Source organism: Vulpes lagopus, chromosome 10 (genome assembly GCF_018345385.1).
Source record: "Vulpes lagopus strain Blue_001 chromosome 10, ASM1834538v1, whole genome shotgun sequence".
NCBI lineage: Eukaryota > Metazoa > Chordata > Mammalia > Carnivora > Canidae > Vulpes > Vulpes lagopus.
The window spans coordinates 57,353,833-57,423,932 of NC_054833.1; the positions used below are offsets into that span (position 1 = coordinate 57,353,833).

Below are 70,100 nucleotides of genomic sequence, written 5' to 3' on the forward strand. Positions count from 1 at the left end.
CCCCATGCGGGACGTGGTTTGGCCAAGACTGAAGCCCAGAGGCTTGCCTGGCACCGGCTGAAAGGGCCAGTGTGGAGGCTCCACGGGATGGGAGGGTGGCATGGTGGGGTGGGGAGGTCCCAGTGGGGCTGAAGTAAGCAAGGGCTGGCTGGAAGCAGGTGGAGCAGGGCTCAGACTGCTGCCCCGGGAACGCATCCAAGGTCCAAAGTCCCTGCAGTTCTGTGTTTTCATCTCCTCGGTGGGTGGATGTTCCATGTGAGTGTTTCTGGTGAGAAGGCCAATAAGCAGCATCTCCTAGAAACTCTGACCTTCCACTCAGGAAGGAACACCCTTGCCAGAATTTCCACCTGCTCTCACCCACAGGAACTGGGGTGCATAGGGCCAGGAGAGCCTGGAAGGCAAGCGTCCGTCAAGGTGCATGGTGGCCCCACCACAGTCAAGGTCCTCTCAGAACGAGGGGGAGAGGTGGATATTGGGTCGGTGCCTGGCTGCGTAGGCCACGCTGTGGGTCCGCTTGCGTTGTTGCCCCAGCTGCCTTGTGATGTGATGACGGTGTGTGTAGTTTGATGGATGAGGGATGAGGGGCAGGCAAGCCAGGCCATTCCTTTTTTTGAAGATGATGTGATAGGTGGAGGATCTGTATCTCCCATGAGACCGTGGGCGGCCTGAGCCAGGACCACGCATGTGTCTTTTCCCCATGTTGCTGGGTCTCCGTCACTTGGGACACAGTGCTACCTGGTGTGAGGCCCAATGGAAGGTGTCGTTGACAGCCCATTGAGGTCCTGTGCTTGTCCTCCATGTCTGAGGAAACACACCCAGAAGCCTCTGCATCCATGCCGGCCTGGGTTTGCTAGGAGGATGAGGCCGGCCGACCGCCAGCCCAGCGGTGTACCTAACAAGGTTGGAATTGTTTCAAGGAGGGTTTTTAACAAGTCATGACTATATGTCAACAAGTCCCATTGCTGCAGAGTTGATGTGGCCGATGCAAAGCCATCGTGATCCCCTGAATCATCCCTGTTTACAGGAGCACTCCATCCCCCATCTTCCAGAAGGACACACAGAATGCGCTTTACGGGGAAAGGTATTTGATATTGACATATGGTAGGACTGTCTTGCATTCCGTGTCCTCACTGGCTTGGGTGCTATGTGACAAAGAAGAAGCCAGACTTGTCATTCCTATAGATTTTTATTTTTTTAAAACACAGGTAATTTCTCTCAAGCATAAACATGTGCGTTTGTAGAATGATGGCGTTCTCTCCACGCTGTCTGCTCTAGGACCAGAAACATGGCCGGTGCCTTGGGGTGTGATTGTTTGCTGACAGACCCATCTCTCTCACTCGAAGAAGTAGGATATGTCTTGTTCTAATGTACAGTCACCCTGCACTTGTCCCCCCCCATCACCCCTGCTACAGCTGAGCACAGGTCCCGTGTGTTTCATGCATGACCTTCTAGAAGAAAGACTGAATCGCCCTGATGGGGAAGTCTTTGTCGTACAGCAATTGTCTGTATGACAGTCGGGGCTTACAGAGTAAGAGTAGAGGACTTGAGTGACCAGGGTTGTAGCAGGCAGCGAATGCCACAGCTGTGCCACATAACAAAACACCCCCAAACTCACTGGCTTAAAGTAGAAAGTACTTCTCCTAGCCGTGGATCTGCAGGTTGATGACACTATGGCTCATCTAGGTGAATCTAATTCGGGCCACAGGTCAGCTGGGTGTGGCTCCAGACTGCAGAGTAGACTCGGGTCTTATGTTTCTCCCAGGGCCACGTCTGAAGTGACAGCCTCTAGCTGGTGTGTAATCTCCTTGGTGGTCCCAGGAATACGAACGAGAGCAGCAAATTGATCTGCACAAGGACTTTGCAAGCCTCCGGCTGCATCACATCTACTAACATCTCATGGGCCCAGACAGGGCACATGGCCCACCCAGAAGTCAGGGCCAGGGAGGGCCGTGGGCCGTGGGGAGGGTGAGTGAGTGAAACCTATGACCAAGCAGTGAAGAGTGGGAAGCAAGGGTTCAGTCTGTCCTGGAGGAAGCTGGCGGGTAGGGTGGGCGGAGCAGATAAGCGGAGGGAAGAAAGCGAGCTTGGGAGCAGGTAGGGTGTGAGCAGAGAGGGAAGGGAGAGAATCTGCGTATCTCCCAGGTCACCCCGGACATCTCCCAGGTCGTCTCAGACCCGTGAAAGGTGGGAATCATGCAGTACACGCAGAGTGTGCCCGGGGGACATGGCCCCCTGGCCCCACGATCCTCTGCGGGGAGGTGACTGCAGCGTGCACCTCGTCTGTAGAAGAGCCATGGTCTCTAGTCTCCCCTCAGTAAGTGGGTCTCTTGGAGCCTCCGTCCCTTACCAGCCTGCAGAGGGTCCTCCCCTGCTGACCCCTGGCCTCTGCCCTCGGGGCCCCACTTTGCTGACAAGCCTCTCCCCAGTTCACCAATGACTTCCTCCACGTCAAACCCAGTGGGCGCCCGCCAGACTCCCCCATTAGTGTATGGTACCGGCAGCCACTCCTTCTGGAGAGTTCCCCTTCCCCACGATTCTCATTTGCATGTCCCTCCTGCCTCCTGGAACATTTCTTCTCAGTGCCTTTTCCTGGCGCATTCAAATGCTGCAGGAGGAGAATGTTGGCGGCAGGGATAGAGAGAAGCAGTTGGCAGTAAATGGTCCAGACTCTTTTGCCTTAGAAGTGACTGGAGCCTCCTGCTAACAGCGTCTGCCGTGACGTGGGATTGGGTGGTTGGCGAGCTTGTCGGAGAGCTGCCGCGTGTGGGCAGTGACCCGCGCCCGCCTCCAGCCCTCTCCACTGCCTTCTGGGCTCCTGGGGGCCTGCAGCTCAGGCACCTGGTCCTCCCATGGGGCCCACGCAGGGTCCGGCAGGTGGCAGGTATGCAGAGGGGAGAGTCACAGCCCTCACCCACAAGTTCCAAGGCCTGTGTCTCCCACTCCACCGACCTTCAACCTACCTTTCTGCTCCCCGCTGCCCCCCACTAGCCTGAGCGAGCCGCCTGTGTGTCTGAGCCCCTGCCTTCCCTCTGCTTGCCCCTTCATCATGCACCGTTCAGCTGGAATGCCCCTTCCTCCAGGCAGCCCTCGCTGATTCCCCTGTAGGAAGCATCTAGCAGTCCTTGCTCTGTGCCTCTCTTCTGGAGTGTTTATTACTGTGCTGCTTGCACTACCACTTACCCACCTCCCCCTGACTGCGGGTTCCTTGCTGTGGGGGAATTAAAGCTTTGCTTTCCCCCGGCAATTAGCCAATGATTCGAGTGGAGTAGGTCCTCAATATATAGTCGACTAATCATCAAATTAGGGTGGGAGTGGCAGTCTGGGAAGAAACCTGGTATGTGCTTAAGAGCTCCCATCTCAAGCTCGTGGCTTTGGAAGAGAAAGGGGTGCGATCAGGTTTTATTGAATCTGTCTGCTCTTTGCAGAGTTGTCTTGTGGTCTCTCTCATTGGGCCAATTACATTTATGAAGATGAATTATGATAGGCGAGCACCCGCTTGCGTGGAGTGCTGTGTGCTAACTATGTAATTAGCGGCCAGCATCTAGGAAGGGAGTTGGTTGGATATTTCCATCAGAAAAGAAACACATTATGATCAATAAAAAACAATGAGCAATGATAATTTCATTTTTATTGGTCATTTGATAACATTAACTGATAATTTCCCCCACTCTTAATAGGCACATGCTTGCCTCTTTCAAAATACATCCATAAACTTGTGGCAAAAAAAAAAAAAACCACAAACACAAAAACAAAAACAAAAACAACTAACCAGTCACGTAATTGTTCAGCTTCCTCCCATGGTGAAGCCCAAAGGAAAGACTTCCAAAGACAAAAAGTGTGGGGTTCATGGAGGGCACTGGCCCCGGGCGTATGGGTCACCTGGTTCAGCAGGACTCATGGTGAGAATGAACACTGACCACTGTGCGACAGGATGGGCCCTTATATAACCGGTATCCTGTCCTTTCCATAGATAACCAAGAAGAGGCTTGAGGTCCTGTCTAGGGACCTGGACCTCAGGGTGGGGTTAAAGGTAGACACACATGAGCAATAAGTGGTAAGTGTATGAGTGAATGACCCTGGGCAGATGGAGGGATGGATGGACGGATGGATGGATGGACGGATTCAGTTCCGTCTCAGCAGCAGGATGTGATGCTGAGACCATGCATCTGTCTGCCGCTGGTCCCATCTCAGGTCACACCAACCAGGGGCTGCTGGGAAGGTGGCCCTCCCAGTTCAGGAAGGAAGACACATGCAGGTGTTTCTAACACCACCTTTGGGAAGTATTTCAGTCATCCCAGGCGGAAATCAGATCCTCCGTGTGAAATTTGTTTTCCTTCTCTTTGTACTCCTCTTGGCCAATCAACCCCATTCTCTGGCCCCTCCCTGACCTCTGGTCCCAAGGTCCACCCTCCCATTGCGTGGTATGTGCAAGGCCAGACACCAGCACAGATGGGAACAAAGACTGGACTCTGGAGGGAGGGGCCCATGCACCAGCCTCGGGATGTGCTTCTCTCCAAAGACATGATCCACCCTTTTGCTTGTGCTGTGAAGCTGGGCAGCCTATGAGTGTATGCGTGTGTATGAGTGTGATTGTGTATGCAGGTGATCATGTATGTATCTGTATGCAAGTGCATGTGAACATGTGTGCACGTGTGTATGTATGTGTGTGTACGGAAGCCTTGAGCATGTGTGTGAGCAAAGATGAGAGCATGTGTATACATGTGACCATGAGTGTGCAGATATGTGAGTGTCTGAAAATGTGTGTGTGTGCATGGGAACATGTGGGCATTGTAATCACACATGTTAGCATGTGTATACATGCAACCATGGGTGTGCAGGTATGTGTGTGCATGTGTGTATGAGTGTATAAGCATGAATATGTATGTGAGCATACTTATATGTGACCATGGGTGTGCATGTATGTGTGCGTGTGAGTGTACATGTGCTCATGTGTGCATATGAATGAGCATGTGTATACACGTGTGAGCATGTGTGCATGTATATGTGAACACACGTGTGTGCATTATGTGTGCATTTGCACATGAGCTTGGATGCACTGTGTGTGCACATAAACGTGACTAAACGTCTATGTGTTCCCGCATCTCCAGATGTGCCCTGTGTGGAGGGAGCGGGACAAGAGGCGGGACGCGCTGCAGGGCCTGCCGGTCCACCTGAGCGTGGGCAGGGCTGGGTGACGGCCAGCAGGCGGGTGGGCCACCGCAGTCTGTGTTTGCTCCCAGCCACGCCCTGAGTACATGGTGTCTCAGTGAGCTGAGCGTGTCTGCTATGAGCTCTGCAGCGCCCTGGGCTTCTCTGGGCCTGAGTCACAGGCTGTGCCTCTCACATTCCCATCGTGGCCTCTGCTCTGCCAGTGCCTGTGGCTCCCCATGAGCACTGGGTCACTGCCCGCTCTGCTGGGGCAGCTCTCCATCTGCCCCTTCTCCATTTCCTGCATCCCGCTTGGCTTGGCTTTCTTTGGGTCTTGAGCACTTCCTGCCGGCACTGCTCTCTGACACGGCTTTTCCTGGAGGCTCCTGTGGGGCCGAGAACACATCAGAGCTCCCCACCCCACGGGCCTAGGTGCTCCCCCATTTCTGTCCTCCCGGGACCATCGTGGTCCTGGACCCAGAAGGATGGGACATCCTTGTCATCCTTGTCAGTATCCCTGGGCATGTGTGGAGTCACGTATGCTGGCGTGGCTCCTGCCATTAAGTGTGTTGGGGATTTTCCCGAGTGGGAGGAAATGTGGGGCCTCATTGCATGGATTCTAGGTCATCCTTTATTCCTTTAATCGGTGAGTGGATTGTTTTTCTGTATTTGTGTGATTTTTCTCTCTCGTTACTCATTTGCTCATTAATGTGTTTGAATATTCATTCCACAAACGTTTAAGGAGTACCTCATGAAGCCAGTGGGTCAGAGCTTTTGGCCCAGGAGTAGGTTCCAATCCCAATGCCACCACCCACCCAGCCTCTCAGAAGCCCACTTGCTCATCTGTTAGATGGGCCTCGGAGGCGGCTCCAAGGAACCCCGAGCAATTGCATCTTAAAGCCCTGTAGCTCTCAGCTGCCCTTAGGGCATCAGAATCCTCATCATTAAACCAAGCATCAGGCACCTGCACCGCAGAGGCTCCCGGTCCAGCAAAGGCAGGTATAGGGGGCCCGCAGTGGTAAGCAGCACCTGATGTGGACGGAGGACACGCTTACCACTTCTGCCTGGCAGAGCAGAGGAGGCTGAGTGGGGAGGCGGCTGCTTCTAGGCTGGCCGTCTAAGATGGTGAAAATGTTAAGAGTCAGCGAGGGGCAGGAAGGGCGTCCCAGGAGGGTGGAGGAGCATGCATAGCCAAACGTCTAGAGTGTCCGAGCAGATTGAGGATGGCGGCCGTGAAGAGGACAGTTGTGTGGCCAGATTACAGATAGCCTTAGAGAGCCTCGAATGCCAAGCCAAGTGGGGCACCTGGGTGTCATTCTATTGGCTGTGGTGAGTGATTCCAGCGTCTTGAATAAGGGAGCAGTGGGATCCAATCTGTGCCAAGGGTACAAGTTGCCATTATAAAAATAAATACGTTTACCCGAGACTAAGAAAGTTGGCAGGAATAAGCGGCCAGATTTTCAATGCTCTGCCTGTGTGTTTGCTTCCTGCCACAGGAAAAGGGGCCAGGAGGGGTGATGTCACGGGAGCTTGGGAGGCCTCATGTCCAGAGCAGGCAGCCAAGTCAGGCTTCGCAGGGACGGCGAGGCGGGGAGGTGGGGCAGGTGGCATTTGGCCCCGTGGGAGGCTTCCTCTATCCTCACAGCTCCAGTGGCTCCTAGAGACCCCGAGGACTCAAGGGGGAAGCAGAAGGAAGGAGGGAGCCACAGGCCCTGTGACATGGGGACAAACTGCCTGCTTCCCCAAGGTGTGGCATCCTTGTGAGTTGGGGAACGCGCTGGTTGGTCCAGTGAGGAGTCGGTGGGACCGTATGACTGTTTGGGGTGCACCGCGGGGCATGCAGCAGGTGCTCACCAAGGGGAGCTGGGGGGCGGGGGCTTAGGAGCCCAAAGAGGCTGGGCACACCTGCCCCTGCCTCCTGCCACCCCTGCCCCTGCAGCCCTTCTCACCAGTGGGCTCTGCCCCAGGCTGGCCGCACAGGGTGTGGGAAGCATGACTCCCGCCCTGGAGGGTTCACGCGGCTTCCACCGCTCCTCCCCCAAGAGGGTAACACATGCATCCTACATCGTTTCTTCCAGGACCTTTGAAATTTTCTCTGTAAGTGGTAAAACACATCAATGAATCTCTCCATGAATATTTATTGAAATGGTGGTTTTAATACAAAGCCGTTTTAGTGAAACTCCCAGGAAATGCATTTTGTGCAGCCATTGATCTTAAAATATTTACTATGAATATGCTCATCTTGGAAATATTACACACTGCTTTTTATTATTTGTTCTGGATGAAATTGCAGGGACTTGGCCCACATGGTTTTTACAAGCTGAGCAATGCTGGCAAGATGATCTTCTGGATGGCGTTCGGCTTTCTTTCCTCCTGGCCCTGGATGTCTTGGTTTCTGCCGTTGCTCCTGACATCTCGGGGGTTCACGGGCGGCTGGGGAAGGGGGCTAAAGGCACAGCTCTAACAGGTGGGCTTTGCGAGCAGACACCTGGAGAAGCAGGGACACTCAAGCAAGACGGCGCTTGGGGGTCACCTTGCAGGATGCCCTGACTCACCCACGAAGGTGCCCCTCAGATCAGGGCCACTGGATCAGGAAACTTGAGAAGATTAAGAAGTCCTGAGGTCCACAAAGATGCGGGGAAAGTGGCGTTTTGTATGTCCTGGTGGGGATGTGAATTACTACAGGCTTTTTGGAGATGAGGCCACCGGTGTCCATCAAGATTAGAACACCAGCTACCCTTGAGCCCGCGTTTACCTTTGGGGGTCCATCCCACAGACATAGAAGCGCTCGTATACAGATGTCTGTGCAGAGCAGTGCTTGTTGCAACAGGCCAGTGTGGCCCCAGCTAGAATGGACCTGTGGACCCAGCCACGGGGAATCACGAGTACAGTGCCCCCTGCCTTGTGGACCAGCCACCTGAGTACCTCTGACGGCCCACCTACCTTTAGCATGCACCTCCAAACTGTGGATTTCTGTGCACATGGATGAATATTGTAAGCTTAGGGTAAACAAACAGAAAACAGATTTTAAATAGATGAGATAAAGCACTGAGTATTTTTCCCTTGTGCCAGTGGGGTGGATGTGCTCCGCATTGGAGATCCTTGGTGGGGCGTGTCATGCCACTTTCCCGAAGTGCATCATCTAGTGGAGAATAAAAAGGCAGAAAAGTGTGTGCATCGTAGGATCACGTTATTGCAAAAACACACGGCGGCCTTCAAATTCTCCTGTGTCTGTATGTAGACTGTGGATATAGCTTTATGGCTGCAGATATGCAGGTATAGATGCACACTCACGCCTTCGTGTGCCTACACGGGTGCACAGCCCTTTGTGGATAGGTAGTATCAGTCCCCATTCCCGGAGCCCTGGCGGAGGCTGGACGCGAAAGGGGGAAAGGGAGAGGGACTGGAGAAATAAGATAATGAACAGATAAATACAAACCGAGAAAATATGCAGGATGTGATGCCAAATAGATGAGAAAGTAAACCCTGTGTGTTGCATGAATTCACAGAGAAGAGGATGCCAGCAGATGAAAGGCACCAGCCAATGACCAGGACACATAGGGGTTCTGACTTGGTGAGGGGCACGATTCTGTGTTGGGTTTAGGTCATCCTGGTGATGTGAGGACTCAAAGCCACCGCGTGAAGGCCTCCTCCCTGAAGGAGGCCTGCACGTCCAAGGGCAGATGACATTCAGTGACACTGCTCAGTGACCTCCGGGATCCAGACAGGCCAGAGGTATCCCAACAAGGTGCTCCTGTGGGAGGGTAGCAGAGAGGCTCCCGGAGCAGAACGTGGCTGTGTACACAGCAGGCGGCTCCCCTGTGGCTCTTTTGCCATCAAGAGTCTGCACCACACGGTCACTCATGTCAGATCAGAGGGTGCGCTGGCCTCGGGTGCAGCAAACCTCCTTTGGGTGCCGTGCAGCAGAGCTTAGTCTGCGGACTGGGACGGAGGTGGAGAGGGGTCCCAGCACAAGGTCTCCAGGGGCGGCCGCCGTGATTGGAGGAGCTTGTCCACGCCCTCGGGGGTGGGGCCCAGCCTGACCCCTGACCCCAGGGAGAGCACTTGGACAGTTCCCCTGAAGCTCGCACCGCCCGCCGGGCCTGTGAAGATCGACTGTGACGCCACAGCAGTTGGGCAGTAGGGCCGGCCAGCATCGAGTGATGTCATGACAAAAGCGAGGAGCCGTTGAGCTTCCTCTGTTTGAACGTTTCATTAGACTGTCAGTCAGAGGCGACCGGCTAGCAGGAGGGTGACAGCGAAGTTCTCCCACGTGGAGCCAAGCCCGTAATTATCTGATGGTTAATATGGCCTCGGGAGAGGGGGGCCCTGGGGGTAATGGGGACAGTGGGTCGTGCTGAGAGCCGTTTCTGTGGGTGAGCCCATGGAGCGGGTCGTCTCACCCCCGGGATGTCTGGACAGTTTCCTGGCCTTGCATGTCCCCTCCCAGGCTGAATGTGGGAAACAGGACACAGTTGGAGGATGGGGTCTGCAGGAAGCAAGCCCTGCACCCAAGCATTGCAGCAGGTGCCTGGCTGCCCTGGCAGAGAAGTTTGGGGGCCGAGGGTTCTGAAGGTCACAGTGTGCAGGGTGGGGGTGGGGTAGGTGGGGAGCAACCTTGGGTGGAGTGTGGTTCCCAAAGGGGCCACCTTCTGGCACCCGTGCCCCTGCGTGACCCCTCCTCTGGGTGCCAGCCGGACCTGGTGACGTGTTTCTAGTGAACGTAGGCAGCAGAGTGGTGGGACTCATGGGGTTGGATCAACAATCCTGGCCTCCAAGTCACACACACACCCTGCACCCTTCTCCCTGCCCCTCTGACGGAGCTAGCTGTGTGGGCAAGGGCCTTACAGGGAGGTCCGTCTGTGAGAGACCCATGAAGGCCCTGCCAGGGATTCCTGACACACACCAAGTCTGAGTCTGTGAATGTTTGCTTGAAGCAGTGGGTTCACGTTGTGGCTGTTTTGGAGTGACTTGCTGCATGGTGATGGGTCACTAATGGTGAAGTTTGCTGCTGGGGTGGGGGCTGCAGGGGCCTGGGAGACAGATGCCATGCATTCCCCACCATCGCCCCCTCTCCTGAGCAGTGGGGCCGGGAGAGAAGCTTGGTCCTCCCCGGCCGGGCCAGCATGTGTGCATGGTCTGGGAGCCACACAGCATCCTTCCCTCTCCTTGTTACGTATCTAAACACACTTGCCCTCCGCTGCCTTCAGGAGAAAGAGGGCGTCTCCGTGTCGCACCTCGGGGCCTCTGTCAGAAGGAGATTTCTGTTTAGAAGAAAAAGCATTGCTGTAGGTTTGACGTTCCACTTCAGGTACCAAGCGGTGGAACCGGGGGCGAAGGTTGGGTGATGCCGTTAGACCATCTTCACGAACATCCACCAACCAGGCTTTGGAAGAAAACCCTGCTGCTTTATCTCCCGTTGTGCAAACAGGAGCAGGTGGCCTCGGGTTGGAACGAGGCTCCGGAGAGCTTGGGGGCAGCAGGTGTCTGTCCCTGCTCTGCCCGCAGCACTGACCCTGACACACAGGTGCAGAAATTCAGCAGGTGTCTTTAGCCATGTCCCCCCAACTCCAAACAGGAAGCACGAGGCAACATTTTCCAGGAAGTGGCTGTTTTCTTAGAATACTAGAAAAGCCAGATGGTTTAGGATTTCCATACATCCCTACTTCCTTCCCCGGCATTTGCTGTGCCTCCTACATATGAGTCCTGGGCCAGGAGCTGAGACTAGAAAGGTCAGTACAGGGCACAGCACCATCCCTGTCCCCATTGCCTTAAAATCCAGAGAAGTAGACGTGTAAATACAGCTTTTCAAGTGAATTGAAAAATGGCGATTATCAAATTTAGAACACAAAATACAGAAGGAGTACACAAAGAGTATTTTATGTCTTTCCATGCACTGTCCATTTTTGGGAAGTCCTGACAGAGACTGGCCTCTTGAGTGAAAGCCTGGCTGTTACAACGTGACTGGTGAAGCCAGTGTCTGGAGCAGGTGCAGAGGTGTGTTCATCTGCCAGGTGGTTGGACGTCCCAGCCCCAGCCAGATGAGGTCATAGACAGTTCTTCTCTCAAACTTCTCAGGTTGTTTTTGTTTTCAGTGAGGAACTTGGGATTGAGAGGGAGAGGATGCTTGCCCGAGGTCACACAGCACCTGCTGGCACGTGAGGCTCGTCGGTCACCTGATCTGATTTTCCTGTTCAGGGATCGGGTTCTCACTGAGGCTGGTGAGGCAAGCACTTGCTCAGCGTTTCCCTCCCCTGAATTAAACCCACACAGTGACACGGCTGTGCTGGACAGCTGTGGACAGCAACGGGACAGACTCTGAGCGGTAGCACACAGACGGGATGGTCAGAGGCCATGAGCGCCCAGCAGGCGCCTGGCTTGTGCCTCGGAAAGGCAGGCAGGTCCCACCAGGAGTGGGTGGAACTGGGGAGCAGAAGGTGGCCTTGGGGTGATTCAGGGGTCGTTGGCTGAGGCCCCAGGACAGTCGGCCCTGCACCATCCTCCTCTCTGTAATGAGGGCAGAGCCACCCAAACCCTGATGAGGACCAGCCTCATGAAAGAGGCCATGAAGTCAACGGAGAGAGGAGCTCACACCCAAGGAAACAGAGTCAGTGGAGCACTAAGTGTGTTTAGTATCTGCGAGTAGATGTGAAGAGGCACCACCCATGAAGCCAGTGCAGATTGCGGTCAGCATCAACCAGGAGTTCGAAGAATTTAAAAGAAAACCCACATATGGAAACGGACAGGTTAAAGGGAGCTGTATGCAGTGAAGAGCAAATGATAACTTTTGAGGATCAAAGTGCAGAATGGCCCCGGGACCTGGCGTGGTGGGATGGAGACAGCATGTGTGGGAAAGGGCTGCCACAAGGGATGGATGGAGCTGGGCCCTGGAGTCCCAGTGCCAGAGAGTGAGGAATTGGAGCTGTGGGCTTGGAGGTAATGTGTCACGTGGCAGCGGAAACCAGCCAGGGAACGCTGGTGTGGTGTGATCTCAAGCCCCAGCTGGATCTATGGTGCAGGTGGGACGGGGTGGGGGTGGGGGGAGGCAGCAGGAAGGAAGGCAGCCGCTGCTCCGCTGCCACCCCAGGGGTGTGCCTGCCTGTGAGGCGGGTGTGAGTCACATCAGCTGGGTGTGGGGCTTGGTCTATGGGGACAAGATCATCGAGGGACCTGATGCCAAAGTGCAGGTGACCAGGCACCTGTCTCATGGTCAGGAGGGCTGGCACATGATGCTGAGGGTCACCTGCCTGTCCTGCTGGTGGACACACCTGGGGGGCGGGCCCTCTGCGGTCTGGGATGCTGGGACGGAGGATGAATGCCCCAGGCATGTCACAGTCCTTCTCACTGCTCCTTCTGGGCAGGTCTTCAAGTACTGGCAGTGCGCTGATAAAATGGCCCTGGTCGCTGAGCTCAGGCGCCCACCAAGTGTATCCTGGCACAGAACTAGCAGGGAGATTAATGGGGTCGCTTTCAGATGAGCTGGGTGTGCACACTTGCCCGTCTGTGGCGACGCCTCCAAGAGTTATAGGGATGCAGCAGGACGGTCAGGTGGTTTTGCAGAAGGAGCCCACACTCCCGCCCTTGCTCTGCTGGCTCATCCTGCCAGGGCAACCTCATGGGAGACCCGCCTACCCCGAGTCCCATTTCCCTTGTCTGTGAAGTAGAGCCCTCACTTGGGGTGCTCAGCTCAGAAGCTCTCTCCTCCCAGGAATGGAAACAATGTGCACCCCACCAAGGCACACCCGGGGCAAGGTCTCTGTAACTCCATGACATCCCATCACCACAGGCCCGTCCCTGTCACATCTGCACCTGAGCACGTCTCAAGGGACCCAAGGCCCCTCGGGAAGGCTGCGTGTCCAACTCGCGATTGCTGGGGCTGCTTTTATCTTTGAGGTGGAGACTCCTTGTACATGGGCAGTGATACTGTTCCTCCGGGGTGTCTGCTCACTTCCCCCGGGGCAGGGGCCCAGGATCCTGCAGTGTGCACACAGTAGGGGCTCCCCGGTGGACCGCATCTGCCTTCAGCCACAAACAGGAGCATGGGGGTGGGGGTGGGGGATCCTGGCGATTTCCTGGGACCCTGGGGCCCTGTGTCATAGGCTGACACAGAGGAGGGTTTGAAGACGGGCCACACAGAGCGCACTCTGTCCTCCGATCTGAAGAGGGAAGGATGGGGCCAGAGGAGGGGCTGCTCACTGACATCAGCCCACCTGCCTCCAACGGCAGCCACGCTGCCCTCTCACATTCCCATGCCCCTCGCAGTTGCCTGAAGCTGCGTGGCCGCCTCCCACTCCCGAGGGACTGTGGCACAGATGCATCCCCACCCAGCCAAAACCACTAATTAAAGGATTCCCCCCAGCCCCACAGCACATCCCCCACAGAAGCAGGTATGGAAACCACGACAGTGCCACGCTTCCATGGTCACTCATACTGTCCAGGGGACAAGGATTGGTTAAAGGTTAAACGATCCAGTTGCTGGTCGGCACTGGGCACATGACAGGAGTTACTTTATGAGGACATATGGGCGACCTACTGAGTGGTGACAGACCGCAGCTGGTCCTGGCCGGCAGAGCCCAGCATCCTGCAGAGCAGCACACACCCGGCCCGGTTCCAGGAGAAGGCACCATCCCCAGGCCCCCAGCTGGAGCCGGGCTGAGGCTCAGCCCTCACCTGTGTCAGCCACAGAGACCGTCGGAGCAAACAGCGCCAACAGAAGCCGGACTCAGCACAATGTGAATAATAAAGGGGATTTATTGGCTTGTGTAACAAAACCGCCCAGAGGGAGGGCGATCGCAGGCAAAGCTGGAGCGTGCATCGGTGCTCACTGTGCCTCCCGATGGCCCCTGCGGGAGAACCAGCTTCACACTGGGGGTGGCCCCTCTCCAGGCGCAGGGATGCCTGCCTCCTGTCCCAGCAGCAGCGCACATGCACACATGCAGTCTCTACCCACAACTCCTGATGTCCTGGGGTGTCCTGGGGTGCCCTCTGGCCGCCTGAGCTCACGTGACCATCCCTGAAGCGGCCAGTAGCCAGGGAAATGGAGAGCCACTCTGACTTCGTCCAGGCTGGGGGTCCCCCCACCTAAACCGGGGCTGCTGGGGAAAGAAATGGGGAGAACGGGGGAGGGCAACCGACTCCGTGTACCACACCCCTCATTGTGTGCCTGGGAGCTGAGACCACACGGAATGCGGCCTTGCCCGGTGGGCGGGCTGACTTCCCCTCACTCGGACCTTGTCCGGGCCGGCCAGTTCTGTGCAAAGTAGTGATCAGTGTGGATCCTGACCCACCCGCCCCAGACCCCAGCCCCGGAGGCCTCACGCGGTGACAGCCCGATGAGCTTCCAGCCGCAAGTGAGCAAACCTGCATCCTCAGAATTCTTGCAGCCACGAAGGCCACCACCAGCACTCTCGCGTCCCCCACCCAGGCCCCCTTGGGGAACCAAGCAGCTCCAGCTCCCGTTAAGGGGGAAATGCATTCTGGTGTGCAAACATCATCACATATTCACACACTTGTGGTCTAATTTTAGCTGTAAGAGGCTTCATTACGAGACGCTCACATAATTAAGCAGCTTTCTTCCCGGGGTCTGGGAGCCTGTCTATTCTTCTGTCTCATTTGCACATCACTGGGATTATCAGAAATGTGTTTTAGTTTCCTAAAATTACATATTTTGGTTTTTCCAAATTGATCCACAACGGGAGGTGAAATCCATGGAAATCACACGTCTTAACATGTCTGTGTAACTTCCAGGTCCCGGGCACGTCCCTGCCCATCCAACACCCAGGAGCAGCAGCCCCATATCGGGTGCCTGACTGTGTGGACCAACTCGGCATGACCCAGGTGCAGACTGATCCCCTCGTTCTACTCATCTGCATGTCTGGCTAAGGTGCCCAGGAAGCACGAGGCACCTGAGCAGGTGGCTCTCCACCTGGAGGGAGAGGAGGTCTCTGGGCCCCTGGCAGCAGGAAATGGACCATCTACGGGGGGGTGGGGGGGAGTGGGCTGCTGCTATCCTGACCTCGGCGTGGGCAGGAGAGTAGGTGGCCCTCCAGCCACACCGCTGCACTTCCCGGTCTCCCTGGCATCTAGGTCTTCTCCCCAAACCATCCAGTTGGCTGGGAAGAGTGAGGACCAGAGCCAGGGAGCCATTCCCAGGAGGTGGCCAGTTTCTGGCCCTCATCCCCTGGAGACTAGGTTTGCCCAGGGCTGCAGGACCCCATTGGTGCTGGCTGCCTCCCACGGCAGGTCTAACTCCTGGCAGGTCCCCCCTTCCTGCGACTGCAGAGAAAGAGTGCCATTGGGGCCCTTCCCAGGCTGGACTGCAGAGTCACAGCCGCACCCATAAACATCTACGAAGACCTGGCATGTCTACCTGTGCGCCATGCACGGCCATGAGAGGGCCCAGAACTGGCTCGGCACCAGTGTGGGTTTGGCAGAGCCGGGGCGGGCATGGAAGCCTCCCTCTGGGAAGGGCAGCCTGCTGGGCCCTCCACCCCACCCACCCTCGCTGCAGTGGCTCTTGGCTTCCGGTGGCTGGCAGGGTGCAGGGTCAGGGTGTTCCAGTGCTGGTTCTCCCAAATCTCGTGCCTCATTTTCTCCCCTGGGTGCAGCCTGGCTCAGGCCACAGGAGGCCAGACCAAGGGCCCAGCCGGGGTCACTGTCACGACCCTCGCAGGGGTCCACACCCACCACCTCTGGCCCGGGCCCTGGTCTCCGCAGCCTCACTCTGAACCCGCGGTGCCCATGAAGGAGGCCGTCTGTGCTCTAGGCTGAGTGCCAGGTGGTGTGCGCACAGTCCCCTTCTGCGTTTCCAGCTCTGTCCCTACCCTCCTGCTCCCGTCCTCACTGCATGGACTCAGATACACGGCCACACCCCACCCACCTGTCCTTCATGCCTCTGTTTCCTGAGCCTCCTCACCCTTCCCTCTGCTGTGCTGCATGATTCCTGCAGAGCCCCCAGCCCAGGTGCCAACCCTGCCCACACAGCACACAAGCTCCTCTGCCAGCAGGTCACTGCGGTTTCTGGTGAGCCCTGCCCAGTCCCTGAGGCTGTGAGCTGGGGGCCTCTCCTCTGCCCCCTGCCCCGGCTGGCACACCACAGGCAGCAGCATCCCTGAGGGGCCTTCCTCCAGGAGGGGCACAGAGACCGGGGTGTGACCAGGAGGCCCGGGGACGGCGTGGGGTGAACACCGAGGGCTTGGCCGCAGGGCAGACTCCCCCCAGGGGTGTGTCCAGGGGAACACGGCCTGTGGGACCCCACAGGGAGCAGGACAGCCCCCAGGTCTCTCCACGTGCACCCTGAGCACCCCCTGAGGGGGGCTTGCAACCCCTTGCAACCCCTGAGGCCTGGGGCTCCCCTGAAGCCAGCCCCTCTTGTCCCTGCACCCTTAGACCACTTCTGGGAGCCAGGCAGGGGGCCCTGCAGGGACTGCAGATGTGGACAGGGTTGGGGTGCAGAGCTTGGCACAGGTCCTGAGGTCAGTGTTGGGGGATCCTGCTCGGTGTCCAGTGCTGCCGGCCTGTCTGCAGAGGAGGGAGAGGCAGGGCTGCTGACCGTGGTGCCTGGTGGTCACACCACATGCATTTGTCGGGTGTCGGACGTGCTGTCAGAGTTGTGGGGCCCAGCAGCACCTGCCCACGGTGCCGACGCCCACCTGGCCCTGCATTCAGGGTAAGGAGCCCGGCTAGCAAGTCCACAGTGGGAAACAGGAGCCTGGGAGCCCGGGAGCCCACGCCTGCACGTCCGAGCGTGTCCAGCCCCCTACGTGGCCCCATGAGCACGCCGTGGCATGTGCACACACCGAGGGTCCTGCAGCGTCCGGGCGGGCATGGACAGAGCTGCCGAGCCGTCATCTGGGCACGTACTCGCCGGGCAGCCCGGCCCCGCCGTGCTCACGCAGCGCCTTGTCCACCGTCCGGATGTAGCCGTCGATCAGCGTCCTCATCTCAGGGGTGAAGGGCTCGGGGTCGTGGGGGCGCCGGCCGCGCCGTCGGAAGCTGCCCTCCTTGTTGTTCTCCACACAGAGCAGCCGCTCCTCGCTCACAGACACGTTGAGGAAGGCCACCATCTCCCGCAGCGTGGGCAGCAGGCTGTGGCGCAGCTCCTCGTAGTGCACCACCAGCAGCCGCTTGCCGTACCGCAGCCAGTCCAGCACGTGCGACGACCACCACGCCGCGTAGCTGTTGACGAAGTCTGGCCACTCTGCGCGGGAGAGACGGTGCCTGTCAGGCCAGCCTCCCGGGCACCCGACAGACAAGGCCCTGCGACAACCCACAGGGAGCGCGAGCAGCACCCTGGGCTGGCCACGGCCGCGGGTGCACTGTGCCAGGACAGTTGTGGACCGAGACCAGCAGAACTGCTTCCCTCTGCTGTGGACCGGGAGTCCCTGAACGCTGGGCCCACGCTGGGGCCGGGGGAGCCACAGCGGCGTTAGGGATGACTGGGAAACCAGATGACCCTCGCTGCCTTCACCTTTCCCCCGCCAGCTATGCCTGTCCAGCGTGGGTGACAGGGATGAACAGGGCTGCGGCAAGGATGCACTCCGGCCCAATCGCCTGCCCTGGGTCCTCCTGGGAAGCTCAGTGAACGAGGCCCCCACCGTGTCTGGTGGCGGTATCGTCAGTGTACCCCATGACCCTGCCAAGTGGCAGGAAGCACCATGAAGGACCAGAGGGACAGCTGCAGATGTTCACAGACACTCTATGCCGGGGGTCCTAGTGCAGCTCGATTGGCAGGCTCTCCGTGTTGGTGGGAAGGTGCAAATGTGAAGACCCGCCCCGACACAGCTGGTGTAACCGAGCCGCCAGCACACCTCACGTGCCCCAGGAGCCTTCTCGATGACCCTGAGCTCAGGGTCTCCCTGGTTTCTCAGATGAGCAAACCGAGGCTTGTGAGAGCCAAGGAGGGACTGGAGCTCAGCATTCTGTATCCAGGAGGTCAGCAAGGGGCAGAGGTGGCAGGAGGCACTGGGAGGCAAGGACTGGAGTCTGTGGTGACGGCCTGCCTACCCTATGGCTCAGAGTCCCCACTGACCACCTGGTATCCTGTCACTTGCCATGCAGACCCCCGTGTTTTGGCTGCACTGTGGTGCCTGGGGTGGCAGGCAGAGGCCGGGACTGCCAGTCCGACCCCAGCAGGATAGGGGACATGTGTCTGCACCAGATAAAGCTGCATGGAACGCCCCTCACCTGCCCCTGCCGCCTACCTTTGCTCTTCCAGTTGCGATCGGCCGCATAGCCCAGGTGCCCAGCACACTTGCGGTTGAACTCGGCCACCAGGGACCTGTACGGGTTCCGGATCAGCAGGATGGCTGAATCAAACATCTCAATCTCCCTCCGGCCGCTCTCATGGGTCTTCACACAGATGGTGCGCCGGCTGCGCCAGTGGTCTTTCTCACCCTTGAACCCTGCACGGGGAGGGGAGGCCCCTGAGGAAGGCGCCAGGGGCCCGCCACGGCAGCAGGCCGAGCTGAACGCACCTCCAGGAGACCCCGAGGTCAGGGCACAGGAGCCCAATGCCCCCTAGATGCAGAGATGCGTGGTCCGTGGGGGCGTTTGCATGGCGATGCCACACTAGCACAGTGAATCACCTGTGAGTTAGTCGTGGCTGCAGGTGTGGCCCTGAGAGGGCACGTGCCCTGCCCCAGATCCCACAGCAGCGCAGTGGCACAGCCAGGGCACGTGTTTGCCTGGGAGGCCTGTCTCCTTCCCACCTCTGGCAGTGGGGCCGGCGTGCAGGCACCAGGGGCCAGGCCATAAGCCACGGCTGCCCTGCCCTCTGCCCTTATGCCGTGGCCCCATACCGGGCCCACCCTCCATCACAGAGCCACACGTGCACCCACAGGATGCTGCTGTGCTCAGTTGGATGTGACATTGGGGGTGGAGGGGGCTGCATGTGGGGCCACTGCACACAGGGGCTCTTGGGAACCCATGAGCTGGGAGCATGTTAGCTGTGCAGGTTCCCTGACCCTCCGGGGGGACCCCCTGCTGGCAGCTGTCGCTCACCTTTGTTGTACAGGGTCCCATCAAAGTAGTAGCTTCCGGTGTAGAAGCCTGTGGCATGCTCGATGAGGTGCCGGGCCCACGTGTTCCCGGCACCTGGGAAGCTCGACAAAGCCACAAACACCTTGGACTTGGTGGGCAGGAACCTCCGGTCAGTGCAGCGGGTGTCTGCAAGTGCACAGGCTGGCCACCGAATGCCCAGGGGACTGGCTGCCCCCAGACCCTGCTTCACACTGGGGAAGTTGAGGCAGGCCCAGGGAAGAAGGGGTTTCCGCCCAGGGCAGCTCCGCTGCTGCTTGGTCTCTGTGGCCTCGGCAAGCCCTGAGCCACAGCACAGAAAGCTCCGGAACAGGGCAATGGCCGGGCCCTGCCTCTCCGTTCCCTGCCCGTCCTCAAACCACCTTCTCCCCGACTCAGGAAAGGGTCAGGTGCCTCCGGGGACGGTGGTGGCCTCCCCTGCCCTCCCCTTCCCTGCCCTCCCCAGGACTGCACACAGCCACACTGGCATCCCCAAACCCCTGGAGGGCAAACCGTGGTGGACACGGGGTGGGGGCCCCACACAGTGCGTCTCCCGTGCCCCACTCACCCTGCACGGGCGTCTGGTAGACCTCGCAGTACTCAGCCAGCCTCTGTAGCTCCGGCTCCTGGCCACACAGCGAGCTGTCCACGGCATCCCGAAGGCTGAACTGAGGCGTGGGGTATGCGCAATAGCACTCCCAGCCCCGGAGGATGGCCAGAGGGAACTCCTGGGGGGTGAGGGGTGAGAGCAGCTGGGGCGCGGGGGGCCAGGCCTCCTGGACCCAGGGCTGGGGGTACACGCGGGATCCATAGGGATGACGAGCCGGGGGGACACGGCGTCTGCCCCCAGCAGCTTCCAGCGGCTGCGGACCCCTCAGCAGTCCCCGCGTGGATGGAGCCGGGCATGGCCATCCCAGAGGAGTCCTCCTGCCAGCAGGAGTGTGGGCAGGAGCAGGTAGGGGTGTGTGTGGGGGGTCAGGATGGGATGGAGAAGCCTGGGGGGGGCAGGATGGGGCAGCATGGGGCCACGTTGGAGGGGGGGAGCCCAACCCTGCTGCGGGGGAGGGGGGTGAAGGGCCAGGTCATAGTGGGGGGCTGGGTGGTGAGGCGGATGCTCTGGGGGACGGGCACCAGGGAGGGACACCAGCCCCACTCGCCCCTGCCCGTCCTGCCTCCTGCAGACAGGAAGGCCGGCCACACCAGCAGAGGGGGAGGCGGAAGGCCAGAAAGCCCCTCACGGCTGAAGCCGTGCCACACAGGCCTTGTCGTCTCTCGCTCACAACAAAAGTCTTATAAATAAGTAAAAAGACAATCAATCATGTTTTTCTGAGCAAGGCCTGGCAGAGCCGGGATCTCCACGGGGACACCGTGGGCTGAGTCCCCCCACGGACAACAGGAGGGCAACACGGGGCCTGCCCCTGTGACCCCAGTGCCCTGCGGCCCCCACGAGAGCCCCTCCCTGCCTCCCTCCTCCTCCAGCATGCCTGCGGTGGCTTTGCCCCTGCCAGGAGTTCCCAGGGTCCCCACCCCAGGGACGGGAGAGACCCTGCACTGTTCTGACACTGTACACTCCACCACAAACCCCTGCATGCCCCCACCATGCACCCCTATGCACTCACCCTCACCATGCAACCCTGCTCACCCCCACCACGCACCCCTGCTCACCCCCACCATGCACCCCTGCTCATCCCCACCATGCACCCCCGTGCACTCCTCACCCCCACCATGCACCCCTGTGCACCCCCCATACCCCTGCACATCCCTGCACACCCCCACCACGCATGCCCACCCCTGCTCCAGCACCGAGCTCCTTCTCACATTGGAGAAGCCCTGGAACAGCTGTGGGACCTCCTGGAACCCTAGCCTCTCCATCTGTGACACAGACAAGACCTGCGGGTGGCCTGCCTAGAAGAGGCGGAGGACCTCGCTTCCCTCCAATCTCCTCACAGCTCCCCCGCTCTCCCGGGGCCACAGCCCTGCTCTCCATGCCTTTGCTAGGCGAGGCTCAGGATGTGGATTTTCGGAGGATGGAGGACGGGGGAGGCAGTGGCTCCGGGTGTCCATGGTCTTCATGAGCGCAGGGACCAGGGAGGAAGCAGCAGGTGTGTAACTTGTCAGACCCTGACACAAAGCCATACAGCTCAACAGCTGCCCCATCCAAGCCTCGGTTTCCCCACCTGCAAGCTGGGGGCAGGACCTCCCTGCTGTTGGGAGGACAAGGGATGATAGCCCAATGCATCCTAGGCACCCTGCTTTTATCTCAAGACCTCCACTGTCCCCCCACATGTGTAGGGTACCCCAGGGTCTGACCCCTGAACTTTGCCCATGGGCTCCCCTCCAAGGCCCCTGCGCCTGGTATGGAGAGAGGCTGGAAGTCTCACCACAGGACACCTGTCAGGCATGCCTGTGGCCCCAGTGGCCCCAGCCCACACTGGTCACATGCCTGGGCACCACAGCGGGGCTGGTGTTGGGGGGGTGGCGTGTCACAGAGGCTGTAAGCCAGTCAGCAGCACCAGCAGGGCTCCGAGTTGGCGCTCTGCACACACGGAATCTGTCCCGAACCCACATTTTCCCCCTCCCGCTCCCCGTGATGCTGCTGTCTTCAGAGGCAGGGCCTTTAAAGAGGTGATTCGGTGAAAATGGGCCACGGGGTGGGAGGTGTGATCCCATCTGACTAGTGTCATTATAAGGACATTAGGACATGGACAGATCGCCGTATGAACACACAGGGACACGATGGCCACCTGTGAGCCCAAGAGGCAGGCCTAAGAAGAAACCAGCCCTGCTGACACCCCACCTCAGGCTTCTGGCTTCTAGAACCCCAGGAAGGGCAAGCCCCCATCCATGGCACTTTGTTGGGGCAGCTGTGGCGAGCTCCTACACTGGGGTCCTTATGGTCCCTGGCTGTGCACCACAGGACCTTTGCACCTGCAGCTCCCTCCATGCTCAGGCCCCTGCCTCACGTTCTCAAGCTCCCTTCCCTGACAGGCCTCCACTGGCCACCCTGTTTCACATCGACACATCCTCCCCACCCTCACCAGCCCCCTATGCCCTGGGCGAGCCCTCTGGTTATTTCCCTGAGAGGCAGGACTTACTGACCCAGAGGAAAGCTCAGTCCCACAGGAACGTTCGCACAGCTCTGACGCCCGCGCACGCACGCACTGCCGTTCCCTCCTGCCCCCCCGCTCCCTCCTGTAACAGCTGCGGCTCTGACTCTTGCGCCTGGTCAGTCCAGTCCCAAGAACAGGATCCCGAAGCATGTACTTTCCCTTCACTCAAGTCTAGGTGCCAGTCCTCGTGCGCTGATGCCTCCATTGGGACAGTTCCTTATTACTGCGGCGTCACAGTCCATGTACAGACGCGCCATTGGGCGCTCCACTGGCTCCCATGCATCGGGTGGTCCCTGGGCCCTGTGTGCCACGTCCACGGGCGTGCTGGCAGGATCGAGTGCCGCGGGCGCACTGTGCTGTGTTGTGTGCTCCAGCAGGTCTGCACCCAGTGGACGCCCCGTGAGTGTCTGGCGAATACACCGGCGGGCAGACAAGTGTCCCCTGAGGTGCCTCCAGCGTGTGTGGGCACCAGCCTCCTGGAGGGACGCACAGACAGCAGCAAACCCAGGCAGGGCCTCACCCGCCAGCATCCTGGGCTCTGCTCAGAGAACAAAATGCCACCGCAGGACCCCTCCCTGGCCGTAGGGCCACCCCATGACCCCGCACCCCCGGGCCGGCTTGGGCTGCTCCCACCAGTGACCCCGGCCCCTCGGCCTCCACGAGTGGATGAGACAGTCGAGTTCCCAGGCGTGTGCAGTGCAGGGGGAGCCGCAGACACTAACGTGATTTTATTTACAACGTGCTCACTTCAGCGACATCCCTGGGTTCTGAAAACATAGAACAATTTTCAGCCCCTTGGGGATTTCTAGGACGTGATTTCCATAAAGATTAAATATTGATGAAGCTCCTCTCTGCCAGCTCCCGTGCAAGAAGACGATCAGAGGAGGGGAGGCGGAGGGAGGAATCCGGGACGCGGACGTGGGACTGTTAACATCCCAGGCATGAAGAGGGGACCGGCTCAGCCTGTCAGGGTTGGGGTGGGGGACACGTCCTCCTGCTGCCTGGAACTGCATCCAGAGCCTGGGCCCTGCGTCAGGTCACGGCACAGCAGGGGCCGGGTCCTCGGTGCCAGGGGCCCACGTGCAGAGCGTGGTCGTGGCTAGGCTCGGGAGTGACGTCCCAGCAGGCCAGGCTGTCCCGGGCCCTGAGCATCTCCCCTGCTGTCAGTCTCCAGGATTCTAGGGAACTCCCAGAAATGTCCAGAATCAGGACTCGAGGCCTCAGGAGGGCAGGTGGAGGCGAGGAGGCCAGGACCTCAGACCGTGAGGCCAAGCTGGACAGAGCTGCCCAGGGCTCTGCCACACTCCACACTCAACTCTGTGGACACAGATGAGTGCAAGGTGGGAGGTTTTGGTGAAGTCTTTGAACCAGCACGGAGCTCACCCGGATGGATATACCACCTGCTTTCGCTCCAAGGCAGGCCTGGATGTTGAGGCCCAAAGGGAAGGAGGTACTTGGGGGTGGCTGCGGGGATGGGAGTGGAGGGCGGACTTCTGCTGGCAGGCGAGCGTCAGGGTGAACCAGAGCCCGTCCGTGGAACACGACACCGCACCCTTGTCTCCTGCTGATCTGAGGCTCCTGCCGTCTGGCTGCAAAGTGGGGGCCATGGGGTCGCAGAGGCAGGTCCAGAGGCGGGACCAGCCCACGCTCGACCCCAGGAACACACAGCTTCGAATCGCATCCATGACAGTCAGTGAGAATGCCACGGCTCAAGGCCACGCACTGGCCAGGACCGCAAAGCAAGGACATGGCTGCACAGGGACACGCATCCGGGTCACTGACCCAGGTCAGAGCGAGGCCGGGTGACTCGCTCCTGGAAACACACCTCAAGTCTCAGGGGTGACTTAGGAGATGGGGACGCACAACTCCTTCACAACAGCGATTCCACGTGTGATGACGCAGCAAACGGCTGTGCACCTGCTCACGGGTCCACCTTCAGGAAGGGTCGCGACAGCAGGTGGCCCAACAGGAGGAGGCGTGCATTGCAGCCACAGGGGGCACGTATCACAGAGGGGGGAAATGGAAGGAGACATTCCTTCTTTTTTTGAGCAGCCTCCATGCCCAGCACAGAGCCCAATGCAGGGCTTGAACCCACGACCCCGAGGTCATGACCTGAGCTGAGTTTAAGAGTCAAACGCTCGACCGACGAGGCCACCCAGGGGCCCCCAAACATCAATTTTTGAGAAGCGCATTCCACAAACGTACACTTAGAAGACCAGAGGATGTGAAATATTATTGGTGGTTTTCTCCGATGTGGTAAAGTTACCAGTGAGTTTTCATGTAATTTTGCATTTCAAAATTTTCGAAATTTTCTAAAATAGATATGCCTTTGTCACCACCAACCCCCCGAAAAATAATACATTTTTTTTAAAGATACACATGGTACAACGTCGACAGATCTACTGCAGAAACAGTGTAAGAAACCCAAAGCTGTGCGGGATTGTCCCCCCATGAAGGACTGTCCAGCGTTTTCGCAAAGGGAAAACTTGCGAATGTCCAGGCAGTTAATTCACAAAACCCAGACCCTTACTGACCTGACCCTTGGCAGAGCCACAGAGGCAGTGCCCCCACCTGCCCCCAGGGAACAGACTGCGCCTGCGGGGATCCAGGTGGGTCGGGCAGCAGGTGTCAGCTGCACGCAGGGTTGCTGGAGGAGCAGCAGGTGTCAGCAGTTGGATCGCCGATGGTGCCTGAGTCCCTGGGCTCCACCGTGGGGCCTGCACATAAATACCAGGCCCAAAACCACCATCCCAGATCCAGGAACGGAGACAAGGCAGGTCTCTCCCGACGACTGCAGAAAGTCAGAAAAGATGGCTTCTCTGGGTTCAGATGATGTTGGGGGGCTGATGGTGCCCCAGGCATCCTGTCCGGCCATATCCTGGAGTTCCCGAACCATCGTAACCACTGAACAACAGTAGAGGCTTTCATCCAGGGCCACAAGCAGGACTCCCAAGGCACTGGGAAGCGGGGTGCTGCAAGGTGGCCACGGCATAGGCTGGTCCCTGTGAAGCCCCACCTGAGCCCAGCCTTGGCCTCGCACTGGGGGTGCTGGGCTCGTCCATGGGGACACAATCTACCAGGAAGCGCCCTCGCTGCAGGCTGACGTGGGTGCCCCTAGACTCCGCGGAATCCAACCTGGCGGCTGCCTAGAGGCCAGGCACAAGTTACATGGATGCCACGGGGCACAAGGTTGGGGGGGACAGCAGGCTGGGAACAGAGGTCACCACACTGGGTAGAAAGGTAGCTTCACCTGGCTGCGTGACCCTCTGTGTCCTCCCTGCCCACCTGGACCCCGGGTCCAGAGCCAGGTCATAGGCCACCCTCCGTGGTATGTCAGGTGCCCCCGGGTCTCCAGAGTACATCTCCAGAGCATCCTACCACAGCCAGCCCTCCCTGCAGGCTGTCACAATCCCCCCTTACCCGAAGACACATGCCTGGACCCGGCCGCGGCCCCCACACCCACTGCACACATGCAGCCCCGCTCTGTGCACTCTGCTCGCCCTCATCTGCCGGCCGGCTCCTATCATGTCCTCCAGCTCCGTCCCTTCCAGGAGCGGCACCCCTCAACAGGCCACCATCCCCTGCGGGGGCCGCTGACCCTCTGGGCCTGCCCCAGCCCCTCCGGGTGCTGAGCTGTGTGCCCCCCACCCCAGGGTCTGCCCACAACCCTGTGGGCCTCCATCCACTATACATGTCCTGTTAAGACCTGCCCTCAGCTTCAAAGCTGGAAGTCCTGTGGATGGCAACAGGACTCCAGACCCCCTCTTCCAGCCACATCCACGGTACAGGGGAGGGGGAGGCAGGCCTGTGTGTGCAGTGGGGGCCCCGTGGCCGTTTCTGAGAACCCAAGACGCGCCTCCAGCCTCAGTCTGACCCAGACAGTCCCCAGCAGCACCAGCCGGGCCAGGCAGGTACCTGGTCCATGAGACCCATTGGATGGCAGACCCTCAGGTGCCGAAGCCCGAGATGGCTCAGGACAGTGCAAGCCCGCCCCCGTCAGGGTGAAACTGGTCCCCAGTCTGCACACTCTGTGTCTGTAGCCATCGTGCAGGTCCCAGGTTACCCAGGTCAGAGCACTCGGCCCAGGACTGCTCTGCAGCCGCTCCCCCTGGACGTCACAAAGCCACTTCCTTGGCCTCTCATGCACTGGCGGCGAAGGCATCAAAGCCACGCGTTCTGTGCCCAGCGCAGCGTGACCGAGGTGACCACTGGGACAAGGATGCACAGACTCTGACCCAGCATCCCCCTGGGGTCTTGTTCTACGGATCTAGCAACACAGAACAACCCACCCACCAAGAGGTCACTGAAACCTTGCTCGCAAACGCCACACGCTGAAGACAACCGAAACACTCCACAGCAGAGCACTGGTCACACGAAGAACAGGATGTCCACACAGCAGAGCAGAAGAGCAGGGAAGTGCTCTCCCTGCCAATATGGATGGAGACGTCCCTGGGGCCTGCCATGGGCTGTGGGTCGGGGACATGGAGCCCTCCGTCCCTCCCCTGATGCCCCAGGGGATGGCAGCACGTGGGGGGGTGGAGTGTCCCCCCAGAGCCCTGAGAGGTCACCACAGGTCCCCAAGCACATAAGACACCTGCAGGTCTGGTCCCTGTGGGTGCTCTTGAGCAGCTGTGAGCAGCCGGATGGTGTGAGCCCCGAGAACGCCCCAGAAATCCCAAGCTGCTGCAGACGCAGAGACCCACCTCAAAGGCTAGAGCCTGGGTGGGAAGTGCAGAAAGACAGTGTGTTGGCCTCCAGGGGGGACATCTCAAGGGGTGCCAAGGAGGGCGCGCCCCTCGGGGTTCCCTACAGTGCCAGGCACTGGCTGGGTCCACATCCCGGCTCGCCTATGTAGGGGTGTGTGACCTCTGACAGCACACCCAGCCCCTCTGCCTCCGCTCCCTCACCCAAAAACGCAGCGCATCCTAGTGCCCGCTGGAGGGGGCAGAAGGATCAGGCGGGGTTGCTGCCTGGTGAGGGACCCATAGCAGCTGGATGAACGATGTCACCATCAGCCTCTGGTCACAGTCCTCACGGCAGCCTACTGCCCCCCACAGGGGCCACCCGCAGGGACGCTGGACACGGCCCCAGACCTCAGCGCTCTGGGGGTCCTGTCTGGCCTTGACCACTGTGTCCCACCCAGAGCTGCGGTGCCAGGTGCCCCACCCACCTTCTGCAGAGCCACGTCCCACCCCTGAGCTCGGACGGAGCCCAAGGCATACCCGTGACCATGGCCCCTGAAGCCAGGCTCAGCACCCTGCCCCGTCCTCAGGCGCAGCAGGTGACCCTCCCACTCCCTCTGAGCCGGCCAGCACTTCTCACTAACAAACCAGTCAGTCCAGCACCCGACGCCCTTGCCAAGAGCTGCCGTCAGGGAGGCATGCGGCCCTGCTGTCAGCTAGCATGGGCCGCAAGGCCCTCCCGGGGTCTCCTCGCTGCCCCCTCCTGCCCCGACACCTGCGCACCTGCCCCGCGCAGCCCATCCCGCGCACACCTGTCACAGGTGGCCTTACTTTCTGGGAACAGAATCTCGAGCACGCCTCCACTGTTGCGTTGGCCTGCACGAGGGAGTCGGGGAAGGCGTGGGTGCCATTCTCTGGCAGCCTGAAGCATCCGCGGTATGTGACGGTCCTCCCTGCAGGGACAAAATGGGTTGCTGATGAGGATCCTTGTTGATGCCTGTCACGGGCGGGGGGGAAGGTGGCTTCGGGGTCTGACCTGGGTGCCCACGCAGTCAGCAGGTGGGTTCTAAACCAGAGAGCAGACTGTGCGGCCAGGGGGTTGGCAGGCCAGACTCCTGAGACCCCAGGCGCCCAAACCTTGTCACTGTGGTTGCCATCAAGGGTGGAACTCAGGTCTGCGTCTCCCACCCACTTCAGGGACGGCATCCAGCCAGCCCTCTGTCCCTCCCTCCTTCCTTCCACAGATCTGGACTCTGTGCCCCTTATGGGCCAGGTTCTGCACCCTGTGACCCAAGAGGCTGATGTTTTGCAAAATTCCATGTCTTTGCAGTGCAGGCATGAGGAGGAACTAGACCCGAATGCATGAAATCCCACCACAATTGCCTCACTGTGCTGCCGTGTCAGACCCTCTTGTCTTTGATCCAACTCCCGCCAGGAGCTCCTGGAGCCCGTGCTTCAAGGAAGCCTCCTGCCAGGCTGTCCTCCAGGCCAGGTGGAAGGGTCCAGCCCCTAGCCCACATCCCCTGGACATCCGCCCTGATACCTGCCCTGATCCCCGCCTCACCCCCACCCCAAAGCCAACAACGCCCACCCCAATGCCACCCCCGATGCCCACCCAGATGCCCCCCGATGCCCACGTGGATGCCTGCCCCGATGCCCCCCTGACCCCCCCCACCTGCCCCAACGCCCCCCCATGCCCCCAACAACACCCGCCCTGACGCCCACCTGGATGCCCCTCCAACGCCCACCCAGAGGCTCACCCTGACACCATCCCCACACCCACCAGATGATCACTTGGATGCCCACTGGATGCCCCCCCTCCATGTAGGCCTGCAGGTCACCGCTCCCTGCAAGGTCTGCTTGCCCCTCCCCTCCTGTTCAGGTCAGTTCCGCCTTCCTCTCTCCCTGCACAGCAGCTGCTGTTTGCTTTTGGTTTTTTTGTTTTTTTAAAGATTTTATTTATTTATTTTAAGATTTTATTTATTTATTCATGAGAGACACAGAGAGAGAGAGGCAGAGACACAGGCAGAGGGAGGAGCAGGCTCCATGCAGGGAGCCTGATGCAGGACTCGATCCCAGGACACCAGGATCACACCCTGGGTCAAAGGCAGGTGCTAAACCATTGAGCCACCTGGGGATCCCCTGTTTGCTTTTGAACAGAAAGTTCCAGGGCTTTGTTCTCCCACAGAACTGAAGCTCTCTGTTGGCAGCTCTGACTCCAACTCTGTGCCTGCGGCCCCGCACCTCCTCCTGTGTGGGCCTCCCTGCCACCCTCAGGCCCCCCTTTGTTCCTGGGGCCTGGGCTTTCTGAGGATTGCTCCTGTCTGCCTGGAACATCTGGGCGCTCCACAGCCAGGGCATGTCAGGCCGCCAGGCCCGCCTCACTGCTGCACGGCCAGGTGGGCCTCCACGCTTTACGAAGAACCAGAGCCCAGAGTGGGCAGGCAGGGTGCCCAGGGCCACACAGCATGTCCGACACGTGGCAGGGCCAGGCCTCCAGAGAAGCGTGACCAACCCACAGGCCAGGGGCCCAGGCGGCCTGGCTGAGACTGACCCCCCGCCCCTACGTGAGCCTCCCAGCAGGGCCGCACCCTGCGTGTGCCTCAGGCCGCAGGGCAGAGGGCAGGGCAGGCCGGCACACTCACGCTTCCTGGAGCCGGGCTGCAGCTCCTCCACGCGGTACACAGACAGCCGGCCGACGCCCCCGCATGCAGAGCCCTTTTCTCCTTTGCACTCGTGGTTGCACGCCTCGGGCCCCATGCTGGTCACCGGGAGCCGGTTCCCGCAGTAGCACTCTGCCCCAGCCTCCAAGCCCGCGTACACATAGGACCTGCAGGGAGAGCAGCCCCGCTGGGTTCCTGGCACGGCCCAGGTCCCGCAGCACCGACTGTGGGCTGGGGTCAGGTGGGGTGAGGGGCTGGTTGTCAGCCAGACTGGAGGGCCACCAGCGAGGTGGGGAGCAGGCCTTCCCCTGTGGGGCAGCGACCAGCCTCGCGGGGCCCTCGCCAGCCTGCACTCTGCCCTGAGGTGCCACTGGGTGTCCTGAATGGGCTCTGGGCCAGGGGACGGGGCCCTGCTTTGTGGCATGGGTCAGCGCCTTGGTGGCAATGCTGCTGTAGCCCAACACTGGAGCATCCATGGTCGGTCCTCCCCTAGCCAGCATGGCTGTAAGCTACTACCACCTGCCTCTTGGGACTGCGACCCCCAGTGTCCCCACTCCACCAGGTGTGGCAACAGCACAGGTGAAGAAAGACTGCAGGTGGGACCGACCACGTGCCCCTTGGGACGTCAGCCCTGCCAAGAGGCCTGCTCTTTCCCACCCCCAGCTCCACAGGCCAACACGGAAAACTCAGGTGAAACCCCCACCCCCACACAATCCCAGTGCCTGTGTGGCCACCTGCTGGCCTCCTGGCCCTGACCAGCACCTACTACCTGTAGGCTGTTCCCCAAACTGCCAGAGTCACTTTCAATTCTGTCTATATTGCGAGGCTGACCCAGGACCCATCCTGTCTGTTTTGGCCTCAGTTTCTCCGTCTATAAAATGGGCTTGATGGGAGCTGACTGATCGGCCGGTGATGGGGACTCAAGACCACACACGAGGAGGAATGTGATGTGGCGTAAACAAGCCAAGTGCACGCCCCCCCTCGATGCTGGCACACACGTGTCCCATGTGCAAGTGCACATGCCTGTACCCAACCCCCCACCTGTGACCTGGGAGCCGCTCCCTCACAGAGGTGGGTGTCGGCTGAGTCCGGGGAGCTGCTGGTTCTGGCACAAGGACAGGGGCCTGGGCGATGTCTGGACACACAAGTAACCTGAGGCTCAGGGTGAGAAACCTCCCACTAAGCCCCCTGCCCCGCACAGCGGGCCCTGTCCCTGCAGGCAGCGCTGCAGCATCAGTAAGCCCAGGCTGATGGTCCAGCTCCTGGCCACCTGGTGGGTTTGGGGACTGTCCTCCCTCCCGGCGGCTGGACGGCCTGGAGCTCTTACTCACCGTTCAGCGCATGCATCCTGGCAGTGGGAGACGGTCATCTTTCTCAGGTCAAAGAACACGGCCCCCTTCAGGGTCCTGTCCCGGCCACTGTCACTGAAGCAGCCAACATACATTCCTATGGGCAGAAAGCACAGCAGAGACTCAGGCCGGGGGAGACAGGGACCTCAGAGGGCCCCGGGCATAGGTCCCACATCCCCCAGCATTGGCCTGACACCACTGTCCACTGCCAGCCCATCTCCCGGGCGTGGAAGGTGCCCGGCCTCCACCAAGGTCTTGCAGCAGGTCACGTCGCCTCCCTACAACCCTGAGGGAAGAAGCCAGGCATGGAAAGTCTGACCTTCCCTGAAATAAAATACATCCCGCAAATGGAAAAAGTGAGTTCAAGAAAAAAATCTGTGGTCCTGGGCGGCAAGGACAGAAGCCCTGTTGCTGGAGGAGTCCACATGTGTCTGCCAGGCTGTGAGACAGCAGTCCCTGGTGGGAATTGGTAGTGCGGCAGTCGGGCACCTCTGGCCCCTCCCTGGAAGGTGAACTGGGGGGTGTGACCCTGCCAGGTGGTGCCGGTGTCACCCCACAGTTACGGGGTGGAGGGAGCTGTCTCCCGAAACAGCGGAGTCTCCCAGAGATGCCCAGAGACTGCAAGCACAGAGCCAGCACATGGGGCGCGTGAAGGCACTGCCACGCTGTGCGGGAGCTCGCTGGGTCCCATGCCACGCATGCCAGTGCTGTGCAGAGACGAGGATGGAGCACCCATGGGCAGATGCCACCTGTCACCCCTGGGACGTCTGGAAGGGCACTCATGTAGCACACGCTGCCTCTGGGGAGTGATGCTCAAGGCGACCCCACGGCCCGCGGCTCCTGGACAGCTTTGTGGCAAGAAGATGCTCTGCCCACAGCCCCTGGGATCCCAGCCTGGAGCAGGAGCAGGCCTCCTGCCAAGGGGTTTGGAGATGCAGGTCCCAGCCTTCCTTCCCGGGGCTGAATCCAGGGCGATCGCCTGTCTGTGAGTGTCACACCTAACTCCACTTCCGACCTCCGCTACGAAAGGCAATGCTCTGTGCCTCCCTCCGGTTCCCTAGCGGCCCAATGGATAAAGGCCTGCCACCTGCCCCACCCCACCTGAGCCACTTCCCTTGCCCCCAGCATGGACCTATGCCTTCCTCCTGCCCATAACCGCCCTCTGTTTCCTGCCTTTTCCTCAGGCACCCACATCCCGAGTGAGAGCTGGGGCCTGTGGACGCACTGGGTGAGGGGCATCCGGGGTACGGCGAGTGGAGAGCCCGGCCTTGGAATGTTTCCTCCCTGACGGGCGCCACTGTGTCCACCAGGGTCCCCACCGGGCCCGGCACACCGTTGGCACAAGCACCCACTGTCCAAGGTGGGTCAGGGCCCCAGGGTTAAGTGAGTCCTGCATGGATGGGGAGGGGCCCAGAGGGTCTGCCTGCCACCTGCCCGCGGCTCCCAGGCCCCGACTAATAGATGCAGAGCAGCGGGAGGTAAGTGGGTGGCCAGGGGCAGGACCCCACCAGGCCAGGGTCACCGAGGGGGACGCCGTGGAGGGTGCAGCCGAGGTCACCTTCTCAGTGTCTTCCCGCAGGTCGTGCACCCTCACCTTCACCCTGGGATGCCCCTCACCCAGCGCGTCCACAGGCCCCGGCTCTCACTCGGGATGTGGGCCCCTGGGGTCATGGCCTCATGGGGAAACCCTGAGACCAGCACCACCCTTCCCCCACTGCAGGGAAGTGCCGTTCCCAGTCACCTACTTGGGGAGAGAAAACCCTCATTGAAGACATTTCTAGAGAGTTGCTCAGCAAAGAGATCCTATTACAGCTTTCAGTTAAACCCCAAACCCAAGCCCACGGCACGTCGAACGTTTGTCGCCCTTGATGGGAGATCACCCAAGACCAAGTCGGGGATCAGGGCTCCAGGCCCCGGGGCCTGGCTGGCAGAGGTGGGACGTGTCTGGGGGCAGGAGGGCATGAGTCTGTGCATGAGTCTGCTCCCACCTGTGAGGGGCGGGCGCAGGAGGGTGGAGAGGGTGAGGTCACGGGCAGGCGGGGTCTGTGCAAGGTGGCACCCAGTGGGACTGGGTTCACTGTGAATGACAAACGGGGTGCCGTCCCCTCCCTACTGGACTCCTTTCTCCCTGAGATAGGGGCACCACCTCCTTCACTCCAGGGATGGACTCAGTGGGTGTAGCTGGGTGTGCTCCCCATGCTCTGGTGCCACCCGACGGGGACCTAGCCCACTCCGGGGACGGGAAACCATCTCAGGATACTCGGCCCATGACCCACATGCGTGAGATGGGAGGAAACACTCCAAGTCCGGGCTCTCCACTCGCCGTACCCCGGGCGGCGCACCAGGCCTGAGACCCACGCGCCCGCTCCGTTTGGAAGAGGAGGTGAGCCCTCCCTCCTGGAAAAATACCGAATGGTTCCTCCAGCTCTGACAGAGGCGAGGGTGTGCGGCGGGGAGAGGACATCCGGGGGACACGCTGGGACACATTCTGAGGCGGATTTATTGCTTTCAGCTAAAACGGAGGCAGCGCATTATTGTCTGTGACTCCACAACTGTTCATTTGCACATCAACACGGACACGCCGCGAGGCCGTTAACGATGGCTTTGGAGATATTGGAACGTCTTTGGGAATCACTATCAATAAAAAACAAACTGGCGGTGGGAAGTTACTATTTCTCCCCTAGTAAACTTCCTGACATTTTACTCCATTATGGACGTTGTCCAAGGTATAATGAAATGCCGGGTGATGGATGGGCCTCCCGCAGCCTCTGCGCTCCGCAGGATCCCTGGCCAGAAGCGTGGCCGCCTGCCCAGCCGCAAAGAGCCGCCCTCTTTGTCTGTAGCCCCAGCAGCTGGCCCGGGGGCGCACCATGCTCGTGACAAGCTCCGGTGGGGGGGGAATCACAGGCCAGTGGTCCTCTGCTCTGCAGGATGCCCCCGCTACCCCCAGGGCGCACACGCTTCCTCCTGTCCTGGGTGGGGGTGGGGGGCCGCCCACACGCTCCTGCTGAGCCGGCCACTCACCCTCCTTGCACTGGTCCCGGGGGCTCCTGGCAGTCACTGTGCTGACCATCCCACACCCGCAGTGCACCGCCACCCTCCGGGCCTGAGCATGGCTTGGTGTACCCCGTACACCCCTTCACTAGGGGGAGATCCCTGGGGCTCTACAGGGTCACCCCTGCCCTGCCCTCTGAGGGCCAGGTCATAAAGACCTCCCCCCAGGTCTCAAGTGCACAGAGCCTAGTAGACTCACACGTGGAACCCCAAGAAGGGCAGACCAGTCTGCCCAGGGTCACAGAGCCAGTGACCCCAGCACCAAGAGACAAGCTCAGGTCCATTGTCAACACCTGTGCTTCTTCACGGCGGCTCCCCAAGGACTCCATGCTGACTGGCAGTCGTTCATACTCTAGTCTGAGTGAGGCAGGGTAATACAGGCTGGATGGAGACCCAGACTCCCAGGTGCTAGGGCAGGCTTACATTCTGCAGGCAGGCCTGCACACAGTGGGCTGCAGGCACCATTGGTGTCCCCCCCCCCAGCCTGGGGGAAGCCCCGCTGACGAATCCCACAGCACAGGGCTCTGACCTAGGTCACCTCTGGAGAAACACCCTTCTGTGATGTCAGGAGCCCGCCGTCCTCTGGGCCTCCCTCACCATCACGAGGGCCACAGGGCTCCTCCCTGTCCCTGGACCTTCCCATCATCCTGAGGATAAAGCCAGACTGCCAGGCTTGGCTCTTCTCCTGACCCACTGCCTCCAGGCTGCACTCCCAGATACGCACTCTGCCCTCCATATCCCTCCTCTGCCACCTCCCCCTCCCCACTCCCTCTCCACTCTCTGCCAGCACCTGGGGTCACACCCCAGATAGGCCAGGGCTTCAGGGGAGGGTGATGGCGGGACCTGCCTGAACCTCTGCACCCCAGAGTTTTCCCCCGTAGGATCGGGATCCAACCATTACGGTAATTCCTGCATGTGGTACATTTAAAAACGCACCATAAATGCCAAACGATGGAGCTGGTTACAGACAAGATACAGCTGCCAGGTCCCAGTGCCCACAGATGCTCCAGGCCCTCCCATCCTGGGGTCTCAGCCTGCACGAGCCACCATCACCTGCTGACACTGCTGTGCAGACGCGGCTCGTGCCCCGAGTTCTGGGGGGAGGCTGCAGCCCTGGGGCCCTAGTTTCTGTCCCTGCTGCCTCGGGGCCCCGGGGATGCTGGGGGACATGTCCACCTGACCGTCAAGCCTGCCACAAAGCCGGGACACGCGCTCCGGGATGTGGGGCCTGTCCCGCGGGTGACAGCAGGACTCCTGAGGATGTAATTGGGAGCAGTGGGCCTGCGGGGCCTCACGGGGTCCTGGGAGCCGCCCCGGGCAGGGGAGGGCCCCTGGGGGAGCACCTACCTCGGCTGCCAGCGGCGGGCCTGGGAGCCTCGGGGCCTGGGGCGAGTGGCCCCTGGGGGTCGCCCATGAAGTGGTGAAACCAGCGGCGCCGCAGCTGGCGGAGCTCCGAGTTTCGGCCGCGGAGCCAGCGGGGCCCAGGCCGGGGCCGCGCCAGGGGCCCGTGCAGCACATCCACGCCCAGCAGCAGCTCTGGGCTGACACGGGGGGCCTGCAGCGCCCGGCTGTCCAGCAGGCCCACGCCTAGCGCCACGGCGGCCACCGGCAAGGCCTGCAGGGGGCCAGGTGCGCGAGGCCCCGGCGGGAGGGCCACGCGGACTCGCTGCAGGAGCAGCAAGCTGCCAGTCATCAGGTAGGCGGCCGTGAGGAAGAAGAGCAGGAACTGGGTGCGGCGGAGCAGCTTCTGCAGCCGGAAGGAGGGTTTGGCCATGCCCCCGGGACAGCAGGGCTCCCGGCTAGAGCCTGGGCACGGCTCCTAACGCCCGGGTGGGAGGGAGGCCGGGGCCTCCAGAGGCCTCATCCCCACGTCCCGGTGCCCGCCTGTGCTCCTCAGGGTCAGCAGGTGCGCTGGGGGCAGCATCACGCGTCTCCGGCTACAGAGCCGCGCAGCTGTGGCTTCTGCCCAGCTTCACCATCGCTGAGCTTCACGGACACACATCCCCGGCTGCAGAATCTGGAAGAACAGAAAGAGCACGCTTAGATGCCATGGTGTGTGTTTGGGGGGGGTGGTTTGGGCACTGAGGCTCCTGCCTCAGTTTACTAATGGGACACCTGTGCTGTGGATGCACCAACAGAGTGAAGGGCTCCAGGCCCAGCCCTGCGAGCTGCTGCCTGTGTGCCCCTGGGCAGTTATTCCAGCCTCAGCCTCCCCACCAATGGGGAATGACACCCCCCACCCCCATAACTGAGCAGATCCTGCCACAGAGGGACTGTGACAGACTCCACCAGCCAGGCCCTGACCTGAGCACTGACCCCGGGGCAGCCCAGTGAGTTGGAAGGGGTAGGAGCCCCATTTCACAGGCAAGGTGATTGGAGGCAAAGATAGTTTGCCGAGTCGTTCAGCCGGCAGAGGAGCCAAGGTACCCATATGCAGCAGGTGCCCCATGCATGCAAACGGCCTGCCAAGTTCCCGCTGGGGGTGCCTCAGGACTGGAAACTGTTCTAGAAACTGCTTCTGCAGTGGCCACTGGGCTGAGCAGGGGAGAAGGTGTGGGCACGCACCTGCTATCTCGGAGGTGGGCACCTGGCAGGAAGGCAGGAGGGCGCCCCGCGCTGGCCCAGGCTCCTGTGGCAGCGCCTCTCAAGTGCGCTGCTTGCTGCTTGGGGCGGCGGGGGCTCTGCAGCTGCCGGGAGCCGGGCTGCCGCGCGAGGGTGGCCCTGAGCACAAGGACAGTCTTGTCCCAGGAAGAAAAGCTCCTGGGAGCGTGACTAACACGGCCCGGGACCCCCGCCAGGCCCGCAGCCCCTCAATGGTCGCTCTGTGCGTGGGGCTCAGCCAGCCCAGCATGAGCAGAAAAGAGGCGTTTGGGCTCTTAGAGGCTGGCATCCCGGGAGAAGACTCTGCAGCCAGAGCAGCCCGCCCCCAGAGCCCATGGGGCCACCCCCCTCCCACCCTTTACCCCCTCCCATCACCAGAGGGGGAGGGGTGGGTTAGGGGGTGGGGAGGTGTGGGCAGGTCCTGGGGTGGGAGGCAGGGTCTGTGCATATCCTGGGGGCCAGGGGCGGGGTGTGGGCAGGTCCTGGGCCATCGCCGCAGGGTGGGGGGCTGCAGCAGGTCTCCCAGGCTCTCCCTGCCCCATCAGATTTGAGACCACAGAGAATATCCCCAGAAATCCCCGCTGATCTCTGTGCCTCCTGCTCCGAGAGGCCGCCAGGGCCACCCTCCTGACGCACACCTGCTCACGCACACCTGGGCACTGCCATGCTCAAAACCCCCACCCCAGGGTTCTGGGATAAACACCAAGCTCCAACCAGCTCATCCCGCCCCAGGCCCGGGGCTCGCGCACAGGGATGCACACACCCAGACGAAGGGAGCCTCCTGAGCACACAGTCTCTGCTGCCTCCTCTTGGGCCTCATCCACCCTCTAGGCCCAGTGAATCCCCGGGTATCTTCCAGGGCTTAGCCTGGGTGCCACCTCCGCCAGGGAGCCTTCCCTGACCACCCCACTGCCACCACATGCACACACTGGGGTAGATTCCTCTGCCGTCCCACAGCCTGGGCTGACCCCTGGCCCAGCACCCAGCACCTGGCACCCGGCGACAGCTGACCCCGCCCAGAAAGCTATGGATCACCCACGCTGGCCTGTGACCAGCTCCAGGCAAGATCCCGTGCCCCACTCATGTTTGCAACCCCGACCCCAGCGCGGAGCCTGCCTGGCCTTGTACACACAGCTATCCTCGTTTCTGAGTACGCTCTTCAAGGTGAGGGAGAGGATGACCTGAGAGGCAAATCCTCAGGTCGAGAAGCTGCTCCCCCTGTGGGGTCCAGGGGCTCCGAGCTCTCAGGCCACGCCTGAATGTGGGGGAGTTGGGGCAAGCGCCGACACCCAGCAGCCAGGACCCTGAGGCAGCAGGAGCCACGAGGTGCAACCCCTGTCCATGTTGTCATTCTAGGGAGGGGGTCTCGGGTCTGCTTGCAAAAGGCTTCTGCTGATGAACCTGGGGTTTTGTCTGCGAAAACCCCTCTAAAATGAACATAGCCAGACTCTGGCTATGGAGGGAAGGGGTCGGGGCAGATGGCGGGGGTGGCGGGTTAGCACTGTAAATGCACGGTCACAGCTTGGAGCTCCCACAAGCCACACATGGTGGGTGGACGCTCGCAGAGCCAGGGATCACCCCTAGGCTCCCCCAGGACCCCACCTCTGTAGTCACCCATCCCAGAGGGCCTCCTGGCAGGGAGGGGCTGCGCCTGGGGGCAGGGACGGCCCCTGAGGTCCTATAAAGCAGGCCGTCATCCTAAACTCTCCATTATAAGGCCGACTCCCAGCCCAGACACCTGTGGGGGGTGGAGGGGGGGTCTCCCACCCTGGACTTCTGCACTCCTCCCCACCCATGCCCTCCCGCCCTGAGGCCAGCAGCCCCTCCAATAGGGCACCCATCCCACCAGATGTGTTGCACACAGCCCGCAGGGAGGGCGGCTCCAAGGAGTGTGGGGGGAGCACAGGGTCAGCCCCACAGCACGGCCTGCCCGCCCAGGTCAGCACCCATCAGCGGTGCCTGCGGCACCCCACAGCCCCGGGGGTGAGGTGCTGCTCAGGACAGAGCCCAGGCTCCTCAATGCGATGTGGGGCAGCTAGCTCAGCCCTGCCATTGAAACTCCTGCTCCTGAGAAGTTACGAACACCAAGGAGGCAAATGAGGGAGCAAGAGCCAGAGGAGGGGCCGCGGCAGGTATGACCCATCCCCTGGTGTCCCTCATACCCCCACTCCCTGGGGCAGGCCTGGTGCCCCATCCTTGCCTGAAACCACCCCCAGCTGTTGGCAGCTGCTCCCATGTGAGGAAAGATCCCAGCTGGGCTGCGGTCACCCCCACCCCACCGCCATGGGTGCCCGGCATTCCCCCACCCCAGAGCTGCAGCCCCCACGCCCCGTGGGGTGAGGCCCACTGCCTGCCATCGGACCACAGGGCCGCATGCCCCCCACCTGGGCCACCTGCTCTGGAGCCCGCCCTGCGCCCGCTGTATGCAAGGACTCCCACGCGCTTCCATCAGCACCTCCCTAAAATCACGCCAGGTCCGAGCCGCAGGTGTCGTGCCCAGTGTGCCCCAAGCCCAGCGTCCCAGACGCTGCCATGTGAGTGAGTGTGTGGGTGAGCGTGCCAGCTCCTGGGCCCCTCCGCTGGGGGCCTGGGCCAGTTTTCCCATCTTGGAATCAAGCAGGTGCTCTAGGGACCTCGCCCAGGCCCTCATCAGGAGGGGGTGTGGGGCTCAGCCTGTCTCGGGGCTGGACACAGGTGGATGCTCGCTGCCCCGCCCAGACCAGGGCAGGCCTGGGGGAGGAGAGAGTAAGTGGGCACGGGGCTCCTGGGGATCCTGGGGGAGCGGGGGCCCTCTCCTGTTGCTCTGTTGCTGTCTGGGCCTCAGGGGGCAGCAGGTGCCCAGCCTGTGGGTGGACAGGTGTCAGGCCGATGGTGCCTGCCTCTCGGGGGGTGGGGGCAATGGGGAGAGGACAGCAGGCAGCCCCTGGGACCTGGGGGCTGGAAGGAGAGCTGGCAGGGGTCCCCTCCTGACCCCGGGTTCAGAGCTACCCTCCCCAGGGAGCGAGGGCTGTACAGATGGAGGCCCGGGGCCCAGCATGCTACTGTCCCCAAGGAGATGGGCCATGGGGTCCCGGCCACTCAGAGCTCCAGCTTGCAGGATGGGGGGTGTCCTCAGCCTCGGGACCCAGGGCGGGGGGTGGGGAGCCGCACTGGGGAGCCCCCAGCCAGGTACTGCCTGTCCCCGCCTCCAGCCCAGCCTCCAAGCACTCAGCTCCCTGCCATCACCAAAGCCCAGGACGGTGGCCTCATTCACAGGAAGAACCAGTGCTGCTGCCCCTCGTGGCGACTCCCCAAGACTTGGACGGCTCAGTCCAAGGTCCTTGGGGCCCCTTCTGGAAAGGCTGCGTCCCGAACACAGTGTCTCCTGGCCAGCGTGAGCTGTCACGTGGGGTCCCCTCACATGCTCTTCCATGGGCTGGGGGGGCCTGTGACCCTGACATAACTCTGAAATGCCTTGTGACCATCGAGGCTCAGCTTCAGTGCCACCCCTTCCAGGAAGCCTTCCTGATCTGTGGCAGAGCCGCCCCCCCCAGAGCCCCACTGTGGGACAGGGATGCTGGGTAAACCACACCTGGGTGATGCATCCTGCCTGAAGTCAGGGCTCCACGCTGCTCTCCCCACGGTTCCTCCCAGCCTGGGGGCCCCCCCGCTCTGGGTGGGGTGCAGGACAGACCCCCAGCAGATCTGTGCCCCCAGCCACCCTCACCCTGGTGCCCACGCCTCTGCATCTTGGAGGCTCAGACCAAAGAGCAAAGGACTCCCTGACGTTAAATGTCTGGGCCCTCGGGCGGGACAAGGTCTGGGAAATGGGAATGGGGTGGGGATCCCCAGCTTTGAAGACCCAGGTACTTTGATCTGAATGCAGGACTTCAATGAAAAAGCCCAAAATAAGAAAAGCTGCTAAGAGGGCATAAAATGTAAGAGAAAGGTGGAGATTGTGTGCACCGTGACTGGGAGGAGGGATGCTGAGGTTCCCACCAGCGCGGCTCACACCCAGCCCCAGAGCCCACTGGGTGCTTCCACGTGCGTGGAATGACCCGCTCGCTCAGGCGTGAATGAGCCACCTCAGCCCCCAAGGAGGGAATCACAGAGGGCCCGCGTCCACACCCAGCGTTCACTGAGGGCTTACTACACCAGACCCGTGCTGCCCGATGTGCCGCACACACCACGCAGCCCACATCCGGGCGAGCCCCACGGTGCAGATCCGTAAAGACAGCGGGGAGCCACCGTGGGGGCTGCAGACTCCCCTCCTCTGCAGGCTGACAGGAGCCCAACGCTCCCCCGAAGCAGCCCGTCACAACCCGTCTGGGCTACCGCGGGGCCCTGCTCCTGGAGAACCCCATTTTGTTCGTTCACATGCTTCTCCAAATCCCTCCGAGCGATTCGGAAGTGCCTGGGCGAGTGTGTGGAACCTGCAACCTCAGCCCCGCCCTGCAGTCGCTACAGGATGGGGTGCCCGGGGCGCTCCTGCCCTCAGAACCTTGCGGGCCTAAGGCCAAGACGGCCACCCTCCTGGAGGGGCTCACTTTGCCCAGCGTCTTCACGGGGAAGAGAAGCCACGCAGAAGGAAGGGGACCCCGTAGCCAATAGGTGTGCCTTGTTTCTGACCCCCTAAGTTAACCCAGCCTGTTCCCCCATCCGCGTCCCCCATCCACAAGGGCAGGCAGCTCCTCTCCAACCACATTCTCCAAAAGTGGCACACTCATGAATACCGTGCAGGCAGCCCATCAACACCAGCAAGGAAAGGTTAGAAGAAACCATGTGACAACAAGGCCTGGAGGCCCAAGGACAGGGTATGGTCATGCACGCACTCCCCAGGTGAGCAGGGTGGCCCGCTGGTGGGCATGCTGGTCAGGTGCATCCCTGGATGACGTCCCCGAGGGTCCACCCTGCACCCAGCCCACTCCTGGGCCCTGACCTCAGTGCAGCCCGTCAGGGACGGGCGGCCCTGGGGTTGAGCCGGATGGAAGCATAGGCCGGACCGCCCACCAGGCAAGCAGCCCTTCACCAGCCTGCTCAGCAGGATTTCAGTGCGGCCTCCAGGCATGGGGTGCTGGGGGCCTTGCAGGCCAACTCCATGGGAACCAGCTCCGTGACTCACTCCCCAGTGCTGGCCCTTCAATGACCTGGCCAGACACTCGGGCTTTGGCGGCCCACCAACTGGGAGCCCAGAGCATCATCCCCTTCTGTCTGGTGAGGTGGACAGGAGGGAAGGGACAGGGCCTGGCCTTCTGCCTAACCTAAGCTTCACTTCACTTCTAGCCCGGTGTGCTGCAAGGCCATGGGCCACACCCCGCAGGGCCCCCACACCTGCTGGACAGCGGGGTGTGCTTACCCCCAAACTGAGCATCCTTCCAGAGGAGTTAGGAGATCTCATGCTGAGGATGGGAGGTGCAGGTGCAGGTGGGGGCTGTGGGCACCCCCACCCCCCGGCTCAGCCCACCAGCCCAGCAGCCTGCCCAGCTGCCCTGACCGCAAGTGTGCTCTGGAGACCGACGTTCGTGCTCCCTGCCGCTCCTCACAGGACCCGGGGCTCTCCCAGCCCATGGGGGCACCGTCTCCCAGGGACTTCCGAGACCCTAGCCAACAGTATGTGATGGGGGGTGAGGGGCATCCTTGGGGGAGCCCTTGCCTCCTGTCCAGCACCTGCAGCCCTCAGGAAGGAGCTGCTACACACAGCAAGGCTGGCCAGCCTTTCCGTCCTCTCCACTCCCCCCACCCCAGCCCTCGCTTCCCTAACCCCATATCCTAGGCCCCATCTCCTGACCTGACCCAGGACAGCCCAAGCAGGGATGGCCCCAGTGACTCCACAAACCCAAGCACGCCGTTCAGGCCACATAAAGGGTGGTGGCATCTGCTGCGGTCAGGAAAGTACAGTGGATTTCCCAGTCTGTCTGTCTGGGGGCAGCCCTGGAAGGGCCCGTGTGGACAGTCACTCCCTGCTGGTGGCGAGGGAACCCACCCCGGTGCCAGCCTCCCCCTGCCCAGAGATGGACAGCTGGACCTCTGCGCCCCTACCTCCCTGGGGAGGACCAGCAGACCCCCCCATCGACTGGCCACCCCGAGGCTCAGGACACACAGGAGAAACACAATTAGCAGCCCCCAGTCCCGTGTCGGTCCCCACCTGGGGGGGCGCAGGGCTCTGCTGGGGGTATTTTCCAGACCAAATGCACCAGCAATACGGTTCGCCTTCTTCTCTGCCTCCGTTCAAGTTCCCGGAGAGGCAGACGGAGCCCTCCGCTGGCCGGAAGCCTGGCTTGGCGCGGAGCAAGGGGAGCTGCCACGGGGACGCGGCTCCTCCGGGAGAGGCAGCGCGCACCCCAACCCGCGCTCGCCCACTGCCGCGGCCCATGGCCTCCCTTCCACGGACACGGACACGGACACGGACACGGACACGGGCGGTTAGGGGCGGTGTAGAACGCATCCAAAGCTGCCCTGCGCGCCCCCGCCCACCCCGGGGCCCCGATCGCTGCCCCACGCGTGCTCCCCCACTCCTCGCCCTGGCCGGTCGCCCGAGCCAAGCAGGTGCACCCCGCGCCCTCCCCGGGCGCCCGCGCGCACCCCACTCCCCGCCCCGGCCCCAGAGGCGCCCCCGCCAGCCGCCCCAGCCCAGGCAGGTGCAGCCCTGCCGCGCGCCGGCCGCGTCTACACAAACTTGTTCGCGGGCGGCTGGGAGGCTGGGAAGGAGCGACGAGGGTCCGGGCGGGGTCCGGGGGCGCGCCCGGGGGCAGGACTCACCCGGTGATCGCGGCCGGCTGGGGCGCCCGCTCCCGGGCACCGAGTCCGAGCCCGGGCCCCGCAGCCGCGCAGCCCCCGCGCCCTCGCGAGCGGCCCGACGCGCCTCCAGGCAGAGGCTCGGGGCTCCGGGCGGCGGGCGGCGGCGGGCGCGGGGGGCGGGCGCGGGGGGCGGGCGCGGGCGCGGGGGGCGGCGGGCTCTGCACATGCTCACTCGCGCGGCCCGGGGACCGCGGCCGGCCGCCGCCGGGTCCTAGAGGCGCCCGCGCCGCTCCGGCCGCCGCGTGGGAGGGGGGTTCGGGCTGGGGGCGGGGGCAGCGCCCGGACCTGGCCCGCGAGCCCGGCCACGCAGGCGGAGCAAGGACGCGCGTGAGCTGCCCGGGCGCGTGCACACGGGTGCACACGCGCACGCACGCGGCCCCCCGTGATGCACACACCCAGCAGTGCATTGGTGCTCACACTCCGCACACGTATACACAACACGCGGCACTGCCACACTCACTCAGACAGAGGACAGACTACCGCCCGGCAGGACACAGCGCATCCCTGGTCCCAGCCCCGCAGACACACCCTGTGCTCTGTCCCACTCACTCACAGGCGACCCAGGACTCTGTGACAGGGTCACACAGGGTCACACAGGGTCACACACTTGGTGGTACTCTGGTTCCAACACAGACACACACTGGGTCACTGTCCCATCCACGGCTGGACTCGGACACATGGAATCACCACCCCACGAGCAGACACACGGACACCACCTCCCAAGCCTGCACACTCAGGGTGCTGCCACCTGCTACTGTACTGCCCCCACACCGACCCTCCACCCTCAGGGCCGACTCACTCCTTCCTGCCATGCCCCACACCAGAGACCACTAACAGACACACTCTGGTGTGGAGTCGGCCTAGGCACTGACCCACAGGCACTCGTGTGTGACACACGAGGCAGACAGGCTCTGATACGGACACACAGGTATACAATCACTCTGCTATCCACAATCCCCCTCTAAATAAGGGCTGGATCCAACCCTAAGGATTTCCCCTCAATGCCTCTCCCCTGCCCCTGCCCCTGCCCCTCAGAAGTCCCCCGGCCACAGTGCCACCCCCTGCGGATGTACCAGCGGGCCCTGTCCTCACCCGGCACCCCGCGGCTAGAGGCTCCAGGAGGCTGAGGACCAGCAGCAGAGGCTGCAGGAGCAGGTGGCGGTGGCCAGGCTCTAACCCTGTCTTCCTGAAAGGGGAGTTTCATGCCTCCAACAACCGCTAGGGGCAGAGCTGCCTGGCAAGACTCCAAGGAGGCTGTTTGCAACAGGTGCAGGGCGGGCAAGGAGAGGATGAGACTGGGACCCGTTGGAGCCCTGCTTCGTGGAGGTCAGCCAAGCGGCACCCAGAGGGGAAGGGGACTTTTTGACATTTGCCCAGCCAAGCCCCAGAGTCAAAATAGAGTCAGCCCCCCCTGGAGCCCTGAGGACACTGGGCGAGGGTATCGGGGTGAGACCCACATCCGGCACTGCCCTGGCATTCCCAGCTTTGCAGAATAGCCCCCACGTGTATCCCTGCCAGAATGCGGATGTGTGCAGAGGATCATGCTGGCGACGCTGGCCCAGGCCCCCTCCCCCTGCCCATTATCTCCCTGGGGGCTCACAGGAGGTCAGGGTCTGCCTTCACCGGCTCATTTTACAGAGGAAGCTCCTGTGGCCCGAAGGCGGATAAATGCCCAACGCTCCCAGCAAGCAGAGCTCAGGGGAGTGTTGTTAGCCCAGCCCCTCTGGGAGGTCACCGGGGGCAGCATTCAGCCAGGAAGTCCCCTGTGGCCACTGCCAGGGAGGAGAGTTGCTTCATGACAAGAGAAGAGCCGTCCACTGTGTGTGCCACTTCTGTGCCCCATGCCACACTGCACCTGCTGTGCAAAGCCCTCCAGGGGCGTGCCATGCAGCCTCTTCGGGGGGCACAGGTAGGGGCATCTGCTGACCTGGGAGACATGTGGAGCAGGAAGGAGGAGGATGGAAGCCAGGAAGTGGTGGACAAGGGCTTGGTTATGGGGCTCGGACCACCTGTCAGGTGTCCAGACAGCCAGGGGTGTTTCAGAGTTGGGACGAGGTGACAGACAAGAGGTCATGAGGAGGCCACCTGGACTAGCTGTCACTCCTGACCACTTTCCAGCTCTGCCTCACAGCTGTCACGTCTGCACGGGTAGAACTGTTTGACAGTGGTCGCATGTCATCTTTGTCCACATCCCAGGAGGTACCTAATACCACGGGGACCTCTGTGGGGGTCCCACCGTGGTACTGACACATCCAGTTACCCCTGGCAGAGCACTGCCTCCCCCTCCCTGCAGGTCTGGGACTAGGGACCAGACCATCTGCTCCCACTTCAATCCCACCTCTTGTCTTTGGGTTTAGACCCCATCTTCTCCTCTCTTTGTGGATCCAGGGACTGAACCCCAAGTATTTACATTGTCTCCTAGTTTCATATTACCTGCTGGCTTATCCATCCACCCATCCTTCCATCCCTCCACCCACCCATGTATCCATCCTTCCATTCATCCTTTCATCCATCCTTTCTATTTTCCATCCACCCACCCATCCATCATCCATCCATCCATGCATCCATCCACTCATCTACCCATCCTTCCATCCACCCATTTTTTCACTTATTCACTGAGCAAGACGTCCATTGCATTAGTATTGAACACTGAAGCCTCTTTGAAAAGAAGGAGGGATCTCTTCAAAGAGTTTCCAGTGTGAAGAACAGGACAATGAAATAATGCACAAAGTGAGCATGTGCAACAAAGAAGGAGCTCTGCTGTGTCCGTTGGGAGGCTGTAGCTTCAAGCTCATCACCACGTGGTCAAAAGTGTTCCTCTGGGGGTAGCAAAGCACAAGGAGGATGATGGCTGCTGGGGGGGCAAATAGCAGGGTGTGCATGGATGCATATGACACCAAAAGTTTGGAGGAATTCAGGGGAGGCCTCACGGAGGAGGTGACATTTCCATGGGCTCCTAGAGGAGAAGTCTGCGTTATCGGGGCTCTAGGGAGCAGACGCCATTCCAGGCAGGGGAAGCATGAAACACACAGTGTGGTGGAAGGGTTGCTGGTGACCCGATGTCATGGCATGTGTAGCCTGTGGTCTGCCACAGAATAAACATATAATGTGTTTTAGCAAATACCATCTGAGGAGCTCTCCCCAAGCTTCTGCACTCCAGAAATGCTGCACATGGGCACGGCACTTTCTTGACCCAGCAGACTCATGGCATGCCTCCCCCGCAGCACGGCCATCCTGATGTCCCACTTAAAGCAGCCACCTTGCCGGCCAGTTCCTGGGCTGCACAAAACCTTCACCCCATCGTGACCCGGGGCACATGGTTTTTGTCTGTCATCTCTTTCCTGACCCTCACAGCCCCCAACCGTGCCCCATTTAGAATGTTGCCAATGCAAACCTGGGGAAACATCTGCATGGTTCACAACTCCATCCTTGGGGTCTAGCTTAATTCTTGGCACATAGGCTTGTTCACTAAATATTTATTAAATAAATAATTGATTGATTTTTTTAAAAATGCAGTAAGTCTAGCATGACATATTTTTAATGAATCCGGGCAGGTCCCCAGTGGTCAGCCATGGTGCTTCCCAGGAATTCAGAGACCACGCCCTCCCACTCAGGTTGCACACTGATCCCCGTTTCCACCCAGTCGGCTTACGTCTTGCGGTCACCTGTGGGATTCTGTGGCCACCAGGGGGGCCCTGGGTTGGAGGGAGTATGGGTGGCTCACTGTGCCGGGTCCAGCCACCACGGGCCAGGGTGGGATGATGAGGCACCAGCGCCTGGCTGCCTGCCTGTGAGCACCCTCCCCTTTGACCACGGAGCTCTTGGCTGCCACTCCAGGAGACCCTGACCCACAGGGCGATCAGCTCCACCACCCTGGAGTGGCCTGGGAAGGCTGCCCTCACTCTTGTGGAGCATGGCATCCACATCACCAGAGGCCGCGGCCCTCAGAGACCTGGAGACCTGGAGGGACCCTCTTCCCGCCTGTGCTGGTTTGCAGCGCCGTGAACCATTCGGGGCACGCTCTGTGCACTCAGAGCCAGGCTGGGCTCTGCGCTTGGCTGGGCTGCCTGTTCGCAGGTCTCCCCCGTGAGGAGGGGCCACAGCCGGGCTTTGGCAGGCCACCGCGAGGCCACCGAGACACAGCCGGGAATTGTAACCCTTATGGGATGGAGGAGCCTGCAGAGGAAGGAGGGGCCTGCAGTGGGAAGAAGGACCTCACCTGCCTGGAAAGGTGCCCCCGGACCCCAGCTCTGCCCGGCAGCCAGATGTGCAGGCCTGGCCAGGGGAGCCCGGAGTCTCGGGAGCGTGGGGGTAGCGGAGGAGGAAGCCCAGGGTCCCTTCTGGGCTGACCTGAGCCGGTTGCTTGGCCTCATACAGACCACCCCCTCCACCGGGTACTGGTTTGCCTCGCGGTAAGAGGGCACGATGTCTGGGTGACAGGGAAGGGCCTTTCTGTGGGGGATGCAGGGGAGCAGAGGGCAGTGCTTGAGGGTCAGCTCCACTCCTCTAGCTGTATAAATCACATCACTGCCCCTGCCCCCCCTTTCCGGGTGGTTTCCTAGTCTGCCAGACTGAGAAGGTTCCAGGGCCAAGCTCCTGGCACAGTACACGGTAGCGACGGTGACCCTTCACCCAGTGGCCCCCGATGGCCCCAGCGTGAGGTCTGGCTCGGCAGGTGCGGGATGAGGTTCACTGGGGCGGGTTTGCAGCTGCCTGAGCCGACTGCCCTCCCCGCAGCACACAGGCCCCTCTGGGTGGAGCAGAGGCCAGCTTTTGTGGTTTGGGTCAGATGCTGAGCTCACGGGGGCGACTGTCACCTGGACGGCGGAGGTTGGGGAGCAGACCCGGGGCAGGAGGACCGCGGGTGGCACCTGCTCCGCACACGGGGGTGCGCGGCAGAAGAAATACCTGCCTCGTCTCTTCCATTTCTGTGAATGTCCCTGTACATCACTCGTCAGAGGTCCAGGAGGAGCAAGTGGTCCTCTCGGTCGGGTGGAGCCCAGGCTTCCTCCTTCAGTGCAAGAGGATGCACGTCCACTTCCGAGCACATCCTACCGTGCAGTGACTGTGGATTCTCATGGTACCAGGACACCTTTGCCAAACACGACCCCGCACCAGCTTGCCGCCAGTGACCATGTTCCAGAATTGACCTGCATAAATGCCGTCTCCCTGCTCTAGGACCCACGTGGCCTTGGTGGCCATGCCCCCCGGTCTCTGGCCTGTGACAGCTCCTTGTGCTTCCCTTGTTCTTTGGGACCTGGCAGCCTTTGGAGGTACCGGCCAGGCCCCCACCCCTGCAGAGGGTCCGGGGGGGTGTGGATGCCGTCTCTCAGTGTGTGAGGCCTCCTGGTCAAGCTCTGCCACCGGACGGCTGGTCAGCTTCCTGAGGAGAGGGGAAGAGAAGGAGAGGCCACTGTGGAAGGACCAGGGCTGGCAGGTGGCCGGTGCTGAAATGATCGCTGGAGGACAGGCTGGTCAGGCTGCGGATGCTCGTGGCCCCTGCCCACTGCCCCTGCGCCCTCTTCCACCCCGAGTGGGGCCCCCATCATCCACCTGCGTGGCCCTCACATGAAGGAAACCAGATGTCTTGGTCGGAGCACCTTGTCCTCTGCTGGATGGATCCTACCCAGGGGAAGCGTGTAACCTTCCCAGGACCTCCCACATGGCGCCCCGTCCTCTGTGCCCCATAGCCAAGTGGCCGTTCGGAGGCCACCAGGGACCAGGGACTCTCCCTCTGTAAGGGGACAGAGCACGGGGGCAGTAGCGCCGACGGAGGACCCTTCCCTCTGGACACATGTGGGAAAAACCACGTCTCTTTGCTCCACACTCGAGCCCTTCTGTGGGTTTCTTCCCCCCAAGCTGGGAGGCCCCAATATCCCCCACAGGGTCAGCAACGTCCTGAGGCATGCCTGCTCCCAGGTGACCAGCACTCTCAGGGGCACGGCCCCCGCCCACCAGGGTCCCCTCTAGCCTGTGCTTGAGCAGAAGCCAGGATGGGGAGACACGGGGCGAGCGGGCGGCACAGGGGTGTGTGCACCAGTGGAGCCTCCCTGCCTCCCGCTGACTGCTAGCCTGGTGGCTGGGGAGAGGCCGGGTCTGTGGGTGTGGCGCTGGGGCTCTGACCCAGAGGCCCTAGGGCCCGTCCTACAAACCCGACAACGTGGGCACGTGTTAGCCCTGCTTTCCAGGTGAGAACACAGGCTCAGAGGCATCAGCGGCTGAGCCCGGATCCCAGCACCAGCCAGTGGGAGAGCGTCCCCGTGTCCTCAGGCCCTGTCCCTTGTGGCCACAATGGTGGGCACCCCCTCCGCATGTGCCCCCCCCAAGGGCTGAGGGATGTGCTGGGAAGGACATGGCTGAGTCATGGAGGATGTGACCAGGGTCACCGCCAGCGCCCAGGGGACCTGGGAGGGATGGAGGGGGGTGAGGGTCCGGGGTGACAGCCGTGCTGGTGTCCCGTCAGGCCGCAGGCCCACCTGGATGGCTGGGGGAGGTGAGAAGGCACAGGGCGGGGGGGCAGGCGAGGTGCCTTCTCTGCGGTTCTGGACAGATGGGTTTGACCCACAGGATCTCAGGCTGAGATCCAGACAGATGTCCCGGCCGCGGACGCCTCTTGGATTCGTAGCAGGTGCCACCGCAGGAGCCACCGGCAGGCTCAGGTGTGTCAGGTGCACCATTGTGCTGCGCCCCCGCCCCCGTGCCTCGGCCCCCCTCCCGCCTCGGCCCCCCTCCCGCCTGGCTCCACTGAACGAGGAAACAGGAAGTGACAGCCACTAAGTCTCCATCTAGCTGTCCAGGCGGGTGGAGCTGACTCAAGTGGACGCGGCCCCTCAGGGACCCCGGGCCCCTTGCCGGCCTCCCTCCCGGGGGTCAGGCTCCCTGTCCCGCTCCAGACCCTGCCCCCACAGCCTGGCCTGGCCCTCCCTCACCCCAGTCACATCACGGGGTCTCCTCCAACCCGCCCTCCTCTCTCTGGCTCCCCAGAGCGAACCCCTCAAAGCGGCGCTTGCGTCTGCATCGGCGCGTCTGGGGCCAGACTCCCGGGAGCAATGAATCGCTCCATCTGCATTTCGTTTATTTCCTTCCCCCCTTTTTTTGGTGACAGATTGAGGAGTTCCCGGCTACTGCATCTTCTCCAAATGGCCCTGCTTTTCCTAACAACCCGGACGGCGTCCCGTTTGTTACCCAACAGACCTCAGGAGGAATCTTTTCCAAGGGAAAACTTAGAGAAATCTAACATCATCTTAGACTTGGGCTTTTGCATTCTCTAAAACACAGATCTGGCCAAGTCACTCCCCTCCTCAGGACCCTCCTGGGTCCTACAGGGTGGGGAACGCATGAGCCAGACGCAGCCTGATCCAGCCAGACCTGCGACCACCTTATGCCAGTCCCACCCAGGACATGACCCACCGTCAGTCCCGGGGTTAAATCCTCTGACTCCCCCAGGCTGGGTCCAGTGCCACCAGTCCCCACATAGATATACACACACCCCTACACATGAGTGAATACACAGAGGTGCACACGCATTCACCTGCATATGTATGTACAGTGCACACATGCATACAGATGGGTTTTGCATGTGTTTCTGGTGAGCCTCACAGTAGATCCTGGGTGCCTCTTTCACTGGCCTCTCCGTCCTTCAGTGACCCAGCACCCAGCACAGACTACCTGGACGGCCCGGTGCAGCAGGAGGCAGTAGGCTCACCTGCCCCTGGTGGATAGGCCCTGAATGCTGGGCAGGGAGGTGGGGAGGCCAGTCCACATCTCCCACTGCAGCTGGCGCAGCTTATTTATGATGCTTTTAGCTCCAAGCAGACCCATTTCCGAAGTCCTCTCCAAGACATAAATTACCCTAAAGGGCTGACTTGTATCAGTGTGGTTGGACAGTGCCTGACCAGAAAGCACTCCCACCTCTCAGCAATTTCAATCTAGGGAGAGCTACAGGGATTTTTTTCCTTCTTTTTTTTCCTTCCTTATTGAGGACTTCAGAAAGGGGGCTGGAAACTTTCAATAGGTTTCATTTTTAGGGGAAGCAATTCTGGCTTATTAGGCATCGACAGCTTCAGAAATATGCTCACTAATGACTTCTATTTAAATATTTTCCTCCAGCTGAGGCTTTTTCAAAAAATACTGTGTTAATGGATTCAGCATCCCCCTACGTGGGTACGTTCCCCACCCCGGCCTCTGAACCCTCCTGGCTGGATCCCCTACGCAGTCCGAGGCCCCGAGCAGCCCACATCAAGGCGACCTCGTCAGAATCCTGCATGGAAACGACGCCCTCCCAGCCCACCTGCCACGCGCACGGCCTGCGGCCGTGTGTGAGTACCGGCTCTGACGGAATCGCAGTGCCTCAGAGCCCCTTGCCGGCTCCCTGGCTCTTCCAGGATGAAGCTAAGCCCCCCAGCCTGCCCTCACTGGGTCTGTGATGCCCACCACACTCCCCGCTGAGTGCCAGGCTCAAAATGGTGGTGTAGCTCAACAGCCTCCAGACGCCTTCCTGGGCAGCCCGGTGGCGAGAAGGGCAGCATCTGCCTTAATGTTGTCACCTTGAAACTCTTTCTTTTCTTTTCCTTTTTTTAAGGTTTTATTGATTTGACACAGAGAGGGAGAGAGGGAGAGAGAGAGAGAGAACATGAACAGGGGGAGGGGCAGAGGGAGAGGGAGACAAACACTCTCCACTGAGCAGGGAGCCTGATGCAGGACTCAATCCCAGGGTCCTGGGATCATGACCTGAGCTGAAGGCAGATGCTCCACCACTGAGCCACCTTGTGCCCCTCCCTTAAAATTCTCAATCATGCATGACTAAGGGTCTCCCCACATCATCCAGTTGCCCCAGATCCAGGCTGCACATTCCTTGTCCTCAGGATAAACCTGGCCGGTGGCGGGCAGTACTGGGAGGGGTTCCGTACAGCCCAGCGTCTGAACAAGCCAGGGTCCCGGAGCACATCTCTGCCCTCCCACTCACGGTTGAACACCACAGTCCCCCGCGGCCTCAGTTTTCCGTCTGAGGAACAGGATCGTGGTGGGGGGGCTGCTTCCCAGGCCTCCCCAAGGGCCATGTGCAGACCCCACCCCCACTCCCCTCCAGCGCTTCGGGGAGCATGTGGCACAAGGACCATCTGACGATGTTTGTCCCTGCCCTTTGTCCTCTGAGCCTGGGCGTCAGCACCATCCTCTGACAAGCCAACTGTCCTCGGAGATGTTGGTGCCCTCCTCCAGCTCCCAGGCCGCCCCCGCGGCCGACACACACCCGAGCCCCTCAGCATAATCACAGGGACTCCTGTGCCCCCAGGGTCAGAAGCCCATGCAGGCAGAAAGAGGGTCTGGTTACCAGCCTTTGAGGCATCCTCAGAATCCCGAGGGCAAGGCCTCGGTCTAAACCTTGGAGTGTAAACCTGGAACGCGGGACACTCCCTTCTACCCGGGAAAGAGCCTCTTTCCCCCCTTTTCCCTCTCTGACTCTCAGTCTCTGTCTCTGCAGAATGTCTTCCTCAGCTCAGCCACACGGTAGAAAGGTATTTCCTCCCCTTCTCATGTTTCCGTGTGGTTCTAACCATACCCAGCAAAGCTCCCGGTTCAGTCCCAGGGCTCTACAGACGGGGCCCTGAGCGGCCCCTCCAGGGTCAGGTGTGCATCAGTGCAGCCCGGACGGCAGGACAACCTTACACTCTGGAGCACCTTGTTCCCACCATACCTGTTGTCCACACATGTCTGTCTTCCCCTCAGGGACCACACGTTTCTCCTCTTTGCCTCCTCCTGAACCCCATCCAGTGACGGGAACATAAATTTTCTTGCATCAAGCGAAAGGCATGAATGATGGAGGAGGGGCTCGCACTTCCAACCCCTGGAGCCCTCCCATCCCAGCCCCAAGCTCACTGCTTACCGCTCCCACCAACAGCCTGCAGCTTCAGGATCCAGGTTGGTTTCTGCAGGAGTCAACCTGCTCGTGCACAGAATCTAGGCTCCCAGGAGTTATGAAAGGAGCAGAATTAAATTCTCTGGGGTCAGAGGCCAGGGAACATTGGAAACACCCCATCCCCGGCAGAACCTCCACTTCATCACCGTGGCAGCCCACCTGGCAGGAGGAGCTGGGATGCTCCTGAATTATTTCCCTGGGGTGTGTGGCAGTGGGCGGGGCCTCCCAACATCAGAGGTGTTTGCAGGACTGGCCCCCGACCCCCTACTAACCCCGCAGGTAAGGACCCAGAGAAAGGAGAAGGATGTGCTGGGCCAGGGCTCCTGGAGAGCTGACCCCATGCGCTCGGGCTGGGGTTGGCTCCACCTCTTGTTGTGGGATCAGCCAGGGCCTGATCCTCTGCAGGGCCCGAGTGGCTGCGGCTGTGACCTGGAAGCATCACCTCCTTCCCTCACCTCCTTCCCTCTGACGCTGTGAGTGAGGGTCGGTGAAACATGGGTGCCTGTCGGGTGCCCAGAGCGGGGTGGGGTCCTGACCGCCACGCCATCAGGACTCGGTTTTCCTGCTCCCTCGACATGGGTGGGGGGCCCCCAGGGCTCACCCCCCACCCCAGCGCACCCCTTGGTCAGTGGGCCTCGCCCTGGGGCAAACACCTGCCAGCGCCTGCCCAAGTGAGGAACAGCCCCGGAGACTTTGGGAGTAACCATAGCAACTGCCTTCCAAGCAGGATTATTGGGACTTTATCCGAAAGTTCTCTCCCTGCTCTGCTCCCCAAGGGCCCCAAAGGCCACGGAGGGTTGAATATCCATGTGTGTTTTCCTCACCTCGGGGCTGAGTCTCTCCTGGTAGAAACTGTCCCCCAGCTCAGGGACAGGGACAGCCTGAGCCCTGCTCCTCCCACAGCCTCCCCACCCCCTCCCCGTGGAGCAACTGGTCAGGGTACTCGTGTCCTCATGGCCAGATCCCCGTCCTGGGTCCCCTTGGTGGCTGCATCCCTGTCAGAGGGAAAGCCTCCTCTTCCAGGCAGGGCTCTGACCAGAGGGAAAGCCTCCTCTTGGAGGGGCCAGTGAGGAGGGAAGCCCAGGCCTGAGACCCGGGGTCGGAGCTGAGTCCTTCTAGTCACCATCAGGGAACAAATAAAATCCTGGGGTCCAGCCCAGGGAACAGCCAGGCTGGTCCCCCACCCCTCGGGTCAGAGTGTGCCCGGAGCACATCCATGTCCTCTGCAGTCACGAGAGAAGGAGGTGTTGAGCCCTGAGGGAGGCTGGTTCCCACTGGTTGTGGCAGTAAGGGGAGACGCTGTGTGCAAGGGGCAGGGCACCCCCTCTCCCAGGGCTGGGGCATCACTCCAATCAGCGTCTGCTCCAAGCCCCGGGCCAGCCGCGTGGAAGGAACAGGGGTCAGAGGGAATGCACGGCTGTCGGGGTTGCTTGGGGATCGCTGAGGAGCAGGACGGTAGGGGATAGGGGGCTCCCCCCTAGGCTCAGCCTGGGGCCCTGGGCCTGCTGGGGAGCCTGCCATGCCCAGGGAGGGGAGGGGAGGGGCTGGGCACCTGGGCACCCATGTCACGGCCGGCACCTTGGAAGCAACCTCCTCTCCGCTGATTCGGCCAGGATAGCCTGGAACCAGGCGGCTCTTGTTCACAGCGGCTCCGTTTCCCCGGGCGCTCAGACCCCATCCACCCCCCCGCCCCGCCGTGTCCTCCTTGATCCTGCCGTCCATGCCATTGGGTGTCCATCCCGTCAGCAAACTCCACTGCAGCCTCACGGCCCGTCCAGAGCCTGAGCGCCACCTGCTCTGCTCCTACACCTGGACCAGCAAAGCCACCCTCATGCTACCCTGGGATTAGCGCCGTTGAGGTGGACGTGTCCTTGTCCATGCAGTCATCGTCCACAGTGGCCACAGCAATCCTGTTATAAACCCTCCAGGGACTCACTGGTGCGGGCCAGAGTGAAGGACAAAGGGCAGCGTCTCTGGTCGACCCCTGCCCCACCCTGTCCCAGGTGACCCCCCTCTCACTGCAATCTCGGTTGGGGCCCTGGCCCTGCCACTGACTCTCCCGCTCTGAGCCTCAGTCTCCTTGTCTGGAAAATAGGCATTAAAAAGCCTCCCTCCCAAGGTCCCTGTAAGAGTTCAATGAAATGAGGGACCATGTGCACACAGACCGCAGGCCGGGAGCTTGGGGCTCTGCACACGGCCCTGCCACGCTCACTGCCAGCAACCTGCGCACCCAGCTCCCGCGCCCGCCTCTCCTGGAGGCCAGGAGGCCTCACTTCCCGGCCCCACCAGCTCCTCTCCACCCACCTGCCAGGCTCTGACTCTCCAGCCGGGACCATCACGTGGGCTACCCTGCCCACAATGCCCTCGCATGGGGGGCCCACCCGAGAGGGGACGGAGAGCACGTCAGGAACCCCCACCTCTGCAGTGGGACCTGGCAGGGTGAGGCACCACCACCTGGACTCCCAGCCACCCAGGGCTCACCTCGGATCGGGGACGAGCAGCCCATGGGGGCCCAAGCACAGCAAGACGACGGCCCCCGACCCGCCAGGACGTGAGCCCCTCAGGGCAGTATTGCCAGGCCTGGGGTCTGGTGGCAGCCGCACTGGGCACCGGGCAAGGCCGGGCAGATACAGGAGCCCACGCATCCCTGGCTCTGCGCCGCTAGCCACCCCTGCACTCTGGGCTGCCTTTGCCGCGGCCCTGAGGCCCAGCCACCCCTCGCTGTGACGGGACCAGCACAGGCACACGCGCATATGTACACATGCATGCACACACACCCCTGCAGGAACACGTATACAAGCACACATGCCACTCACGCAGGCTCATGCACACATGCACATGCTCACACATGCACACACCCAAGCAGGTGCACATACATGCTCAAACATGCACCCATGTATGCAGGCACATGACACACATGCATGCTCATACACATGCAGATGCATTCACACGCAGGCATACACACTTGCTGTCGCAGACACACACATGTGCACATTCATGCATTTCCTTCTTTTATAATTACATATTCCATGTTTTTCTCCACCGCTGGCCCCCCTGGAAGGCACACACCATGTTTTTACTGAATAGGCCCGAGCCCGGTATACAAACCTAGTCCACGTGGCCCCAAGACCAACAATGTTTCATCAAACCATGATGTCTCCCCGTTTCTGGGCAGGAACCAGGAAGCCTAAGTGAGTAAGGCCTGCCCACTGCATGTAATGTGAGCGTCCAAAAGTAGCCCAGTATCCCCCCTCTCACGGCCACCTGCCTCCTCCTCCACTGCCGTGACCTCTCAGAGTCCATCCAACAGGCTCCGGCCCCAGCACAGGTACAAGTCAGGAGCTCAGCAGGGGTTCTGGTCCTGGGACTAGGAGCCCAGAGCTGGTGCCTCTTGTCCCAGGGTCTCCTGGAGGCTGCAGCACTGTACCCTCAGCCCAGCGGCCATTCAGCCCTGCCACCTGCATGTTCTTGAGGAGTCCCTTCAGGTTAGGGTCTGGGCTGGAGGCCCATTCTCACTGACTCAGTGTCCTCGACGGTTGTTCCCTGAGCTCCACCGAAGCAGGACCCCCCGGATGCCGGGCAGGCAGCCAGGGTAACCACCACTTTCCCCCAGAGTCGACCTCCAGCTGGTGAGGGAGGCTGGGAATCCTCATTGTCATTGTCGTGAGCTGGCGATTTCCCCTGCCTTATCCCACCCAGCCGGTGTAATATTGCCGAGCGTCCCAGTGTAGGTGAGGACACACACCTAAGCCTGTGAGGTTGGGGGTATGATTCTGCTGTGCTGCAGTGTGTGCCCCTACCCTCTGTGCTGCACCTCTGCGTCCCAGCCCTCTGTGCTGTGGCATGCGCCCCGGCTCTACCCCCAACCCTCTGTGCTGCGGCTCTGTGTCCCAAACTTCGGTGCCTTCCCATTAACCCAGGCCGCGTGGAGGTCACACCCGGTTCTCTCAGCAGCTCACGGAGATAACTGCCAACAGGGAGATTCCGTCCTGCCTCCCGGACAGAGGGAGGGTCCTCTTTCCCTGAGACCACAGTCCCAAAGCAGACAGCCTCTCCGGAGTCGGGGGAGGGCGTAAGAAAGGAGGAACCGTGGCTCGAGAGGCCGACGAGGAGCTGATTACTGCTACGCCTGCTGCAGTTCCTCTTCAATTATTCATAAACCCAAGTCAGTGTTGGTGTCCAGGCAGCCGTCTAAACGCTAAACAAGCTGATGCGATTGGGAAAATAGCCCTGTTCGAAACACCAAAACTGAATTTGACAACAAATTATTCTGTGAGTGACTTTATTCTGTTTCTGGTGTCTCAGCTGGATTCTGGGAGCTTGTGACAAAAGGGAGGAGGGTGTTTTGCACTCGGTGGTCACTTAGCCCTGGGCTCCGCTGGCCAGGCCGTGAGCCTGCTTCTCTCTTTTGGACCCAGGCTCACGGGTGCCAACGTGTCCCGGTGGACGCCCCAGAGACTCAGACCCCAGACAGGCAGATGCAACAAGCAAGAGGGTTTATTGAACGTTTGTGCAAACGGGCTCTCCACCTCAGAGGTGGCAAAGCGCCCCGATTAGCAATTACAGGCATCTTTTAAAGGCAAAAAACCGCGGGAGTAGCATAGCATTCAGATTATGACATGATTGATTTCTTTGAAGGTCAACACGACCATGTTCAGGGACTTTTCCAGTCAGGGCGAGGGGGGGGATAGTTTTCTTATCTCGGAAAAACAGAATGTTTTTGTTGCTTGAATTCATGGGAGGCGCCTGGATGGGCTGCCTCAGGGTTAGGCCTGGTCCCACTCACGGGGGGGGGGGGGGGGGGGGGGGGGGTTCTTCATCTCCACACCTCGGAGCTCGGTGAGTGTCTCCTGACTCCTGCCCTCAGCTGCAGGCACCTGGTTCTCTGGAGTTGCCTCCCTAGAATGTGCTAGAACCCTGCAGGGATCCTGCACGTGGCCCACCGGAGATCGCCTCTGGGGAACTGATGGGAAGAGGACACAGAGACTTTCCAGGGGGTCTTGCTCTGAACCCACAAACCTCACCCATGGGAGTTTTCTCCAAGGTCACAAAGGACCTGCAGAAAGGTATGGCCACGGGGTGGGGCAGGGAGGGGTGAGCGGGGTGCATGGAGGATTTTAGGGCAGGAAAATATTCTGTATGGTACATGGTACATGTCATTACATGTTTGCCCAAACCCACATACAAGAGCCAAGCGAACCCTAACACATCCTGTGACTGCCTGTGGATGATCACGACACGTCGGCGGACGTTCATCACCTCCAGCAAGCATGGCATTCTGGTGGGGAGGCTCTGCGTGTGCGGGAGATCTCTGCACGCTTCGCTGAATTTTACTGTGAAACTAAAATTGCCCTAAAAAAAAAAAAAGACTTTAAAGGCAAAAGAAAGGTCACCAAAGCATTGTCTAAAATAGCAAATATGAGGTCAAGAGCTTTCCGTGGCCTCATAGATTGGCGAACTCAAAAATTGGAACTCAGGGTACACCAGGATCACAACTATCCCAGGTTTATCATTGGGGACACTTCAAAGGACAAATGGCTAATCCGAAACAGACCGAGCTTTTGACAGTCAGTGTCCAGGATCAAGCTGCCATACAAGGGGATATAGAAGAAAAGTTACATAATCATCTCCATAAATGCAAGAAATGCACACAAAGTCCAAGACCCATTTTGACTTAGAAAAAGAATCAGAAGACAGTCCTGAACCTGCTAAATCTCCAGCAAATATCACACTTAGTAACAAAGTGATAGTTTGCTATCAAAAATTCTATTTTGGGGGTCCCTGGGTGGCTCAGTGGTTGAGCGTCTCCCTTTGGCTCAGGTCATGACCCCCGGGGTCCTGGGATTGAGTCCTGCATCGGGCTCCCTGCAAGGAGCCCGCGTCTCCCTCTGCCTGTGTCTCTGCCTCTCTCTCTGGGTCTCTCATGAATAAATAAATAAACCTTTAAAAAAACTCTATTCTGCATAGAGGTCCTAGCTGCTGCAATGAGGAAGTTAAGTATTTCCAAATGTGTGGGATTAGAAAGAAAAATATCAACTCATCATTTTTCAACCATGACATAATTGCATACTTAGAAAATCTGAATCTACAGATAAGTTATTAGAGTAAATACATGAATTTAGCCAGATCACTAAGCATAAGGTCAATACACAGAAATCAATTATGTTTCCATATGCTAACCACAAAGAGAAAATGAGAGAATTTTTACATCTACCACTTATAATGGTGTAAAACCCAAATACTTACATAAAAATCCAACAGAAAATGTGAGAGACCTCTGCTCTAAAAGCCACAAGCTATAAACTATAAAATATTATTGACGTGAATTAAACGAAACCTAAATAAATTATGGGACATACTGTGTTTATGGACCAGAGGACGCAATATTATAAAGACAGCTATTTCCCCCAAATCGATTTGCAGTTTCAACATAGGCCAGTAAAAATCCCAGAAGGTGCAGTGAGTGTGTAAAAATTGGTAAGTCAACTCTAAAATTCATACAGAAATTAAAAGTGCTGAGAACGTACAAGATGATCTTTATGCTCTTAGATGTCAAGATTATTTTTAAGAATTTATTTATACACTTTATACAGATTTACTTGTTTATACAATAGAGCTGGAACTATTTTTATAATGCCAGAGTCAGCGAAGATTTCATCAGGACACAAAATCGCTAAATCTGAAAGATATGACAGACAAATTGGGCTGCAATGAGCTCTGTATATCTAATGACACCATCGGGGTGGGGACAGGGAAGCAGGAAGGCCACTGTGGAAAAGACGTTTTCGACTCATAACTGACTTGGGACTGAGAGAAGATGCGCTGGCAACACCTGCAAACCTGTAAGTGAAAAAGATGAGAAAACCAGCAATGTATTTGAACAGGTGCTTTAGAAGGAGAATATTTAGGGGCACCTGGGTGGCTCCGTTGATTAAACATCCGTCTCTTGATCTCAGCTCAGGTCTTGATCTCAGGATCATGAGAAGACCCACACTGGGCTCCATGCTGGGCACGGAGCCTCCCTGGGGGAAAGAAAAAGGATATTTAAGTGACCAATAAACTGAAAATCAATCAAGGTCATTGGGAATCAGGGAAACACATTAATACCACCATTCACTCTGAGTCCAAAATAAAGAGACTTAGGGTCCTGACAAAGACGTGGAGGAATGGGATGCATTTGCGCCACTCGTGGGAACATAGGTTTGTGCAAACCCTTTAAGGAAACAGTTTGGTGGGCCTCCCCAAGTTGAAATGACCCAAACCCATTTACCACCAGAAGCGCCACCTATATGGTACCTGCGAGGGGTAAAAACTAGAAGCGACTGCAAAGTCCAGTAGAACAGAAGGAATTCTGTTTTTTTATGCTATGTATCCTCCTGGGTAAATAAATTGCAGCATATTCGTCTTGTGAACTAGTAGCAAATGGTGAACTACACAAGCAACTGTGATGATTTGAGACAGCGACAGCATCTGGAATCTGAGAAGAGAGCCAGACACAAAACATGTGCTCTGTGGTCCCCTTTCTCTGTGGTCTCTGTGGTAAAATTCAAAATCAGGCTAACCTAACTCAAGGCGTGGGGGGCCAAGGGGCTGATGGCCACAGGGAAGAACACACAGAGGGCTTCTAGGGGCTGGCGGCGGCGTCTCTCTCCGTGGGGTGGAGCTGGTGCGGATATGCTCACTGAGCAAACGTGCGACAAATGGCCTGCCACGTGTGTGTGCTTTCCTGAACACACTTCTTCTCCGGTAATTCGGCTTATCTACGTATGTTTTAAAGAACACACTGCACCTATCTGGATGTGAGGCAAACAAGCAGGTATGGTAGCAGAAAGCTTCTAGATGGTCCCGGGGCTGGGGCCAGGTGGGATGGCAGAGACACGGGGAAGGGGCTGGAGGGCCCCCCCCCCGGCTTCTCCCCCACATTCCGGGACATGAAATCGTCAGCCAGGCTCTTCCCCGGTTGGTATTCACCACAGGCCCTCAGGAATGGCTTCCTTGTTGAGAATAAACGTCTGCATCCCAGCAAATTAGCCATGATTTCGTTGCCATGGGGGTGAGAGCATTGCTTCCTGTTTTTTGCTGCCTTGACTGTCTCACCACGCTCTGGGCCAAACAGCCACCGCTGAGAGGGGTGGACAAGCCGCCAGGGTTTAGGGTCTGACCGCGGGACTTTCTGTCGCCAAGCGGTTTCTAGAACTGGGGTCCAGACAGTGGAACGAAGTGTAGACGCTGCTCTTCCTCCAGTGGTGGCAAGATATGCATGCAGGCAAAATGCGGCATGTTCTGCAAAGTGATGAAGGTCTGAGGCCACCCTGCATGCAGCATGTCTGTCCGCCCCATGTATCCAACAGCATTTGCTTGCATCCTGTTCTGGGTCACGTTTCGATAATTTTCGCGGTATTTCAAACTTTTTGTTATTATGTTTTTGGTGTGATGGGATCTGTGATCAATAATCAGGAACTTGCTAAAAGCTCAGAGGAAGGCTGGCATTTTTTAGCAATAAAGGATCTTTAAATTAATGTGCATATATTGTTTTTTTAGCCATGATGCTCTTGCACACAAGAGCTCTTATAGACAACGGTACGATGCAAACATAACTCATACATGCGTGGGGAAGCCAAAGGATTCATTTGCGTTGCTTTATTGTGATATTTGCTTTACTACAGGGGCCTGGAACTGAACCCACAGTATCTCCAAGATACGCCTGTACAAATGCCCCTGTGCGCACACGTGCATGCACACACTCACATGTGTGTGCTCATATATGCAAAGATGCATGCACACACACACACTAAAATGCATGCACACAAGCACACACAGATGCTCATGTGTGCTTGTGTGAGTACCTGTGAGTACACATGTACTCATGTGTGCACACATGCATGCACACACATGTATACACACAGTTGCATGCACAGAAATGTACATGTATGCACACATGCACACAACGCTCACATTCATGTACTCATTTCTGCACACCTGCACCCACATGCATGTACTCATGTATGCACACGTGTATGCATATGCACGCACACATGCACAGAGATGCACACACGCACATTCGTGTACTTATCTATGCACACATGCACACACTTCCTGACTCTGAGCCTGCACTCTCCCCATTGTTCCCTGAGTCCTCTTTGGACATCCGTCTGCTGAGTGACCAATTCCTGCCATGTTCTTGGCCTCAGTTTCCCCACCTGCCCAATGAAGGACTGAATAAAATGATCCCTGGCCCCTCACTGAAACCCCAGACCACAGTTTTCTGGATCCCCTTGGCTCTTTCAGAAGCAAACAGGCACAGGATGAAATAGGGCAGAGCTGAATGCCCTTTGATGCTGATAAGGGCTCAGTAACATGACCTCTGGATCAAGAAGAGTCCGCATGGGACCTGGCCTCATGGCTCCAGCTCCTCCCTCTGCTGGCATCTGCAGCTTCCCTCTCTCGGGTGGGGGAGCGGTGCAGGCGGGGCAGCCCTGTGAGGCACCTGTCCTCCCGTCCCCACCAGCCTGCCTCACCTATGCACTTGTTACTTCCTCCATCATGTACTCCTCATATTCCACCTGTGGTGACAAGTCCTGAGGTTGAAAGGACACCTGAAGTTGTCAGATACAAATGCCTGCCACAGCACACCGTTGTCCAGCCGGTGCCCAGGGAAGGCCATAGCTGGCCCGGCAAGGTCAGTGGCCAGGGGCCACACACCCTCCTGAGGAGCCGCCCTGCAGGCGAGCACCCTGTGCACTGGGAAGGGCCGCCCGGGCCCTGAGTCAACAAGGGGCCCAGCACTCCTGGCCGCCCTCACTGTGGCAGGGGCTCCAGGGACCCCCTCCCTAGAGGCAGAGAAGCCGGAGTCTGAGGATTATGCCTCTTCTGGGCCGATGTGCGTGTGGCAGCTGCCTGTGTCCATGGGACTGTGGTGACCTGCTGGGTCAGCACCACTCTGGGCACGGCGGCCCCTGGCTTCCCATCTGTGCAGAGGCTGCTCAGCAAGGGGTGCAATTTCCTGACTCTAACACAAGACAAACCTTCACGTAAAGGATAATATGAAATTTCCTTTGGAGGCAGGCACCAGAAGTCCCACGAGGCCTGGTCTGTGGGAATCGCAGGCCGGGCAGGCGAGACTCAGCACGTGGGAGTCCTGGTGTGGATGCCAACTGTGCAGCTGCCGGGTGGCTGGTGGTCAGGACCCTCTGACTGGGTGTGTGCTTGCCCCAGAGGCAACTGGCTCTCTCGTGCTCCTGTCACCTGTGCTGCCCTGACCTCTGCATGCAGCTTCCAAAGGCGGGCAGCTCACCAGTCATGCACACAGCAGCATGGACAATGCAGACTGAGCAGGGGCCGAGAACACAGCTGAGCACTGGGGCTCTGGCCTGAGACGGAGGAGACAGGGCCTCACCATCCGGGGAGGGAGGCGCCCACTTTCCACCTGACCCTTGACCCTCACTCTCCTGGTGGGTTGGGGAGGGGTGGGACCCCGAGGGAGACTCAGCAGACCCTGCCCAGACGGCCCACCCGGAGACATGCTCCATGTGGGATACAGGAGCTCAGCTGTCCATCCCTCGGCCTGCACTGGGCACTGGGATGTCCATGGGGCTGCCCATTCACGAATCCGTCTACGCTCCGGGTCACAAGTACAAAGCTTTCATTGTTCCTGGGAGGACACAGAGGGACACCAGCCCTAGGACCCCAGGGCCAACCACCCACCTCCACTTGTGCTGGGGCTGTGGGGAGCCCAGATTTCTGGAACCTCCTTCGGGATGGGAGTTAGGAGATCCAAGTGACACCAGGGTCAGCCTTCAGGGACAGGCTGCGGCCGAGGGTGCCCGCGGCCACCAGCCATGCATTTAGATCCTCCCTCTGTGGGGCCCACTTGCCGGGCATGTGCACACGACCGCCTGGACGGCCCAGCCAGCTCTTAGGTGGGGACAGAAGCCCTGATGTGCAGGGGATGAGCTGTGATTAGAAGCAGGGCCCGGAGTGACGTCTTCACACAGGTTAGAAGCTCATGTCAGTGACGCTGGTGACAGCAGCAGAGAAACAGCCTAAGCGGGACAGCTCAGGGAAGGTACGAGCCCTGCCAGGAAGTCCCCGTGCCACCACGCTGCACCTTTCCCGGCTCCAAATCCCTTCTTCTTCCATACAACCCACCCGGGGCGGGCGGGCAATGACCCCAAGGGACCTCGGCCTGAGAGCCTGGTAAAAGCCTGGCAGGCGTGTAGAGTCAGACCAGACAAGACCAGATCTGCAGGGACTGAGGCTGGCAGGACAGGCCGGTTCTCTAGGGACTCGGAGTTGCCACCAAGGGGTCCATTCAGCACCCACTGGCCACCCGGCATGCACGGGCCCACGGGAGCCTTGCACACGTGCCTGGTCTCCTCTGAGAGCAGGAGCTCAGGCTGCACACCAACCCCCTGGGGTGTTCAGGTGGCATGTTCTGGGCACAGGTGGGGATTCAGGGCTGAGCCTCACAGCTAGGCTGCACGGTGCAAGGAAACCTGATTTTAGAGATGTTCTGACATTTTCCCAGATTTTTCCATTTTCTTGCTGATGCCTGGGGGAAGCCCAGAGAAGGTAAGAAGTGTGTGTCCAGGTGCCCGAGAAGCGCACAGACATCTTCTGAACAGAACTGACCATTGGACCCGCTCTCTCAGCCCCTGGGGGTCATCCCCGAGGAAAGAGGCCGCGACCCCGAGGAGGGCACAGTGCTCGATGCTTCCTCAGGGCAGCCCAAAGCAGTAGCTTTACGCACCTGCTGGCACATTCTGCAACAAACTAGACTTTTCCTCCCACGCCAAGGAGCCAGACACCACAGTGCACGTGCGCCTCCATTGACGTGAGGTCCCAGTTTGGGCAGACTCACCCATGTGGATCAGGCTCAGGCTGGAGGCAGTGTGGAGGGGAGAACTTTCTGAAATGATGACGATGTCCTGTCTTGGATCTGCCTCAACTCTTCTCTCCACACCGTCTGTTTGAGTCAAGCAGGTGACTTCTGGTCCTCAAGCCTCTGTCTCCCTGGAAAACCCTCTTGGCGGACCCCGCAGGCCCGGGTACCTTCCACCGCCAGCCACTAGTTAACACGTCGCCTTCTCCAGGAAGCCCTCCCTGCTGCGCTGTCCTTCTGGTGCTGACCCTCTGGTTCTCCCCTGTGACCTGACCGCCTGCGTTCTTTGCTGATGATCGGCTCTGTCCTGGCTGGCGGGTGACCTTGCTGGCAGCCAGCTGCATGTGGACTGCGGCCCCCTGACCCCAGTGAGGGACCCAGATGCCTGACCCAGCCCCGGGCAAAGAAGGAATGAGGGAAGCATGACACGCAGTCCTGCGCTGTGCTGACGCTTGTCATTTTTCCATTGTACAGGATGCAAGCCTCCTGGAGGTTTGCTGGAATATTCTCTGGGCCCCCGGGGAGGGTGGGGCTGCCAAATTCTCGTGGCATAATTAAATGACAAATCGCCTGCCCGCTCCTCTGGAAAACCTCTGCTAGCGCTAGCGTGTTCCTCCAGCCACGGGAGTCAATCAAAGCTGAAAGCCTAGGAGACCCTCGCAGCCTTTGTTCTAAAGGTTCACACCCATAGACGGGGAAACCGGGGCTCAGCACAGGTCAGCGGTTCATTCTAGGGGCTTCTGGGGAGGGGGTGCTCACCATCCTCTCATGTTTTCCAGGGAGCACAGGAGGCTTCCCAGTATGGGATGGGGCTGGAGGAACATTCCCATCCTTCTCTGCAGCCCTTTCCTCCGAGAACAGGAAAACCCTCATCAAATCAGAGACATGACGGTGAAGACCCCCGGCCAAGCATTGCCAGTGACCAGTGATGGACCCTGCTCCCCCCATGTGCTCCCGGCAGCTGCTTCCTCCTCGCAGGAGGCTTGGGGATGGGACTGCCCCCGGGGAGATGCTCCCGCCCTCAGCCCTCGCCGGGTGGCTGATCAAATTCAAGAGACAGGATGCCCGCGCCGTGTGTGGGGCTCAGTCTGTCGTGAGCTCATTGATCCATCTTCATTGGTAATACGGTGGATGACATATCTCGACGTCTGTATGGTTTCTGTTGTCTGTCCTCAACCTCATCTTCAGCACAGAGACAAGAGGCAAAGCCTAGAGATGGCAGGGCCTCCTGCCACCGCCCAACAATCCCCCTGGAAGGATCCAAGGAGCTATCCGAGCTGCACCCCGGGTTCTTGTCTGACTGACTCAGTTGGTGGGGAGCTCTCCCTCAGAAGAAAAACAATAACAACAACAACAAACATGATATGGGAGGAGAAGTTTCCAAGAGATGGACATATGCTCAGCTGTGGCCACACAGCCAGGCACCCAGCTGAAGGTGTTGGGGTGCAGGCAAAACTGTGACCCAGAACCTCCCAGACAGCCTGGCCTGGGGATGGGTGGAGGGCAGGGGGGCAGGCCTTATGGGCTTCCAGGGCAAGTGGCAGACAGAGGTCCCCAGAGCGTGGACAAGGGGCCGAGAGCATCGGGCTCACGCAGGTTGCCAACCTCATTCCCGGCCAGCGGTGTCAGACACTTGAGGCCCCAGGCCCATTCGTGTCTGAATACACTTCCCAGGTCACCCTGCTGCATGTGGCAGTTTAAGGACCTCCGGCACGGCAGGTTGTCTTCTTACAAGTCTTTCATTAGATTGATTTCTGGGTACCTTCTAGCCATTTGGTAGGTTTGGTTCCCATCTCACCGCCAGAGCCGTGCATGAAAGCATATCTTACCAAAATAACCTCAAATTCTCTCCAGTTCTTATTGGAGTTTTTAAAGATTTCATTTATTTATTCATGAGAGACTCAGAAAACGAGGCAGAGACAAAGGCAGAGGGAGAAGCAGGCTCCCTGCGGGGACCCCGATGTGGGACTCGATCCCAGAACCCCAGGATTCCGCCCTGAGCCAAAGACAGATGCTCAACCACTGAGCCACCCAGATGCCTCCAGTTTTTATTAGTTTTTTAAAATGAAACCATTTTGCAAACGCCGGACATTTGTCATTAATTCCAAGTGACGAGCCACGTGAGGCGTGCATGGTGAGATATCCGAATCTTGCTGCAGCATCAACACAACTGGAACAAGCACCCAGGAGGTAAGTGAACACCTGCGTGTGTACAGGTGTCAGTGGAGACGTGAGAAGAGGCCAACGGGACTAACTCTGACTCGCCAGCACAGGCGGCCACCCCGATACTGGTCTGCAGGCTGCAGGGCCCACGGCCAACAGCACTTAGTGGGTCACAGACCTCACCACACCTGCCGCCCACCACGCCCGCCAGCCCTGCTTCCCTCCCCTCTGCTTGCAGGAGCCCAAGCTCCAGGGGATGGGTTGATGGTGACGCATGTGTCCTGGCAGCTGCCCCAGAACTCACGGGTCCAGAGTTTCTGGAGCAGCGCCCCCTCCCCGCGCAGCAGGGAGGAGTGGCAGGATACACAGGTTTAAGGCCCATGCCTGGGTGGGAGCTGAACTCGGCCTCCTCGAGCCACATCTCTCAAAACTGGGGCTGAAGTCCGCATTCTGCAGCCAGCCCCGCAGGGACGGACACAGAGGATGGCGGCGCCACAGGGGGACATGACACAGGGCAACAGGAAATTCATGCCAGCGCTCCCCCCCCCCCCCCCCCCCCCGTGCATCACCCCATGGCTATCTGTTCATTTAAAGGAGAGAAGGTGCTTGCGCAATGGAGGGGCGGGTGGGTGAGCACCCCTGACCACGGCCACAGGGTGGCAGGTGCACAGCCAACATCCACGCGTGTCCTCTGGGACAGAGCATCTCCATGAGGCCCAGATGGGGGTGTGGCCCTGATGTGCTGGCGCCAAAGCAGGTGCGGCGCGAGGGGAGCCCGGCCCCGGGAATCATCCGTTTTTAATTTCCTCTGTCTCTGCGATTCTTTCCATCGTCTCGTGTTCTCTTTGGAGATTCCTCTTACTCTCTCGTTTCTCTTTTAACATATTTGCCTTTTTTGCTCTTTTTTATTTGCTTAATTAGATGAGCGAGCAGTTTACTTATTTTATCACATCTCACCCCAAGCGCCGGCTCGTCTGTGTATTTATTGGTTCTTTGGTTGGTAATGCATCACTTTTTATTCTTATCTCCGGCAGCTCCTTCTTCTGCTTTTCTTAAGCTTATTTTGTTCCTCTCACATGTCTTTTTTTTTTTTTTCCTCTACCCGCCCCCGGCCGTTTGGAGCTGAGGCCTTAATTCATTAATTTTCATTTCTCAAAAAAAAAAAAAAAGGAATGATGTTGGTATTTCAGAACCTGACTTCGAGCTTGAAGCCCATGGGGACAGACTCGCGGCATCTTCATCGATCCCTCTGCTGTCTTGCTTGGAGTTTCTTGACACGACACAGAATTGGGGGCAGTGGTGGTGGAGGGGGATGTTTGCCTGTTTTTCGACTGATGGGTCTTGTTGCGGATCTATTTTATCATCATTACTCTGCGATGTTAGCAAATCATAGCCAGGGAGTTGTTTTTCTTTATCGTTTCGACTCTCCGGGATTTCTGGGGTTGTACGTGATCTACTTTCTTCCGCAACCTACACAATGACCGTTCCCACAGACACCCTCTTCCCCACCGCGGGCAGGGTGCTGGCCGTTGTGCAAACGCTGCAGACACAGGTGCAAACGCCGCAGACACAGACGCAAACACACCGCGTGGCTCATTGGGGTTTCCTGTGTCTCTTCAATTTGATGAGCAGCCCCGTTATTTTGGGGTCAGCTTGTTTCCACCCACTAGAAGCTTTGACACCTGGAAGGCTGGGGGGTGGCGGCACTGCCTGACGCTGCTCTGCCTTTGTGAACCGCTATTGCCGTGTTTTGACTTAAAAACGCTTACGATGGATGGTGAGGGTGTTCGCTTTTCCAGCAGGAACACTCTTCCCCAGCCGCGTGTGTCCTGCTTTCTGCCGCAAATCGAATGCTATCAAAGCATGTCACAGAGCGGCGGATTACAGAACATGGGATCGTTCAGGAGAACACGCACGGAACGACACACTTGCAAAACAGACGGAGCTGACCCTGGTATTTACATGTGCATCCTTGGGGTAAACCCGTGCGGAAAACCTGGAGAGGAATGGCCGCAAACGGCGAGGTGGTGAAGGATTCTGGAGGGACAGGGATTGAGGGCCGCCTCCAGGGCCCTTGAGTTACAGACCGTGCTTTCCAGCCGTGTGGGCTTCTTTGTGCGTGCTACAGGTCACGACCGAGGTCAGAAGGGAAACAAACACCCCCAGAAGACAGGATGGGTGAGAATGCTCCCTAATTGAACTACCTCAATCTTCAGATTGAAGAATCCTAATGCAAAAAAAAAAAAAAAAAACTTAAAAAAAGAAGTAAATCCACGTCTAGACTCATGGCATTGAGGATGAGAGAAAAAGCCAATATTGATAAAATGTTGACATTCTGTCCAATCTAGGAATTGGATTCACAGGCATCATGTTATTTTCCGAATGTATGAAATATTTTATCATCAGGTTTTTTTAATCTGAAGAAGTTGGTGGGATCGTGTAGGAACACGTGCAAAATGAGCTTTTAAAGAGGCGTCAGACTGATGGTCGCCTCAGAGGAGAGGTTTTGGGGCTGGCTGTCCTTCCTGGGTCAGGGCACTCACTGCGGCACCTTCAGTGGGGCCAGGGGTCCCCAGACCACAGATAGCAGGTGAGGCTTCATAACTCCACTGACACATTCTGCTTTTTTTGAGGAGCAGTCAGACCAAAGATGGAACTTCTTGTGACTTCCTAGAAAAAGGGGACTGAGAGGACAGCCTCCTCCGTGCCCGACCCCGAGCCGGCCATGCAACAAGGGCAG

At 59.6% G+C, this 70,100-nt stretch overlaps 1 protein-coding gene across 3 annotated transcripts; it reads right to left on the minus strand.

Moving 5' to 3' along the window:
• Window positions 1-13,881: 13,881 nt before the first annotated feature.
• WSCD1 (WSC domain containing 1) lies at window positions 13,882-44,578 on the minus strand. 3 transcript variants are annotated; one of them, XM_041770421.1, is made up of 10 exons: window positions 43,362-43,500; window positions 36,588-36,743; window positions 35,370-36,039; window positions 30,951-31,065; window positions 29,602-29,786; window positions 27,788-27,909; window positions 19,733-19,892; window positions 19,150-19,314; window positions 18,351-18,551; window positions 13,882-17,347 (listed from the first exon to the last, which is right to left on the minus strand). In XM_041770421.1, the coding sequence occupies exons 3-10, from the start codon at window positions 35,794-35,796 to the stop codon at window positions 16,995-16,997; spliced, it is 1,728 nt and encodes a 575-aa protein (XP_041626355.1). In that variant the 5' UTR covers window positions 35,797-36,039; window positions 36,588-36,743; window positions 43,362-43,500; the 3' UTR covers window positions 13,882-16,994. The 3 variants fall into 3 exon arrangements, with proteins under 3 accessions (XP_041626355.1, XP_041626356.1, XP_041626354.1); XM_041770422.1 differs by lacking the exons at window positions 36,588-36,743; window positions 43,362-43,500 and adding an exon at window positions 44,493-44,578; XM_041770420.1 differs by lacking the exon at window positions 36,588-36,743 and having other exon boundaries at window positions 43,362-43,516.
• Between the last annotated feature and the right edge of the window lie 25,522 nt (window positions 44,579-70,100).

Coding starts and splice junctions, on each gene's coding strand:
- WSCD1 (XM_041770422.1), bottom strand. CDS start 35,796: ATGGCCAAACCCTCCTTCCGGCTGCAGAAGCTGCTCCGCCGCACCCAG. Junction 27,910..29,601: donor GCAGCCCGGCTCCAGGAAGC/GTGAGTGTGCCG, acceptor TTGTCCCTGCAG/GGAGGACCGTCACATACCGC. Junction 19,315..19,732: donor CTACCAGACGCCCGTGCAGG/GTGAGTGGGGCA, acceptor GTGCACTTGCAG/ACACCCGCTGCACTGACCGG.